The sequence below is a fragment of the Centroberyx affinis genome, unplaced genomic scaffold (genome assembly GCF_046629955.1).
Source record: "Centroberyx affinis isolate AG114_WGS23_722 - 3 ecotype Tasmania unplaced genomic scaffold, CSIRO-AGI_Caff_v1 ptg004132l_1, whole genome shotgun sequence".
In the NCBI taxonomy this organism is placed as follows: Eukaryota; Metazoa; Chordata; class Actinopteri; order Beryciformes; family Berycidae; genus Centroberyx; species Centroberyx affinis.
In genome coordinates this window covers 177845-230686 of record NW_027281903.1, presented here as the reverse complement: position 1 = coordinate 230686, position 52842 = coordinate 177845, and the positions used below count along the sequence as shown (strand labels likewise).

The following is a 52842-nucleotide window of genomic DNA, read 5'->3' as shown; positions in this document are numbered from 1 at the left end:
ATTACTAACAAAATAGCTGAACCTGAGGGCAGCCTTAATTTCAGAAAAATGTTGATGTTTTTTGGTGAAAGAGGACAAAGGAATAACCAGTAGTAAAAGATGAAATATCACTGAAATAAGTGTTGCTTGGTGAATCATGGTGATGAATCTACAATCAAAACTTCTCTCCTGTACAAAAAGAGAACAACGAATATTAGGGCTAGTCATAACCTGTTAATTGGTTCCCCCCTGTGAAACACACGTTATACGTTAACATTTAGTCTCAGGTACACTTACAGGGATGGACACTTTGGCTGTTTAGGGGATCACACCTGTTGCCTTCTGCTTACAAGACGGTCTCTCTAACTATAAAGCCACACTAGCACCTCAACTTCAACCTGAACGAATCAGCCAAAGAGTGTGCGTGTGTGTGTGTGTGTATGCATATGAGTGCATGGTGAAAGCTCTTTGACCTAACCTATACCCCCCCCTACCCCCCCAACCCCAGGCCTGTCTCAGTTCCACCAGGACCCGGCACCCCAAGTAGTGCCTGTTGGGGGTGCAGCCCGCTTTGAGTGCCAGGTTGAAGGAGTGCCCACACCCGTTATCACCTGGGAAAAGGACCATGTGGCTGTCCCAGAGGAGACAAGGTGAGCTGGCTTTGTGTTGTTGTTGTTGTTGTTGTTGTTGTTGTAGTTTATTTTTTTCAAGATTTTAGTGATTTTGACTCAGAGAATCCATTCATTTCTAATGCAGCTTCTTTTATTTCCTGCTTTTTTTCACCTGTGTTGTCCTAGTCATATCCCTGGCAAAGTGTCCATTATGTCATGCCACAAGACTTGTGCAGCAAAAGAGCAAAGTCGTATAAACAGAGGACACAATAACCTTAAGTCATCTGGAGAAAGTGGTAAAATGTAAGGCGCTCTTAATATGTGTGCACGTGAACATTATCACATACGTTTGTGAGTGTGTGTATAGGCTGATGTTAGTAAATATAATGTGAAGCGCTACAAAACAGGCAAGCCATTGGAGAAATCTGCTGAATCAGGTGGGCTGTGACCCTCCAGCTGCACGTAGCATACATGTGGGTTTACCATCTGGAGTACAGTTCAGAGATAAGGACAGGTTTCCAGTGTGTGTGTGTGTGTGTGTGTGTGTGTGTGTGTGTCTGTGCACATACTGTATGTGTGTGTGAGTGTGCACGTAATAGAGGCAGAAGGTCATGGCCGCCAAAGGCCACTCTACGTTTGCATTTGTTTGTTTTACACCCCCAGCACCCAACCCGCCCCACTCCACCCCACTCTACCAAAACCCCCCCATGGCCATCAAGCAGCTGCATTCTCCTGTGCACAATCCACAGGACGTGACTAACCCACACCACACAACCCCATTGCCACTCCATCTTTCCCTCTATCAGCCCCTTCACTCTTCTCGCTCCTTTCATCCTGCTTTTTATCTTTTCTTTTTTTAAGGCTTTGGTGCTTTTGAAATGTAATTACACACATATCCCTTTTGTCCATCTGCCTACTCATTCTTCCTATTACCTGGTTTTGTAGAAAAACTTCACAGCTCAATCATGAGTTCAGCAGAGTCCATAGGCTGCCTTGTGTATGCATGCATGCTGCTTCAAATCGCACACACACACAGACACACGCACGCACACACACACACACCAGAGTTTCCGTTATATACATTTTGCAGCGGCGGCCCGCCACTGCAAAATTATTGCCGCCGCTGCTTCAGAATTCAGAATCAGTGAATCATAATACCGGTAACGTTACTTCAATAAACGTTGGTAAAATAAGTGCCAACGATGTTTATATAATCTATGTATTAAAATATTCCTGATTGCATTTTCAGATGAGTTTGTTAAAATATTTCTCCAAGAAGACAAAGATGCCTGATGTTGATGAGGAAGATAGTCAGGTAACGTTACTTTAGCTAGGGAGGGGCTCAAGGTTCTTAGCTATGCCCCGAAGTTTTGAAGGAAAGAAATGCCCTCTGGTTCTAAAATATGTAACGTTAGTGGTGGCTACTACAATATTTTAATGTTCTTACTGGTTGCGTGATCAAATGTTTGTGATGTGAGAGAATTATCTAACGTTACTCAAATGTAACCTTATTAGACAAGTAGACAGGCAGGAGTAGTGGAGGCGAGTGGAACAGGAGAGCAGAGTGAAGCAGGAGAGCAGAGTGAAGCAGGAGAGCAGAGTGGAGCAGGAGAGCAGAGTGAAGCAGGAGAGCAGAGTGAAGCAGGAGAGCAGAAGAGCAGAGTGAAGCAGGAGAGCAGAGTGAAGCAGGAGAGCAGAGTGAAGCAGGAGAGCAGAGTGGAGCAGGAGAGCAGAAGAGCAGAGTGAAGCAGGAGAGCAGAGTAAAGCAGGAGAGCAGAGTGAAGCAGGAGAGCAGAGTGAAGCAGGAGAGCAGAAGAGCAGAGTGAAGCAGGAGAGCAGAGTGAAGCAGGAGAGCAGAGTGAAGCAGGAGAGCAGAGTGAAGCAGGAGAGCAGAGTGGAGCAGGAGAGCAGAGTGAAGCAGGAGAGCAGAGTGAAGCAGGAGAGCAGAAGAGCAGAGTGAAGCAGGAGAGCAGAGTGAAGCAGGAGAGCAGGGTGGAGCAGGAGAGCAGAGTGGAGCAGGAGAGCAGAGTGAAGCAGGAGAGCAGAGTGAAGCAGGAGAGCAGAGTGGAGCAGGAGAGCAGAGTGAAGCAGGAGAGCAGAGTGAAGCAGGAGAGCAGAGTGGAGCAGGAGAGCAGAGTAAAGCAGGAGAGCAGAGTGGAGCAGGAGAGCAGAGTGAAGCAGGAGAGCAGAAGAGCAGAGTGAAGCAGGAGAGCAGAGTGAAGCAGGAGAGCAGAAGAGCAGAGTGAAGCAGGAGAGCAGAGTGAAGTAGGAGAGCAGAGTGGAGCAGGAGAGCAGAGTGGAGCAGGAGAGCAGAAGAGCAGAGTGGAGCAGGAGAGCAGAGTGGAGCAGGAGAGCAGAAGAGCAGAGTGGAGCAGGAGAGCAGAGTGGAGCAGGAGAGCAGAAGAGCAGAGTGGAGCAGGAGAGCAGAGTGGAGCAGGAGAGCAGAAGAGCAGAGTGGAGCAGGAGAGCAGAGTGAAGCAGGAGAGCAGAAGAGCAGAGTGAAGCAGGAGAGCAGAGTGAAGCAGGAGAGCAGAAGAGCAGAGTGAAGCAGGAGAGCAGAGTGAAGTAGGAGAGCAGGGTGGAGCAGGAGAGCAGAGTGGAGCAGGAGAGCAGAGTGGAGCAGGAGAGCAGAGTGAAGCAGGAGAGCAGGGTGGAGCAGGAGAGCAGAGTGGAGCAGGAGAGCAGAGTGAAGCAGGAGAGCAGGAGAGCAGGGTGGAGCAGGAGAGCAGAGTGAAGCAGGAGAGCAGAGTGGAGCAGGAGAGCAGAGTGGAGCAGGAGAGCAGAGTGGAGCAGGAGAGCAGAGTGAAGCAGGGTGGAGCAGGAGAGCAGGAGAGCAGGGTGGAGCAGGAGAGCAGGGTGGAGCAGGAGAGCAGAGTGAAGCAGGAGAGGGCAGAAAGAGAGGAGAGTGGAGGAGGACAGGTGAGAGGAGAGAAAACCAAGACTAAGCATTGACATATTTACATTGTAAATATATAACATATATATCAAACATATTTACATTGTAAATATGTCAATACATATGTTCTAAAGTCAAGTGTCACTTTATTTCATATTTTTTTATTACCTATTGATATTCACTCTGACTGCCGGCGTACTACGCGCGCGCACCACCCAGGTACAACAAAACCCTTTCCCCCCGCTGCTAAAAAAATCCTAGAGGAAACACTGCACACACACACGCAAACAGACAGATGGAGTGAAAGACTTGTTTGTGATAATCATGTGTTCTGTTTCAGTAATTGCACAGAGGCCAAGGGTTTTCACATGACGCCTATTCCTTCTAGCTTTGCTGGGTTTTATCTGTATCTAATTGTGAGTGGAGTGCAACAACACAGTGGTTATTACCCGCTCTTCTGAATTCTGTGGTTGAATTACTAGAGGATCCAAACACCCACCCCTCTCTCTCTGTGCAAGGTTTTGTCATTTCAATCACTCCTGGTATTTAGCACAAATAAACTGTATCAGAAGTGTATCAAGATTGCTAAAATTGAACCCGACTGTAGCTCATTTAAGGGGGAGACAATGAGATTTAATCTAGATATTCTTCTATGAATAAATACCAAGAGGCCATTATTTTAGCACTTTAAGCATGAACCTGGGAACCTTCGGGCTACTATTTTCCACATTTTAGAATAATAGTAAAGACATCAAAACTATGAAATAACACAAATGGAATTATGCAGTGACCAAAAAAGTGTTAAACAAATCCAAACTATCTTACATTTCAGATTCTTTAAAGCAGCCAGTCTTTGCCTTGATGGAAAGGCAAAGGCTTTGAAAAGAAATTCATACATAGGCATCAACTTCACTATTTATATTTGTCTAAAAAACAAATTCCAAGCATTTAAACATAAGGCTTTAAGATAATGAAAAACAGTACATTCAATCAGGTCAGGTGTGTCTAAACTTTTTACTGGTAGTGTATATCATATATTGTGTGTATATATATATATATATATGTATATATATATACACTATCGAATCTCAAATAGATAATATCATATAATAGAATCAAATATTCTACCGAGATTCTGATATTCTGAATTTGAAATTGAAACATTCCACCAATGCTTATTCAAAATATGAAACATACATTCACATGCACATACATGCACATGCACATGCACTTGCACATGCATGTATTTAGGTATGTAACAACGCAATAGGTAATAACACCGCATTATGTAATAACTCGACAAAATGTAATAAATTTTCACTTCATTATGTAATAACACCCGCATGTTGTAATAATCTGCTGCATTTTGTAATACACAGCCTGAACGCAATATGTAATAAATTTCCCCGTATTTTGTAATAAATTATTACATATTGCGGTGGTTATTACAAAATACGGGAGTTGCACTTTTTTTTCGATGAAAATGTAATAATATGGTGCATTATGTAATAACCAACCAAAATGGATGTCTTCATTCATAAAAATCGTTATAACATTATAACAACAATGTTTATTTTATCACTGTATTCCTTAGCTTAATAGAAACTGTACTTGAGGGTTCATAGTATTTAAGTAATTAAGTGAAAAATAACCACAGCATATAGCCTTTCAAAAACTACTTATCAAGTAGCCACGATAGAAAGAACCATAGATGGTTATTACATAATGCACTGTATTATTATATTTTCATCATAAAAAAAGTGCAACTCCCGGATAATAATAATATGTAATAATTCATTACAAAATGCAGGGAAATTTATTACATATTGTGTTCAGGCTGTGTATTACAAAATGCGGCAGATTATTACAAAATGCGGGTGTTATTACATAATGAAGTGAAAATTTATTACATTTTGTCGAGTTATTACATAATGCACATACATAATGCTGCTCTGAATCTTTCATTACACATTCACAAAACTATATCTGTTTGCTCTGATTTTTTTTTGCAACCTCACATTTGAAATCATTTGTCCACAAATGTTATTTACACATTCACAAAATATTGTTTCCAACTACAGATCTTTTCTACACATTTACACATTATTTGTGTTTGCTTAAATCTTTTTTACATTCACACATTCAAATACATTCATGCAAAATGTTTTCACATGTTCACAAATGGTGATATACAACTGCAAGTCTCAAATTATTTGCAAAAATCATTTCACAAGCTCGGAATCTTTTTTACAAGCTCAAAATCTTTTTGACTCTTTACTGAGCCCATATAGAGTCAGTTAAACAGTGCCTTGAGTTTTAAAAGAACTCCTCAATATGAAGCTTGTATGGTACTACACCTAGAGGAAAAAAAAAGAGTATGCACACAGCCACAGCCATCCAAAATGGCAGTGCTCTCTCTGGCACACAAAATACTCTATATATTCTCATTTATTGGGCCACTTAAAGGTACTGACATTTTACTGTGACTCTACTAACCCTGGCGCCTTGGAATTTGTCTGCAGCCTTATTGCACAGGACTGAGTGCTAATGGCTGCCATAGCCCTGTATGACCCTCAAACAGCTCACTGCTTATAAGGTCTTATTGGTGGGATGTGGCTCTCCCACCCCAGCCGCTGTTAATGGCCTCTCACAAAGATGAGCAAAAGGATGGGTGGTACATCACTGGCTTTTTTCTCACTCTGTTCTCTCTCTCTCTGTTCGCTCTCCCGCTCGCTGTCTCACTTCCTTTCCTCGCTATTACCCCTCTCTCCTTCTGTCTCTTTCTCTTCTCTGTTCCCCCTTCTCCATCTCTGTTTCTCTAGCTCATCTATCCCCTCCCTCCCAATCTTCCTTTCAATCTATTCCTTTCCCTATCCTCCTTTGTTTTCTCTCTTCTCTGCCCCCCTTTACTCTCTCTCTCTCTCTGGCTCCTGCTTCCTCTCCTCCATTGCCCTTTCTTTTTCCCCTCCCTCTCACTCCCTTCCTCCCTCTGGGCTATCACTGATCATATTTTGGTGGGATTAATAGGCTATGATAGAGGCTGTAAGAGGTTGTGGGATGGCAGTTGAATGCCAGGCCCTGGGGGGAGAAGCCTCCAGACTGTGAGTGATAGAGTGTCCGGAACATGACCTCCAGAGGAGAGGGAAGAAACTGAGGGATGTGGGTGAAAGGCAGAGCACCCGCGAGATAAAATGCATACATTGCAACCATTGTTTTTGAAATACTGTTTTTTTGGGGGGGATACTGTGATGCACAAGTCCCTCTCTCTCTCTCTCTCTCTCTCTCTCTCTCTCTCTCTCTCTCTCTCTCTCTCTCTCTCTCTCTCTCTCTCTCTCCCTCTCTCTCTCTGTGACCCAGATTGAGAGCTAATTTTTGTCCAGTAAACAACCTTCTCCTTTCTTTTCCTGCCTTTTCATTTTCAGTCCATTTTTTGAGTTGAGTATTGGTTGTACTCAATGGTCTCCCCCCTGAATGAATGAGGAAGGAGGTCTGTGAGGACACGGGACGTCTCATACAGAGCTGATCAGCGAGATATTTGATGCCGCACAGCACTAAGCCCTTTATCCATATTTTTTCTATGTCTCATTCTCCTCCTTTCCTTGTCTTCTCCTTCAGTCACCTTTTTTTTTCCTGTGTGCGACAGGTTCATTTCCCTCCCTAATGGGGTGCTCCAGATTCTGGGGGTTACCAAGGAGGATGAGGGCGCCTACCGCTGTGTCGCGTCCAACTCCGCCAGGAAGCACTTCAGCCGCGAAGCCAGCCTCACCGTCGCAACAGGTGGGGTCCGCTGCAGTGTTTACAGTGTTTGGATAGGCAGAGAAAGTCTTGCTGGTACTGGTTGGGATGTGTGATAGATGACTGCTCCAGTGGGACGTGGTGGGGCTCTGCTTAAAGCAAATACAATTTGCGATTTATTTGTGCTCGATTTGTGTTTGAAATATCTTCCAAACAGCTTCTTAAATTAGGAGTGTTTTCTGCCATGATGCCGCTAGTAGAAGTATTCTAGTGCTGCTAGTAGAAGTATTGCAAGAGCAACAGAGAATGAGAGTCTGTGGAGCCAAGGTGGAGTGAGGAGTCACGTTCAGTTCATTTGACTGATGGAAAAACTGATGTTTTTTGATGCATTCAGTGGGCAGGTAGGGACTCTAAATATTTGACAATCGACTGAAATTTGAATCTTGAAATTCGTTCTGACAGCCTTAGCACTGACCTTCTTAATGGTTTCTGGGTGAAAATCCACTGGTGAATATGAACACTCAGTTTGCAGAAGTAGAGGGGGCCACATCAATCACTTGAGCCCCTCAGTCATCGCTCTCAGTGTGTATTATAATGTGGCTTTGGGATCCCACCTGGTCTGCTGAGAGTAATTCTCAGTGTCAAGAGAGTCCCACTGTACTCCCTTTTCACACTAGAGGGAGGGTGATCCAAGTGACCTAAATAGCTATCAAGCTATTTCGAGGCCATCCTGTTCTTCAATTTTTGAATAGTTAATTATTTCCATTTTTTTTTTTTTAAATCTAATTTAGGTGTGTACCAGTCTAGCCTTAGGCCTGGCCATAACACCATCTCGGCTGTGTCATTAGTAGTACATTATAGTGTGAATTTTGTTGACAACTATCACCTTTATGCTGCCTTATCTGTCGAAAGTACTTCATACTGATAACCATGCTCTTTTGTTACAGTTATTGTCTGATATTGATTTTGAATATCTATACTCTTAGTTGCCTAAAAACATTCTTCCAGCCTTGACACAATCCCTATGGGGGTTTCAGTGGATTGTTTTTTCAGCATCATGTCTGCCAGAATTCACGTCTATGTGCTGCACTATTTTTCATAGATATTGGGTTGCTAATGAACAATTACAAATTACGTCTATGCAGATGACACCATCATGTAGCCTAAGAATTGTTTCTACTCAAAAAATATTAGTTTATCCAAATGTAGCATTTCATGTTTTTCTGTAGATAGTATGAAACTAGAGTAATTACAGCATATCTTTTAGAATTCTGATTGAAGAAATAGAAAATAAAATGCAGGTGAGAATAGAGGACAAAATAATTTAGACAGCTGTTGGAAAGAGATTAGTGCCAGCAGAGATAGTATTTGAATTGCATACAGTTGTATTTGCCATGCTCAGATTGAACATATTTGTTGAATAAATTAATTAAAAATGTAATTTGTAAGACACAATTTGAAATTTAATGCAATGGCTTGAAATTGAATATGATTTTAATTTAATTTAACTTTTAGGTATAACTTCAAATTTGGTTTTCCCAATTGACATTCAGTTTTCCTATTTCCAATTTCCTATATTTCTAATTATTTTTAATCTCTGAGTGTTGACATTAAGGCAGTCACCTCCTCCAAGCCTGCCAACAGTGAGCCAACAGTCTGTGCTTAACCAACCACAAGCCATGTGGCCCTGTGCCTTGTTCCTCTCCTCAGCGAATGATACAGTCTTATTCTTCCCACTTGGTGAAAGAGTGGCAAATTGTTCAGCGGTTCAATTCAGTGGTTCAGTATGGGCCTAATAATTTAAAATGTATGTAATTCAAATACAATCTCTGCTGGCACTAATCTCTTTCTATGCTGTTAGGTAAGTGCTGGTCGGTGGGGAAAACATTTACATGTTTGCAGGATTGTCTGTTGTAACACCTCTCGACAAAGTTTATCATAGTGCCTTAAACTGCACCGCTGCAAATGTTGCACACATCACAGTGAGTTATATCAGAGGAATGTCTCTTCCTACAAGGTGAGCGCAACATAGCCTTTGTTTTTCTGTCATTTTCCTGGCATTACTACAAGGATTACTGCACACCCTGACGGCACAGAACAACAAAATACCAAACAAGAGTGCTTCAAAATGTCATGTATCAACACAGATCAGCATGACAGGAAAGCAGGGAAAGTGCTACAGGAAAGGTGATGTCTATTATGCACCTTTCAAATGAAATTCTCTCTGACAAATAAAATAAATAAATCATACTATTTTCACAATACAAAATAGCGATAACTGAAAAAAGTCCGAAATTTGCTTTTTTTTCTCTAATTAAGTGCAATGATTTTATTCCCTTTTTGTTGAAATATAATTTGGCATTGTGTAGTATGTTTTTAATGTTATGTGCAAAGTGCACAAAGCATTGTTCTCAATGGGGTCAAATCAAATCAAATACTGTGCATAAATGCACTCTTGTCCCTCTTGTGCATAAAATATTCACAAAATGTCTTTGAACATGTGCATGTGAATATGTGGATGGCAGCATACGCCCCTTCTCCCTTTGGTCAAAATTGCATAAAAAGTGTTACTGCGAACTACAAGGTGTTACATGAGTGAATTACACTGTACAGTCAATTAGTCAACAACAATGTGAGGTGTTCATCATTAGGGAGCCCACATTAAAGCCATGCCACATTATCAAGCTCTCTCACTAGCTACTGGAGAGATCAGTCAATTTTAATTGGCCGCTGTGTGGAAACCATTGTGTCTTTTTTGTGAGGCACAGCTTTCGTGTCTTTTGAGAGAGAGAATCAGAGAGAGAAAGAGAGAGAGAGAGAAATAAAAAAAGAAAGGGTAACAGAGAGGGAGAGAGAAACAGACAAATTGAGTGAAAGCAGAAGGGAGACAGAGACTGACTTTTGACATTCTTTAATTAAACATCATCAATCCACAGAGCAAATGAGACATCCCCAATTCACAATAAATAAATAATGAAAAACACCCATTCACATCCATATCCCAAGGCACACACCTCACACACCCACTTCACCATGCGCACACACACACCCGCACACATGCACACACATAAAAAATAGCTAAATCTATCATTACTAAATTATTAAACTGGCAGTAAATACAGAAAAAAAAAAAATTTGTAGTTATGAATTTAAAATCAACCATAAACAAACTAAAGCAGGTATGCTTTTTGTAAATATGATTGATTGTATTAGTGTGAATATAGTAATATTATAATAAAGTGTTTGCTGCCAGGACCCATGTAGAATCCTCCAATGCAGATCACCTGATCTCTAGACAAAGGAGGCTCCTAAAGCACTGTCCATCTAAACCTTATGCTCCCTAGAAACTTCTGCCACTGATGTTACTTAACACAGTGGAGAGCCTTAACGTTTCTGGTCTTAAAACTTGCAGCATAGAAGCCCTTCCCCCTTCCCCCCTAACTCCTCAAAGCTCCCCAGGCTCAGTGTCAAAGGTCAGCAGCCACTCACTCTCCTCTCGCCAGTCCCTTGTCCTGCCTGACACAGTCACAGAGGGAAACTGGGGAGGTTCCTCCCCCCATGGCTGATCGAAAGACTCCAGCACTGGGCCAGGCAGTGAGTCGAGCACCTCTCCTTTCAGCCTCTCCAGCAGTCTCAGTGATGCTATACCAGTCTGCTGTGCTAGCTCCTTAAGGGTCTTCCACCTCTCTGTCTCCAGCTGCCTCATGGGGCCAAGTGTGGTAACATCACTCCTCATGATGTGTAGCCTCACAGCACACACTGGAATGAGTGGGATGTGAAAGATTGTCTCTTCCCACAGTCCAGGCTCTATGCACTCCACTCATGTAGACTCAAACAAATACCAGTCTGTCCAGTCTCATCAGAAAGAACTGGCAGTCCAACCCTGATCCACCAACCCTCAGATCCCCCCCAGCAGATGTCTTGGCAGTCCAGATGTTTCTGAGCTGCCTGGAGTCTAAAAGCCACTGTCCTACTCTCCAGTTTCATCAGCCCTTGCCTTGCCTCATGCACTGGCAGGACTGCAGCTTTAAGGCAGTGGTGTCCAGACCAAAAAAAGTCCACCAATTTTCTCTGTAAACTTTGTTGGAGGCCTCCAGGAGGGCCCAGAACAGCCTGTCAGAATGGCTCACAGTCACTTTAGAGTCCAATGACTGCGGAAATCCCTCCTCTTTGACCCAACCCTCCTGACACCCAAGATCTTCAGCCTTACTACCTTTGGATGAAGTCTCCACTTCCCATATTGGGGATTGAGACCCAGATTACTGCTGGCTTTCATTCTAGCCATCTAATATGGACTGATTTAGACTTGGGACACCACTGCCGTAGCCCATGGTAGAGCGGCACCACCTCCATTGCCCCCAACTGAGAGGTCATGTTGGCCTGACAACTCCAAACAAACCCCCTCTTGACACTCCAAACCTAAACTAAACCACTGTGTTTCAATAATACCCCCCAGGTTGTGTGGAGCGCACTGGACACACAACCAGACCAAATCAACATAAGTTTACCCTGTGGACAAGGCAAGGAAGTAGAGATGAAGATTTATCTGTGTATCTACTGGCAGCCTGCACAAATACACATTCCATACACAGAACTTGCATGTACACACACACACTCTCTCTCTCACACACACACACACACACACATACAACAGTTAATACATTACCATTTGGACACACATTTGGCACATACAGAACATACTTGGAAATTAAGTGGAGGAAGTGCAGTTTTTTTATTTTCACACCTCCAATTATAAGGGAGGCTGATGCACCAAGCCTATTTTCCCTCGGTGGTCTTGCTGCTGCCGCGGAACCCTGGGAGGAAGCCACTCAAGGCTCTTTTATGAGCCCTTACATGAAACAGATGTCAGATCCAATGCCATCACTTTACTCGCCTCCACTTCAGAGCTCTATGAATAGAATACCTCAACATCCATGGCTACACTTTGACCGATTGATGCTGAGTGCATCAAGTTCACTTCTTTGGCTTGAGAACCTGGAGAAAATATGAAACATTCAGTTGCCCTCCCCTCTCTTTTGATGTGCCTTACACACCACCCACACCCTTCATACCCGCAGAAGACCCCTATGAAGGCGCACCCTGCAGTGCAGTCCTTGCAAAGGCAGACTGACCCACTTAAAGCCTCATGCATAACCAAGCAGTGCCGTATGTAATCTCAATGATTAATTTATAACGTGTTTACAGAATCCCGGGCCGCATTCTGGGGATCATTAGCATTATGCGCTGCTGAGACAGCCTTGGCTGAGCCGGGCTGCAGTGGCGCAAGGCCCTCTGACACCATTGGTACTTTGGGAACTCACGCACAGTGTCTCCAAGAAAAATGAATTATATCCTTATCTAGAGGAGACGTGCCTCAGCTCTAAAAGTAAGCCTTTGCCTTTTCTCTCACAGAGGCATTCTTTATTTCCCATCCTCTTTCTTTCCCTCTCCTTTCTTCGGGAAACACCACCTCCTCCCTCTGTCTCTTCCTTTTCCTCACTTTTCTTCTCTCCCCTCAGTGAGTCCTTCTCCACAGTCAGTGGTTCCTAAGTGGTTTGGTGTATCTGCTCTCCGTTAGTGAAGGGCATTGTGGGATGTGTCTAGCATCCTGCCGCTGCCTGTCTTGCAGCCTTTGTCTCTGCCAGTCTTCTCTTTGGTGCTGCAAAGGCTGCCACAAATACTAGGCAGCATTTTGACCAAATGCAAAGGAGTAATTTGCTTAAAAAGTCAGAAATTGAGCATCAAAGCTTTCAAATACCCTAGGGAAAGACAATTTACCCTTTTTATTTTATTTTATTTATAAACATTATAAAAATCATTTCAGCCATATGTTAAGATATGTTTTCACAGTTAACATGAATAAAACATTTTATTGACCAAAATTTCACATGGGACCTTATTATATGTATACTATACTATACTATACTATACTATACTATACTATACTATACTATATACTCTCTCTTTCTCTGTCCCTCTTTCTTTCTCTGATTTTCATATATCTCGTACTATATGTTCACTTGTTCACAGTCTGTAATATTACATCAACAACATGCATTTTGTCTCATTTGATGAGCTTCATCCTTGCTGTAGGCAATAGCAGTATTGACCATCTCCATTGCCACAAACATGTTTACATCATGGCCTGTGTCCAGGGCAAAGGATACTGTTGTGTCAGTGTCAGCTGATCTGTCTGGCCTGAGGTCAGTGCTCCTGCTAAGAGATGAGATGATGATGATGAGATGAGATGTTGTCCATAGAGGATAGGATGGGGTTTACCCCTGTCTGGATGTCATTTGTATAGGTCAAGGCTAGTCAGTGTTTATATTTATATACACTTAATCTATGTCACAGTAGGCAGTGGACACTCACTTAAAGATGGTAAAAGAAAATTTTGGGGGAAAAAAATACTGGACACCACACATCCAAAGGACACTTAACTATATATATTATTGCAGTATACATGGTGGCACTCCATTGAGGAAAGCAAGCATCATTAGTGTCATCAGAAATCGTGATGAGCCTTGATCAGAAACCTCAGAAAGCTTGTCTATTCAAGTTATCCATCTCCGTCTTTGTACTGTAATTGACAGATGGCAGTCATGAGTCATGGACCCAGGGAACAAGTTAAACCATTGTATTGTAATAAAATATGGACATCAATGATAATACCATCCAAATTTGTTAAATTCCTGAAAATGTACTTGTGTAAGGTTTGTAAGGTAAGGTTTTTGACTGATAAAATGCGCAAAATAATTATTTTATTCTGGGTAGTGCAAGTTAATTGTATACTGAGTAACCAGAGAAAAAATGTAGAGGCAGTTGTTGATATTACATATTCGTCACGTTATGTTGTGTCATGCTGTGCTGAATTGTGGTGTCTACAGTGGGCAGCTTGTTCAAATTTAAAAAAGAGATGGTGAATAAATAAATGACTTTCTTCCCATAGAGTTTTCCTGAAATATGTAATAAATAAAGGTGATGCTTCTAACAATTTGTGCAACGAGGGCTGCCATTCTCTATTTTCCCCTCATCTTATTAACCTTAATTTATTCAATGAAAAGTTTTGCTGAGCATGCATGCTCTTTTTCCAGATACACCCTGCCTCGCATTCATACAGTTACACCCATGGGAGCCTGGAAGCTACCCAGTACACCCACAATCAGCGACTGTTGGCCATGTTGGACCGCCACTGGAGCAAGTGGGGGTTAAATGAGGAAATGTTGATCACACATCAACAGTAGTTGATGAGGGAGGGGATAGCGTTACTCATCCCTCGGGCTGGGGATTCAAATTGGCAATTTTCCAGTTACAAGCACACATCTCTAACATTTAGGCAACCACAAACCCAAATTACAAATTTGTTTTTCTGTTTATAGGCTCTACACAAGCCCTGAACAAAGTAGTGATTGTGGCACCACCTCAGAATGCCTCGGTGGTGCTGGGCCGTCCTGCTGTGATGGAGTGTATGGCACAAGGCCAGCCGAAACCTCTGGTATCCTGGAGCAGGCAAGGTAAAGCTACCAAACACACTTTATTTTCCCTCTCTAGTTCTCACCCTGTCTATCTCACTCACTGTTTCTATCTGTCGCTCTCTTTCAATATCTCTGTCTCTCACCCACAAAGACAGACCATCAACACTGCAATATCAGATTTGCATACTTGGGAGCATTAATATGGCCTTTCTCTCACTGACCTTGGAGATAATAGCTGTCTCTTCTCGGCTCTTCCTCCATTATTCTTTAGTGTTGTGAGCCATGCTTTACATGAGATAAGCTTTGATTGCTGGAACATTGAGTGGTTCTGTGATATTTGTCAATTTGATTCTTTCGCACCTCCGATGCTTTGACACACACACTTGTAAACAACGCGGCCCTAGTGAGAATGAAGGCATGTGAAACTGTCGGAATTCCCTTCTCCTGCTGTCAGATTTGGCAATGTCTCCTCAGTTGTCTTGGAGAGTCGAGGAGCAACGTGCCAATATAGAAACATCCTTGAACCCAGACTGGAATGTCACAGAGCCACCTGCTGGTCAGACTGTGGGATCACTCAGGCCGAATCACCTGCCGCTGACACACTGCTGCCTCTGTCCTTTGTGCTGTTTCTCAGGCAACTGAAAGCCTGGGAAATGATCTCCAATTTTCTTAAGGCCAATCTCACTTTCATCACTATCATACCTGATCTCTGAGACAGTCCTTTGTTCCTTTCCACTCTGATCAGATGGAAAGCCCATTTCCACTGATGTGGTCGTCCTGGAAACGAATCTGGTGATCCGGGACACTAGGCGTCACCATGCCGGCGTCTATGTCTGCCGGGCCAACAAACCCAAGACCAGAGAGTTTGTCATTGCTGCTGCTGAGCTGCATGTGCCTGGTAAGACTCATATTGATGAGGCATCTCTGAGACTAGTTTGCTCATAAGTCACAGAGCAAGTTTATCTTGAAGTTCCCATGGTAATGGAAAACCTGTAAAACTCAAAGAGTTTTAAAATTTTGTCTTAGAGGACTGAGAAAGTTATGGAAAATCATACATATGCAAAAAGCTTTGGAAATGTCATAGACATTCATTCATAATCTGCTTTTTAACTACCAGGTAAAGAGGGTTGTTTAGTCATGTTTCCTCTAGAACAAACTCAAAACAACATCTGTTAAATCAGATCGTGCCTCTCCTCTGCTGATCTGAAAAAATAGATACTTAATAGTTTTCAAGCCAAAATACTCATTCTTTTTATTTTGTAGTGTAGGTATAATCAGTGTCCCTTATAAGTCAGAGCTTTCTTCTCCCTCCTTCCATCAGCCCCTCCGGTGATTCTCCAGCCCCCAGAGACGGTGTCCCTCTCCCGGGGAAACACGGCCAGGTTTGTGTGCAACAGCTCTGGGGAACCTCCCCCGGTGCTGCACTGGCTGAAGAACGGCCAGCCCATCAAGTCTTACAGGCGGGTGAAGACCCAGAGCCCCGGGGTCCTGCTCATCAACCAACTGGCACTGGAGGACGCGGGCTACTACCAGTGCATCGCGGACAACAGCCTGGGCACGGCCTGCGCCACCGCCAAGCTGACAGTGATCGTGAGGGAGGGTCTGCCCAGCCCTCCTCGCCACCTGTCCGCCGCGCCTTACTCCAGCACCACCGCCCTGCTCACCTGGGACAAACCCGAGCACAACGCCGACCAGATCATCGGCTACTCCGTGCACTGCCAACGCGCCGCAGGTGCGTCTGTGTGCGAGTGTGTGCCTTTATGCCCGCATGCATATCGTCGCTGTCGGGAGAAAACCTTGTAACTCTGATTACTTGATTTTCATTTTTTAACTTTAATTAAAGGGTCACATGCTCCTCTATAGGTTGAGATAATTCTACAACCCTTGGGGTCATGGAACACTTTAAAAAGCAATTGGATAAATTAAAAAATGAAAGGTCAACAAGCTAAAACCAAGGCTGTTTTCTTTTAAACATTTTGGAGATACAAGGTTTTCATCCAGCAACGGTGATAATGATAGCCAATATGTGGCTGTCATTGGTATCCTGTGGTGGTGCTCCACTGCATGTAAGCAGACAGTAAGTGTGTACACACTGTCATATTAAACCATGTAAGATGCGATTGTGTATTCTCATCCGTCCCAGGCTCAGATAATGTGGAGTACCAGTTTGCGATGAACAACGACACCACAGAGTATCACGTGAAAGAGCTCCTCCCCCATACAGCCTACACCTTCTTTGTGGTGGCCTACTCTCCCATGGGCGCCAGTCGCCCGTCCCTGCCTGTCACCGTGGAGATGCTGGAGGATGGTGAGTAATCAGACATTGTGCACAGAGGCAAAATAAGGTCAACCTCCAATGTTTCACTGAGTCACAGTGTAAACCTTATTAGCCTGCCAACTTTGTAACTCTTAAGGCTTTTGAAGAGTTCATGAATCACCAGTAGTTTATGCAGCCATTTAAAATGCAGTAAAGATACAACACAGCTTCAGTGCACAGTGAATAAAAAAAAATCTTCTCTCTCTCTTTCACTCTTCTTTAATATTCAGTTTTATTATTTATTTTTATGGTACCCTCAGTGATTATATAGTGTATCGTTGTTGCCTATCTATCAAACGTGGTTACCACTGATATCAACCTATCTATGTAGTAGAGTCACCACATCTGTGCAACAGGTCACCGCTGAAAGCCTCTTTGTCTCCTTCCGTAGTTTGGGTTGGTACACACCTCCATGGCTTTTAAAGGTTTAATAACTATAGTTTTGTAATACGTAGAGTGGTTTTTACAAGTTTCCAGGGACTGTACACAACAATAAGACGTGAAAACCAAAGATTGTGTATGATCAGGCTGTTCATAATGTCCTCCTCTTCCCTCCTCCAGTGCCCAGTGCGCCTCCTCAGCTGTCTATAGCCAGCACCTCCCCCACAGACATCAGGCTGATGTGGCACCCACTGTCCTCCCAGCACAGCCGAGGAGCCGTTACCCGCTACCGCATCGAGTACACCACTCTGGATCAGGGTGAGCAACCTAACTCTGACCCCAAAACTGACAAAAAAAAGCTTGGCTTATACTGGTAGAAGGTACCTGCTAGGCGGTAAAAGCACACTTTCATATAATATTGCTACAAACAAGAATATAATTCAGGAGCCTTACTGCAAAATGCTAGAATTTCTGCAAGCCAGATTTGCTGCCAGATGTTGGAATCTCTTTCAGTTTCAGTTATTCATCAGAAGAGAAGAATTGATAGTCTACTTCATTTGATTTTATTTCATTATTTATTATTCCTCATTATTTTATTATTTTTTCTGAAAACAGCTTGTAATGGCTAAAGAGTGTTATAGGAAATTTGTAGAAATGTGTTTGATAGGGCTATGCACACATGAACTCAAGATATAAAATGTTATAAAGACGATGTCAAAGTAAACTGCAGAGCAGAATAACCTAATATAACTAAAATATATCTAATATAATATATGACTCTCTGTAATATATGGGGTGATCAAGTTAATTTGGAATGGAGCTCTTTTCATAACAAGCTGTCCTTGAGAGGGCAGTGTAGTTGCAGTATTATATAAAGTAGTGCCTGTTTTTCTGGGATTAAATGCAATGTTCGCAAAGTAGATATAAGAACATGTATTTTTTCTTGTATGACACAGACTGTCTAATGAATCATCAAGCTGCATATGAAAGAATATAATGGTGCATATTCGCTAAAAAGGACCTTTTGTGCATCAGATACACAAGATTAGTAGTACACACCATTAGTAGTATATCTGTGTACGACGTGTGTGTGTGTGTGTGTATCTGGGTGTGTGTGTTCCAACAGCGGACAATGTGTTCTCAGTGGAGGTGGGGGGTAATGAGACCCAGTTCACCCTGAGAGAGCTGCAGCCCAACCAGGCCTACCGGCTGAGGATGGCAGCTGGCACAGGAGCCGGCTTTGGGGTTCCATCAGAGTGGGCACAGCACCACACACTAGCCCACTACAACCACAGCAACCACAGCATGGGTAAGAAACCACAACCAGACCTGGGTCACATTGCACTTTCTTCATGTGATTTGTTTCATCCAAGGTTCCCATAGAATTTCTGTAATATTATGGAATTTTGAGAGCTGTTTTCCAGACAGGGAAAGTCTGATGATTTGATAAATTCTCTGGGAAAGTGGGGGAATATCAGGGAAAACGGTTCACTCCACAGGAATATATAGTACCAGAATGTATTTTCCAACTTGTTTCACACATTTGTTGCATTAAATGGTAGCTTTCAGGTGTTTTTCTCCACAGTAAACCCAACTATAGTGGTAAGTATAGTTGTCCAATACTGACTGTTCACCACGAAAAACAACATTAACAAACCAGGAAGAAATGACATTTCTAGGTCAAAGTAGTGTTCTGACTTAGTTATGGAAAGTCTTGGAAAAGTCATGGAATTTTTCATCAGGGCCACAGTGGGAAACTGTTTTATTCTATTAACAGTAGGTGCCAGATGAGTGGCATTTTCCTCATATGATAATGCAATGGATGCCAGAAAGGCTTGGCAATCATAGGAAAGTATTGTAAAATTAAAATATTGTAAAATTAACTAAAAAACTGTGATTGACAACTAATCTGACACTTTCAAATTGTCCTGATACTGTAAGCCCCACCCTGGTACTTCAAGAACATTAAAACAAACTCTTAGACTTAATTGTAAATACTATTTGACCCAGGACTTGTAATACCACTTTCACACACAAACAACCCTGGAATATTACAGAGGAATTTCCTATGGTCTGTCACCTTGCATAAAAATCAGATGTGTTTACATTCTGTGTTCAATATGGTGAACACAATGAGGCTTCAGACACAAAGCCATGCAGCTTAAGCACTGAACTTTCACACCAAGTGGGGCAGAGTTTGATCTGGCTCTCCTGATCTTGATCGGGGTTGACCCTTTCAGACTGACAATTATCCAACATATTCCCCGGTTTCCCAGGTATTCCCACGTCACTAGTGAAAGGGGTGTAAGACACAACACAGCATCATATACAGCAGTGAACAGCATTAAGTTAACATTCTGGATTCGTCATTCCATTCAAGTTAGTGATCCAGTTGGAAGGGCCAGCACAGAAGATGAAGTGCAGAACGTACTCGGCAGTGGGCAGAACACATACACATACCAACTGAAGACTATTATATTTTAGTTTGAAAGCAGCAGGACAATGCGCCCGTCTGCTGCGGTGGTGTTTGTGTCTGTTGTTTGGCGCCTGAGTACTCACATATTCAGACCAACAAAAGAATGTCAGTGACCGAGCACTCATGCACACGTACCAACAAAAGAACATGGCATTTCAGGAAAAGCCATCCTGCCACTGTGTCAGTGGGGGTGTGTATTTACACGCACATTCATATTATGTTTTATTTTGTTTTGTTTTGTTTTGTTTTTTACGATACTCACATATTCTGTGTAAATAGGTGGCAGGCTGGCCCATAATGGTAAGGTCACATGTTCAATCCCTGCAACAGCCACACATTCTGTCAAAATGTCCTTGAGCCAAGCCACTGAACCCTTTCCTACTCAATTTGGACACGTGTCAGCTGAAAGCCTAATTTGTGTATTGTGCTTACAATAGATGGGCTAATCTCATATCTCAGTTTTGAGAAACTCCACTATGATAGCTGATAGTAACTGGGATATTGAGGCATGTGAACACCTTCCAATTTACTGTTGTTTTCGTTGTTTGTGAGCTCTGATTCACAGATAATATTCTGAATATTCTGCTAATTTATGTATAGAGAGATATAGGACGATGGATAGGAAGAGCATGAATAGCTTATCCCAAATATGGGATATGACATGTGACCTATTAGCAATTTTGCATGTATCTAAACACTATCAGTGATCTATTCCAGAAACAAGTGGTCAACATATAGCCAGAGTGAGAGTCTCTCATGTGTTTAGCTGTAATGTCATCTCATGTGGGCTTGATGTTTTCATTTTGCTTTCCCTCTTCCAATCTCTCTCAGTGATCTTCGCCCCCACTGAGCTGAAAGTCAGAGCCAGAGTGAACACCCTCAACGTGACGTGGCAGCCCTCGCCCAATCACACGCAGATCTCTGGTTATAAGCTCTCCTGCAGAGAGGTGGAGGCTGAGGAGCCAGCCAATGGGGAAAGGACGACACAGACCCACACCATCAGGCTCCGTAAGAAGGCCAGGCATCATCTCCTCACTGGGCTGGGTACGTTGTAGCTAATCTCACAAGTCAGATTTTAATATTACCATATTAAAATATATATAAATCCTACATAATATAAAATTCTGATTCGACTCTGGGTTACCAAGAATGAGTTGTAGGCAGAAACCTCCAAATGTAACTTGCTTTCAATTATATTTTTCTTTCATTTTCTACCTTTTACTAGTCCAATTTTAGTACAATGTGCACACCTGAATGGCCTGAATGGTTAAACTCTGCTGGGACTGGAAATTAATGAACTCTTGCAACTCAAGCTACAAAGCAGGCCATGGCCTAGTGACATTGTGTTTTAGATCTGTATTTAGATGTAGTGATTATAGACAGTGTTCCGGAGCTCGGGTGAGCTTGGAGCTCACACATTTCTTTTTTTTTTTCATTCCTTAAGACCCTCACCTCTGTACACACATGTACCTCATCTTGAATCCTGCCACAGCCTTCACTCCTTACTCTTTCTCCCTGCCAACTGTCTCAATAAAGACAAAATACTAAAGGAAGTGGTGACTGGTTTAAAAAAAAGTGTGAGGTGTGAGATTATCATGAGCAATGTAATTTTTTAAAGATTTGGATGACTTGGCTTCCGTTCATCTGTTCACCGGTGGCCTTGGCAGACAGAGCTACTGTATGTGCTTCATTCAAAACCTGCTTTCACACATTCTCACCTTTGACAGACCCCTCTCATTTAATAGATGGCTGGTATGTTGACAAAATTAATAAGTCATTGTCTCATTGAAAGACAAGCTGGCTCTTAATTGAAAGCATTTGAATGTAGGCCGTAGCACTTTGAGAGTGGCCATTTGTGGTTTTCAGGATGTGTGTAGAGAGAGCAGACATGAATTGGCTGCATTTAGATTAAAAGTAGAGCCTAATGTCAGTACTTAAAAGACTGATCTCTGAAAGAGGGTGCATTTGGTGAGAGCCAATGCTGCTCACATGGTGTAATAGTGGTCAAGAGGTGATTCAGCTTGTTCAGGGGGCTGGAAAATCCATTAATCATGATCAGGTTTGCTTGGTACAGTATGTCTACTGTATGTATGGCTGCCAAGATCACTATTTTATTCACCCATCCCGTTTATCTATAAATTATTTTTCTCTCTCTATCTTTCTCCCGCTCTCCCTGTGTGCGTGTGCCAGTGCCCGACCGGCAGTATGAGGTGAGAGTCTGGGCTTTCAACAAGCAAGCAGACGGAGCAGCTGCTGTCTGGAAGGGAAGGACAGAAAAGGGCCATGATAGACGTAAGATTTGTTTTACCATGTGTGTATGTGCCCATACCTATGCCTGGTGTGTGTGTGTGTGTGTGTGTGTGTGTGTGTATGTGCACATTGGAGCATTTGAGAACATAAGAGCATGTGTTGGTGATCAGGTTTTTTTGTATCCTTGAGCGGCCCTTAAACCCCATATTGAACGTGTAATATATGAACCTTACCTCAGTTACAATTGAATTTTCCTGGAATCAAAACAAAAGTGAATCAATTCATGTGCACATATGTGTTAAAGCATCACTGCCGCCCATGGGGAGCCCCCCTCCGCTGCCCCCCAGCATCGTCCAAGCCACGGCCAACAGCTCCACTTCCATCTGGCTGCGCTGGGAGAAGCCGCGGTTCAGCAACGTACGCATCATCAACTACACAGTGCGCTGCAGCCCGGCGGGCATCACCAACGCCTCACTGGTCTCCTACCACACCAGGTCAGAACTCAGGCCCAACAACTGAAACTTAATCATACGTATAATGTTATAAATGGCACTGCCCCTGGACTTCTTTCAGAATTTACTTCACTTCAGACATAGAGTGTCGTACTTATTTGACTGTTTGGCAGTTAGTACCAGCTCTCACATTCGAGATTCAAATGAAAAAAATATACATTTCAAGTGCACCTCTTGTTATTTGAAGACCAGTGTGTGTTTAAATCACCACGTCTTCTCCACTGCGGCAAATCCAAAACTGTGTGATATAAAACATAGGTCACAGTTCTGGGACACAAAAAACAATTACTGTTCTGGAGGCATTCTGGAGGTATTGTTGTTTTCGTGCTCTCGGGTGTCGCCTCCACAGTTCGTACTTATTTTACTGTCTCTCTTTTTTCCAGTGTTTTTATCATTTGCACAAATAAACTAAACTAAATCATAATAATTTTATTTGCCCAGTACAATAAATTTGTCTTGGTGATGTTTTTTTAGGGATATACTGTAAAAACAACTAACATCGTACACAGTACAGACCTCCAACTCCAAGACCTCACATTTAGAAAACAATGCAGGACAAGCAATAGACAGTGGACAGTGGTGGAAGAAGTACTGAGATCTTTTACTTAAGGAAAAGTAGCAATACAACAATGTAAAGATACTCCATTACAAGTAAAAGTCCTGCATTCATTTAGAGAGAAATTATTGGAATATTAATACTGATTTATTGACATACATGTGCATGTAAGCAGCATTTTAAAGTTGTCAACGTGAAGCTAATCTTGACAATTTAGCTATACTTTTGGGTAGTCTAATCTATAACAATGCTATTTTATAGTTGTTTTATAAAGATGATCAAATGTTTTAAATATAAAATATTGATCTGAAAAGTAACTAGTAACTATAGCTGTGAAATAAATGTAATGGAGTAAAAAGTATAATATTTCCCTCTAAAATGTAGTGGAGTAGAAGTACAAAGTAGTATAAAATGGAAATACTCAAGTGAAGTACCTCAAAATTGTACTTAAGTACAGTACTTGAGTAAATGTACTTAGTTACTTTCCACCACTAACAGTGGACTTTATGTTACTTTACATAAATACAAAAAAGTCACCACACCAATGTCCAAGGTAAGCAAGATTCTTATGTAGCATGGACATGGGTAAAATGGCATACTGCAGGTATTACAAATAGTACCGTATTGGTAATAATTGAAAATAATAAAAAGGTCATAAAAAATATTGTAGTCTACACAGTGACAGTAGTGGGGTCACACTCAGTTCCACTGATTTACTAAAGTAAAAGTAAATTATTCCTTCTATCAATGCATAATATAAAACATACACTGCATACTCACAGGTCTTTCGATCGTTCCCTCTCCCTGTGTGTGTTGCAGCTCTGCTCAGGAGATCCTGCTCGGGGCGCTGAAGCCCTTCACCCGCTACGAGCTGGCAGTGCAGTCCAACGGAGTGGACGTGGTCGGACCCTTCAGCGGCACCGTGGAGGAGTCCACTCTGTCTGACCGTGAGTCTGTAGAGTGCTCCTATCTCTTTTGTCAGATAAGGTTGTTTTCATTTTCACATTTTAAAGACAGAATTCTGTATAGAGTCTACATTTACATGTTACATTGACATTAAATTGCTAGGAAAGACATACAAAGAAATAAAGCATAACAAAGGAAAAACTGAAAACAAATGCAAACAGAAAAGACTTCCAATTAGGACGCCATTCGATAATCATAGAAAACAAAGTTTCCTCCAGGTTTTTATGGCCTTTAAAAGCCTTTTGTTTGGTAATCAGCAGCATAGGTTTTGTATAGAGAAGGGGTAGAGGGTAGAGGGTATTGGAACTCATGTAGAACTATGATATAAGGAAAAAACACATTTTATGGTATTTAATTGGTCAGGAAATACATTTGAGTGGGCCATCCAAGTCTGTCTCACGCACTTGTTATTTATGAATGAAAACCACATCCCCTCCCTCAGTAACTACCACTGTGGTGCCCTTGAGCAAGGCACTTAACCCCCTTCTGCTCAAGGGGAGCTACTCTGTGGCAAACAGCAGAAAAACTGTGGCTGTACTGGGCAGCTCCCAAGGGTGGATGTGATATGTAGCTGTGTGGGGATGATGCAGGGCTTTGCTGGAAAAGAGGAAGCATGGTCAGTAAACCTCAAGAGCTGCTTCATTTTAGTCATGTGGCATTGGCCAGAATTTTAGTGGTGGTTTTTATTTGGTACAGCTAGAGGTGCGTGTCTAAAAAATAAATTACCTAAATTTAAGACCTCATAAAGTATTAATAATAAGTTTTCATATAGATATTGGGCCTTACTTTTTTTTTACCATGCAGTGACAGGTGCACTCTTATATTAATACAGTTGTACAATGTATGTTTTTGTCTTATTTATGTTTTGCTTATTTATTTTAGTTTATAAATTGGTCTTAAATTCAGTTCCAGGTAGCATTAAAAAGGTTTCAAAAAGTCTAAATTTCTCAAGCCTGCAGAAAACCCTAAACCCAAACCCAAACCCTAATGCATGTGTGTGTGCATGTGTGTGTGCGAGTGTATGCCTGTGTATGCATGCGTGTTTGTGTATGTATGTGTGTATGTGTGTGTGTGTGTGTGTGTGTGTGTGTGTGTGTGTGTGTGTGTGTGTGTATGTGTGCTCACTGACACGTGCAGATCAGCCTATTCAGCGAGTGTGATCGCGGCTGGCCAGCGGACAGGGGGATTAATAGTTGGCATCAGCGGCTGATAATTGGCTGTAATAAAACACCCAGATGGAGAGGTGGCCCTCATGTCGGCCAGCAGCTCTCTCCTTCCGTCAGCCAAGCGGTGGCAAGGACGGGCGAGTCAGGAGAGCGCCGCTTTTAATGGCGTTATTACCACCAGTCACCCCGTCACTCTCTCCACTACCATGCATCATCACCTGAGCCCCAGCCCATTCCCCCTTGCCCCCCCTCCACCTCTCCTGTACCCAGGTGGCAGGGACATGAGGCCCCAGATGGCTGGCACATGACATGTCAAATCCCCCACCAAGACAATATACGTTCCCCAGCTGCGGTGCCTCATTTCTGGGCTCTAATTACTGACCCCCTCCCTTGTCCTCCAGGGCCCTCCACACCTCCGGAGGAGCTGCAGCTGAGCGCTCTGGACTCCTCCTCTGTGCTGGTGAGCTGGCGCCCTCCGCTGGAGTCCAACGGTATCATCATCAGCTACATGATCCTGTACAGCGGCAACCTCAGCCAGCCTGAACACTTGTGGAAGAACCTCTCTCAGGATGGTGGGTGCTGCCTGGCATGACACATGGCACTGGCTCTGCATAGCATGAAAACACATTCATCTTAAACTCCTATTCTCGAATCAGGCCTGCCATTGTGGTGACATCATTTCACTTAGTTTCAGTGCAACTCATCTTTTCAGGATTTTTTCTTGAATAAAGATCTTTCCTTGATCTTGAAACAAGTGGAATGATTTCCCTTTGTTTTTCTGAAATGTTCAAGAAAATGTGAACCGTGTGAAGGACCATGGATCTGGTTAAAATCTCTCTCTCTCCCCCTCTCTCTCTCTCTCTCTCTCCCTCCCTCCCTCTCTCTCTCTCTCTCTCTCTCTCTCTCTCTCTCTCTCTCTCTCTCTCTCTCAGGTACCATTACCAGTGTGGAGGTCCAGGGCTTGTCCAGCGGAACTCGCTACTTCTTCAAGATGGGAGCGTGTACTGAGGTGGGGCAGGGGCCTTACTCACCTGTTAAGGACGTACACACTCCCCCTCAAAAATACGGTAAGCATCAAATGACACATCTGGAGGCGGTCGTGATAATAGTAGCAGCAGTAACAGTAGTAATAATGCCAGTAATAGTCTTAGTAGCAGTAATTGTGGTATTGGTGGTAGTAGTAGCAGTAGATGTAGTAATACGTTATTGATCCTACAACGGGATATTCTGTTATCATTTCAACACCATAAGTGCCACATTACACAGGACAATCCATAATCATGACACTGTCCACATAGACAGAACACAAACAGTCATCTATAGCAGTGGTTCTCAAAGTGGGGTCCGGGGACCCCCAGGGGTCCGTGGCACTCTGCCAGGGGGTCCATGAAAAGAAGTGTACAGAAGAGGACATGTCTTCTGATATCAAGTCACAACTCCTGGAAAGATTGAGAGTGTCTAAATTTGCGGTTAATTGGATGAGTCCAATTGCAATGCAGGCATGTGTTCAGTTTGTTAGGGTTAGGGTTAGGGTTGTTATGATTAGACTTTTATCAATCATTACGTATGAACTAAGAGTGAAACACTTTATCTTGATATGTATGTGTGTGTGTGTGTGTGTGTGTATGTTCTGAAATGCACAAATTAGCACTTTTCTCTTGATTTCCCTTTGATATTTTGTTTAGGTACAGTGTTACTTGCAGCTAATTGATTGATTGTTTTATGGGTATTCTGTGTTGAGATGGTGCAAATATTTTTAATACATATCTAATATCTTTCTAATACATTTCTCTTGTGTTGTTCTTTCACATAACTAAGACTATAGAAGTGTAAAAAATAGGCTACGTCAGATTATTCCAAGTCAATTTTTATTTATATAGCCCAAAATCACAAATCAGAATGTGGGGGTCCCCGGTATATTCTTTATCTTGTAAGGGGTCCTTGGCTGAAAAACAATTGAGAACCTCTGACCTATAGCATTTACAGTAAGATGACAGTAAATCTTGTATTTTTTTTCTGGCCTTCTGTCTCCACGTTTCTGTCACTCCACACACAGCTGCACACACACACATACACACACACCTTTGCATTAAAGTGGGTAATTTGCCCTGCCAGTAAAGACAGCTAGCGCTGCAGGAGACTGTTATTTCCCTCCTCTTATTCTGGGTTCTTTTGAGGAGATAATTGAGTGTGGATATCAAAGGGACGGTCTCATCAGCGACCCCCTGGGAGATCTTTGAATTAGTGCTCTCTCTACGTTGCAGAATTGCTGTGAAAAGCACTTTCTCAACTCTCATATCACTCTCTATCTGAGGTTGAGCTTGCTATCTCATTATGCACTTTGTAATTCCATCAATCAACTTTAAGCATCACCTTCAATAATTATATGCCCCTCTGTCTTTATACAGAGTCATATATCCAGAATCCTAAACTCATTCTTGAACTATTAGTCAACATGAACCCCTCAGACTCAGTCAGGGACACTGTTGATGTTGAGGTCTAACAGCACTTGCAAACAGTCCACTCAGCATTGAAACTAATGGGTGTGAAGTCTTTCAGTGTGCAGTATAATTACTTAATGCATTTAAACGCGCTCAGATGGGCACCTGAGAGGAGTGCTGCTGTGCACACAACATAAACCACAACCTGTACTACTTATAAATACTTTTTAGCTGTGACCAGCAGCTAGTATAAGCGGCTTTGGTCGCTTGGTAGTGTTGGTAGAGTCGGCCTATCAGTCCCAGAAATTTCACCAAACCCCACTGCGCATATAGAGCTGCAGGATACAGAGATACAATACCTGTAAATTTCTCAGACTGGCTACTTCAGCTGTTTTCTAATCCCGGTGTTGGAAATATGGAATAATTCAAACAGAGTTTCACTCTTGAACCCAATGTTTACATTGTGCTATTTGACATGGTCCACTTAAAATATAGCATTTTTCCACCAAGACACTGAGAAAACAGTTACACTCCACACCATAAATTAATCTTTTAGTTTAATTATACTGATTGATGTTGCACACAGTCAAGAATAGGTCTAAATGAGAGATCATTGATTAGGCCTATTCATGAACATCCTTATTAGTGACTGCATAATCATACAAGTATAGGTCTACTTGAGGCTACCACTTGTCACAGCAGCCCCAATAAGGTAACCTGCACCAATCTGGTTGCAAATTGTCACAAATTACGGGTTTGTTTTGTTTTATCTATTTAAGAGCCAAATGGGTGGGGTTTGATTGCCAAAAGGTTTATATAACCACAGGAAAGCATCCAAAAGTCTGTCGAGTATACTCTTTTGTTACTGAGCAATTACCTGATATTGTTTACATTTTCCTGATGTGATAAAACAAACAATGAGAATGATTTGTCACTAATATTTGACCCAAGTGTGAGGGTAGAATAACGAAATAAGCTTGCATCTCACCCTGCCTGTGAAGGTGTCTCTCCCACCCTCACATCGCTGGCTCTAATCCCTGTGCCTTGAAAAAGACAGAGTAACAGGTTTATTTTGGTCACATGGGCTGTGATAGTGTTGCCAGTATGCAGTGTGAATGAGACTAAGGTGGCTGGTGGGCGGGTGAGAGCTCTCGCCATCTGTTTCCTCTCCTGTCCGTGGCCAGACTGCCAAAGATACCCTCATAACTGAATATCAATGAAGCTCTGCTCTCCCCAATGTTTCCTCGTACCTCTTTGCTGCTTGAAGTTTCTTAAATTAAGAAATTAATACATGCTAGGACAGTCTCTTTACATCAGACCTGGGCCAAATAGTATATGCAAAGAATTCATAGTGTTTTTTTAACCTCATCAGAGCACTAAATGGGTTCCACATAGGGAAATACAGTTTGCAGCCATTGAGGAAAATGTTTGAAAGTCTATATGGTTTACATGTCTGGGATTGACCACATACAGTATCTGATACTATCTGAATTATTGTGATGTGGTAAACTGCATCAAGCTGGTGCTCCAAAAAGGTTAAAACAAATACTGTGAATTATTTGCAAATACTATTTAACTTTGTCTTACATGCACACAGCCCCCAAGTATCCAAGTACACCCTGCTCTGTGCTGTCCAGATAGTTATTTATCTTGATTCGTACCTTTTCTCCTCCTCATCCATGTTGTCTGATGTTTGTACAGAGCTGGACATCCATGCAGTGACCGGCATCATAGTTGGCGTGTGTCTGGGGCTGTTATGCATCCTGCTCTGCATGTGTTTCAGCTTCCGCAACGGCAAGGCCAGGTATGGTAACAACAGTGCTTGTTTATCAGTCACAATACCCATTTCCCTAGTATATACCCATCTACAGTATCTATTGACCTACTTACCTACATATCACAACCCGAGCAACTGTACGGTTTGTCTCACATTCAGTTTCCTATAGTCCCTAACTCCTATACTATCGTTCCTCCTATCTCTCCTCCAAACAGGGAGGTATCTGGGGGGCTGGACTCCGCAGCTGTGACCCCCCAGTACAGGAGAGGGGGCTGGCCCGTGCCCTCCACTGTGCCGGAGTGCAGCGACTGCCACGAACTGGAGACGCTGATGCCCCCGGGCAGCCAGGAGCCCGGCCAGTCGCTAGCAGAGCCCTCCGAGGAGCAAAGCTTGATGGCTAGCGCTGGCCCGGGGGCAGGGGAGGACGGCCCCGCAGCTGAGCCCAAGGTCAAAACCTGCAGGAGGAGGAGGAGGAGGAGGAGGGGGAGGATTCCATTATTTTTTCACATTTGTTGATAGAGGAATAACATTTGTGTTGTTGTTTTTGCAGGCCGCTTGGAACGGCTCTGTGAGTCGTAACTGGGCCAACAGAATCACCAGATACAGAGACACCATAACAGAAGAATCTCCTACGCTCATCAATGGAACTCTCAACATACTAACTAATGATAATAGCAAGGTAAATTAACTTAACAAAATACAGTTATCTATCAACAAGCAGGTTGATTTGGTAACAGTGATCCACATTGCAAAAGTGCTCCTGAGCAAAGGCAGCCCAATATGTGTGTGAAATGTAACCCAACCTGCTCTAAGGATGGGTATTGAAAACAAGCTAGTGTATACATATACATATACATATATAGAAGGTAGGGATGGGGCCATATGTTGAAATTCAATATATTACAATACAAAAATGTAACAAGATTTGTAGCTCAGAAATAAACATAATTCTGCACAGTCAGACTTTATTGTGATTGAACTTTTATTTATTACAATGTATCGTGGTTGTATTGAATCGTGAAACTCGTATTGTGTATTGAATCATATTGTGAGATAAGCATATCGTCCCATCCCTAATAGAAGGTTATGGGCATGTTTGTTACCCAGGAATATCAACTATACACAGAACGGCCAGATGTGACATTGATATTGTTTTGTTGCAGGACTTGGAGGATCGTCTGTGTACATCCCTGTGCAGTAACCAGGTGGAGGCAGAGGTCATCGTTCACTCGGAGCTGTCGGATCCGGGGAGGGAGAAGGAGAAGGAGGAGGCGGGCAGCGATGGGGAGGAGGACTCCGACGACACCAGGGGACCCTCATTGTCCGACGGCAGATACTCGCCCATTGGCCAGCCGGGCCAGCCGGGAAAAGAGGAGCCTCTAGAAAAACTCTTGCTGGCCCAAAGCCCTTTGGGTCCTTCCCCGGTGAAGTCGGTGGCTAATCACAACGGGGAGCTCGAAGGCACGGGGTCCCAGCTGACCGCGGGCGTAGAGCTGCACCAGGACGTGGGGTTGACCAATGGCTTCCACTCCCCCAAGACCCTGCGGGTGGAGCTGAGGCCGGAGCCCCTGGAGAATGGGGACTCCAGACACTGCCCTTCAGCTCCGGGGAAGGCCATCTCCTCTGGGCTGCCTCTCTCCCCTGCCCCCTTTGTCAGCTCCGGCCTTGTCCACTCTACCTCAACAGCACACAGTTACCTGTGCCCATAGCCTCTGCAGGGAGGGCACCAACCCCTGCACACACACACACACACACACATACACACACACACACACACACAAACACCAGACTGATTTCCCTTCTTTTATTTACCCAGGAAGAACCCCGAAGGATTATTTTTATGCACCTCATTATTGGATTTCTTTTCTCTTCCTCGCTAAGTTTTTATAGGTACTTTGAATCCATTGTTTCATATGTGTGTATATACAGTATATATATTTTTTAGAGCTAGAGTATATGGGTATGCATTCTCTTGCATTGCAACCATGCTTTCCTCTGGGTTTGTTTCCTGCCCACAGGAAAAGAAAAAAAGAAAAAGATTTGACTTAACCAACCAGATGGAAGCAGATTGAAGGAGGCTATTCCCACTGTGTCGCACATGGCTCTGTTCCACTCAAGAGTGAGAAAGCCTGGAACGTTCCTTGAGTGAGCGAGCACTTGGGCAGGCTATCATCGTGGATGGGAGGAGTGGAACCACGGGCTCAATCGGTCTCCCTGGGCTTCGTTGTATGGATGCTACTCTACTGTGGCACTGAGGAATAAGCCTTAAAGAGTATCTACACACTCTGAGAGTGCAGAACACCTGTGTCTCTCTCCAGCGTCCTGCTGTCTCAGGGTCCACACACACACACGCACACACGCACACACACACACACACACACATACACACACACACACAGAAAGCTAATGCACTTGCATAAATGTCTTTATTCCATCATATCTCTCAAAAAACACACACACACACACACGCATGCATGCGCACACACACAAATCCACACACAGATTAACATTTCCTGACTGGAGCGTGGGGGTCTCAGGTGCCTAATTATTCTAGGCGCATTTATAACCTCTGTATATTTATATAGATGATTATATTCAATACAAGTAGGAAACACATGTCAACATGAAGGAAAATGGGAAAAAAATACATTCAAAGTGTAAAAAGATATGGAGGAGACAGATACGGTACAATACATGAAGCATTCTATTCCAAAATGCCATATAGCAGTTTTGCTGTTTTTCAAATGGTGGGTATCTCATTTTGGAATGAAACTCTTCACATGTACATGTTGGTATTGGTTTAATTATGTTGGTGGGAGAAATAGAGGAGATGTTATAACAACCCATCTGTAGAACACTCTCCTGATTTGGCTCCCAATTAGGGATGCACCGATGTCCACACTGTTGTCAAGATACTGGGCCGTTAGCAGGGTTGGAGTCAATTTGCTTCCAGTTCGCTAAATGTAAAAAAAAAATAAAAATAAAAAAAAAAAATTTGAAACTGCAATTCACATAATAACAATGGAGCCTTCATTCTGAATGTCAAGTGGTTAGAATAACCGTTTTATATGAAATGCTTGCAATTCCTGGATTCTTTTAAGTGAAGGGTCACAATCCTGTCCGATTCCACACTGAAATGCAGTAAAAAAAAAATGCTACAATCTGCTACCAGGAGCCTTGTATTCCAAGTTAGAAATCAAAGTAATCAAAGTAGAGTTTGATCTCTTTAGAGAAAAATGTGTTATATCACAATTTGTGCACCGACCCCAAACTAATGGCCTAAATCTGTACTCTTCAAGTAATGGAGCAGATTGCTACTCATTATCAGCCAATACTTGAAGCTCGGTACTAAGAATTTGTCTCTGGCAGTGTAAAAGTGGAATCGGTGCATCCCTACTCCTGATCAACAGCACTACCTCATTTCTTTACAGGACGGTTTCCAGTGTGGTTTTATTAGTGTTGTGTAACTAGCACCTTTTTAAGATCTTTTTCTTAACTCGTCTGATTTCACAGCCTTTTGGTATTTGCAGAAATAATCGTCCCACACTGACTGTATGTTCTCGTGTTATGTCAAACGGGAAGTGACATCGCTCCGGTGCGTTGCAACTTCTTCTCAGATTTCTGCTCATACTGCGTCATCCGATTGACTGCGTCACTCGATCTTGTGTTCCTGTTCGAGCCCCCTGACAAAACAGACTCCTTTGAGGACGCAAACTAGGGGAGGCAACAAAGATGGTTGACTCATCCAATACCTCAGCTCATCTCTAACCTGCGGTAGACTGGGCAAGGGTTACTCTGATACTCTGAACCTTTGGACAAGTGGTGATATCAACTGTAGATTAGCTATGTCCTCCATTGTTTGTGTATCTGTGTGATTCTGATGGCAGCCCTGCCCTCACTGTATGCCAAGGTTGGGATCAATTCACTTTCAATTCACTAAAATCAAAATCACATCAATTTGCGCAACACTAATAACAATAATAATAATGACAATAATAATAATAATAATAGAACATTCTCAATAGGAACCTTTCAACGGCAAAATATTTTTAATTTTGAAGAATATCGGCTTCCTACATTGACTGAATTGAAAGTGCATTGAGTCCGGCCCAGTTGTATATGATGTCTCATCCTCTCTCAGGTGGCTCTCTTCTCATCCAGGGGATGGAAATACCTTGGAGACCACTTCCATACTAGCCATGTTTCCATCCCTGTCCATGCAAGTGTCGAACTCTCACCAGCTACATCTCAGTCACATCAGAAATAGAAATGTAAATAGTTCTTCCTTACATATATAAAACACCCTCAACATTTTTCTTACCAACATAATTGCTTCTGCTCTAAAAACCATTTTTGTTCTTGATTTTCTGAACAAAGTGCATGGTTGTAACCTCACAGAGACTTATTTTTATAGTCTTGTCATATATGTAGTTAGCATTGCAACACAAGATAAACACATTGCGTACTGCAGTAGCAGTCGTCATGTAGGGACAGAAGTGAATGTGTTCTTAACAGACCTGGGTCAAATAATAGTTGGAAGAAGTTTGCTGTACCAGATGGGCGAAGTTTACCACATCAGGAGAATTCAGATAGTTGTAAATCACAGAAAAGTATACTAGATACTTTACTGTTTAAACTTATACACTTTATGACACTCACTGTATTGTGCTATTTGGCAAACTGTATACATCTGGTACTTAACCTTTTGTGGTTTGCTAAAGCAAACCACAAAAGGTATTTGCATATATTTGACCCAGGTTCTCAAGTTACTGATACTGTTCTATATTGATACTGTTTCTCATCATCCTCGAAAGCCTGTTTGTCCTGAGGATGGCTCGTATGCGGCTACTTTCACCAAAGGGCTCAAAGTGTTTTTTGTTTTTTTTTATTTGCTCAAACAATTGGAGAGTCCAAAAAGAAGCATATTCTCAAAAGCATTCCAGTTTGATACTTTAAACATACCTCACTCAGTCCGGGTCAGCCATGATTAACTTTCAGCAAATATATAGCAAACTGATGTGAAGGCTGTCGTGCCCTTAGCCAGGCCACTGTAGGAAGAAGAGTACTAAAAGCCCAGGCTGTGTTCCTGCTGCTCTGACAGGCTTCATCCAGGCCTGGGTTACATTTAGAAATTCATAACAGTATTTGCAGTTGGTAATGTTTGTAAAACTGCTTGGACTGCCAGATGGGTGGGTTTACTGCATATTCAGATAGCATTAAATAAGTTGTCAGTCACAGAAACGTAAAGTAACTTTAAGATATTTTCCTGTGGTTGTCTAAACTTTTTGGCACTCATCATATTGTCATATCAGGCAATCCTGAGCCATTTGGCACCCAAGCAAAAAAAAGCAAAAAGCAAACTATAACAATTATTTGCAAATGCTCTTCTGTCCAGGTCTGGCCTCATTTATTGTTCTTTTCTCAACCGGAAAGGATTGATTAACACTTTTCATAAGTAAAAAAAAAATGCTCTACACCACTACACTAATTCGTCTTGGACACATAAAGCATTTGGAAATGGGTTGTTTTGCATCACTGGGTCTTAATTTTAAAGCTGAAGTGAAGTCCATCACATCTGTGATGCTGGAGTTAGACTGTGTGATACTGTAGCTACCAAAATCGAAATTAGTCTGAGCTGAGCTATGAAATGGTGCTTGTTAATAGGTACAGTGTAGATAGTAGCGTATGTTTTCAATAACATACTCTATTTAAGCTTAGGGGCTTCATGTTCTCTTTTATGTTACCACAGAGGTGTCTGTTAAATCACATGTCCATTTTTGGCTGTGTTTCAAGTCTTGATGCAGTAGTGGATTTACGTGGTGCGAGGAACCGACGTCGAGGATCTAAAACTAGGATTAGCATAAAACCTGCCTCCAGCATAAGGGATGTACACTCTCCGTATAGGAGCTCTATTGATTCTTTTAACCACTATATCTTTGAATATCGTTTTTTCCTATTTTTGGCTTGAGCAATCAGACATTTCTCAGAGGGAAATTTGTCACTGCTCTCATTTCGTAGAGATGTTCATTACTTTCATAACTGCATTTATAGCATCCTCCTTTTGTAATGGTTTTATTAAATAGTATACCTCATGTTGGTAACTTGTTGATTTGATTCAGATCAGTTTCTTGATACTGCACATTTGGTTAGGACATATTAGCATCCTGTTGTTTTTGTGAGCCAAGTTTGTAGAGGAGGACAGGATGGACTGATTGTTTAGTTTTACCTCAGCGTGAATTATCGCTCATTACAGTGAGTTTTCCATAGCCTGGGTGCATGTACTTTAGTGGTGAAGGGGTGAGCAGACGAGGGGAGGAAGGGGTCTGTGGAATTCCATCAAAATTCAATTTTAGGTTGTCATTCGGCAATAGTATACTTTTCCCAAGCTTTTTCACTGTTTTAGTATTGACAGAGTTTACAGCATGGGTTCTCAAAATCAGTGAAAAGATAATCCTATGATGTCATTAAATTCAATTGCCTTAGATGACTGGAAGAATGTATGTTAAATATCCAGAATAATGAAAAAGAAAATGTAAATGTCGATCCTGTTAGAACAACAATTTGAAGAGGTAACCACCCTTTTCACCAAAGCATCTTCCGTTCAAATTATTTATTGGACATTGTTGCCAGGTACAATTCCTTACATACTGTAACTCAGCTCTTATACAAGGGTATCTTTCTTTCTTTCTATCTTTCTATCTTTCTATCTTTCTATCTTTCTTTCTTTCTTACTTTCTTTCTTTCTTTCTTTCTTTCTCAGAACGTAATGCTGTTTTGATTATCCCAGCTGCTTTCCAAATGCTTTTGACTCGCATTTCTACAGCAAATGTAGTTTTGATTTTGAGAACTCATGATTCAAGCTCATAAAAGACTGGGGGAAGAGACAGGAAAACGTCTGCTTCTGCTTGATAACAGCCTAAGAGTCAGTTTTTGGTGGAATGCCACTTTAATATAACCCAGGTGATAGAAGTGCCAAGCAAGGAGAAGGGGCTAAAGGGACGTCCTCCCCAGGCAGGTCATACCTCTCAGTGCAGGCAGCCATGTAAAAATAATTGTCTCTTCTCTACTCAGGTGCCCCATCTTTGCATAAAATTGTAGAGGATCATGCCAGCATATCCGACTCAGATACGTGTCATTTGTTGTCAAACGAAACCTCATGTTTGTCTTTCTGGAAAGAAAATCAACACTTATGGACAGATGATATTGCTTTTTAGTTTTGTACAAATCACTCAGTGTATTCTGTCTCTGGCTTTCTCTGTCCTTTGTGGTGAGCTGCCTTGTCCAGTGATGTCACATTGTTGTGCATTTTTGTACGTCTACTTCTATCTATTTTTTTTTTTTGTGCACCAGCTCAACTGTGCTTCTCAGAATGTGTAAGCACAGACTCTGTGGTCGTGTGCCACCAGCGAAGCTCTGCAGTTATTTTGACACCTTTGTAATCATTGTGTGCCGAACAAGACCTCATTCATGTCAAAGACGCAATATATATACATATATCAACACTGAGCCAATCGTAGGAGCACTTAATAGATTAGCACTTCTACTGGGGCCATGGGCAACTTTGGACTGTCAACTTTGGACTGTCAACTCTAGAAGTGCAATTTACTCAGTCTGTAAAACAACAGATGGATTTCTCAGTGTTAGCCATGGTGACCTCGGCCATGATGTGCGACAGAAACATTGCTTGTTCGGAGGGATCGGGCACAGGCTAGGTAGTGCTTGTGGTTTGTAGAAGTATTTCCACTGTGTTACCATATGTGAAAATGTCAAAACTCACAGCAACTCTCAAGATGTCTGTGGAAACTACTCTTGTGTAAATAAACATCAAAGAAAGATGAAAATGAGGATCAGTGGGGTTCTTTGTATCTCTACCAAACTGTGCGTTCCTCTGTGTACCTTTGATCTCACTTGGATTTCCTTTTTGTCTCCTTTACCACACAGATTTATCAGTCAATTAAATTCCCTGTATGAACTCTCTTCTTGGCATTTACCATCACAAAAAATGACATTTAAGACACCAGGGAGCTTGCCTACTTGGGTTATTTCTTGTCATATTCCCATCACTTTGACCTTTATGTTACATCTCAGTGTAGCCTACAGTATATTGTGCTGTGCTGGTTTGTATGGAAGCCCAGAGCGGCCGTGGTTGCTCATATTTTTTAACCCCATTGTAACCCTGTTATGTCGAGATCACGACTTAATTACCTTCTAACCTCAAGATATCAAACTTTGTTTTCTCATGATCAGGATTTAATTATAATAATTATCGTATATTAAAATTGATCTCAGCTCCTTAACTGTGAGAAGGGAGCGACAGAAAGAGACCTGCACCTGATTTGTTGGATGATGGTGCGAAACTAACAAAATTAACACAATTACCACAGTATATTTGCTTCATTAGTTTCCTCATAAAATTCCTATATATGTATATAAGATGGAAGCACTGGCTCAATTAAAGATCCATTCTGGTCTATTACCTCCAGTCAACCTAATTGTTCATAATGTCCTGGCAGACAATTTGTCAGATAACAGGCACCATATTCATGTTAGCCTTGTGTTATTGCCCCTCTTAATGTTTGATGAGAAAACTGTTTCCAGTGCATTAGAAAACAGCTAGAGTTAAATCTGTGCAATTCTTATTCAGTGCCACTTAAACAACTTGCAGAGTTAATTGGGTCAAGAAATCAATTGGAGCTCATTATGCCACATCTCGAAATCAGAATAACTTTTTTTTTAACAACGGAGATACTTGTTGAGGAGATAATTATTCCAACTCAGCCATTCCTGCTTGAATAATGTCATCTTTTACTTACAGCAATTTTCATTGCACACTGTATTAGACAAATTTGGGAGATGGTGGAACTGAATGGGGTTGCTTGCAAAATGTTTCTGCCCCAATTCCACAAAATGGCAATGTCTTATTCACAAAATCTGATGTCACTGTCTGCTAAGGCCTTGGGCACAGTTAAATAAATCCTGTGCATTATTGACTGGCCTCTCAGTTCCCCTCTTGGTACAGGCATCAGCCAGGTAACTGCCCATTCTCCCTTTGTGCCCTACCCTTTCCCTTCAAAATAGCTTCAGACTAATGATCTATTATACTTAAAGTAACTTGTTATTCTTGGATTAGCCACTGGGGGGCAGTGTGCTCCTTCCCAGTGATTCCTTAAATGATGAAATTGAGAGGTGTAGCAGCCTGGTGCCACTCCCATTAGCAGAGACAGAAATGTTGCACCTCATAGACTTCCCTGACCTCACAGAATGCTGTTGCTATAAATGTGAAGTGTGTAAATGTATTATGGGCCTGCAAGCTCTTTACCTCTCCACAGCTTTTCGTGCACAGGAGGTGAAAAATATTCCTTGATCACACGGATGCCGTCTCAGCAACCCTATCCTAGTGCCATCCAATACAGGATGTGTGAGAGGTGTGTGTGTGAGAGAGAGAGAGAGAGAGAGAGAGAGAGCGAGAGAGAGAGCAAGGTGAGAGAGAGATAGAGGGTGATATGAGGGTAGAGAGTTACGACAGGAGCACTGAGGGGACATCACATGGCAGTATCCCCTGAAGAGAGAGATAAAAGCTCTCACTGAGCCACAGAAGGGCCAGATTCACTATCTTCAACCGCTCATCACTGTTAATCAGAGCACTTCTGGGCAGATCTCTTGGGAACACACACACACACACACACACACACACACACACACACACACACACACACACGTGCATATGTCCAAATGCACAATAACGCAGACACACATGCACAGGCATACAAACAAACACGCACGCACATACCGCACCTCGTCTGTTTTTGTATGCATGTATCTGAGCATCAGTGATGCTCAGGCCGGTGGATGTGTATTATTAGTGTGTGTGTTGTGTTTCCCTCCTTCAGCAGCGGAGTGGTCTCTAGGCTAGTTCAGCACGCCTCATATTTCATGGGAGAGGCAGGCTAGTGGAACTCAGAGAGTAAGGTGAGGGGCTGTACTAATGAGGTAGAGCTCGCTGCCTGCGGGGAAATAACTGTGTGGAGCTCTTGAATCAGCCCATCCATTCTGCCTCCTCCTGCTGTGGCCTCCGCTACTACACTAATACAGTCTGCATGGGTCAGTGCGGTGCAGTGCCGCTCCTGAGGCCCGTATCAGCACATAGCTGCAAGTCTCCACTGTAAGCGCTCTCTGATCTAGTCCACAGTACCAAACCTGGGTCAAAAAGTATTTGCACATCGTTCTCAGTGCCCGCTTTAAACTGCTTGGGGTGCCAGGTGAGTGGGGCTTCTGGTATCGTAACAATTAGTTACACAGCAGAAAAGTCCGGCTCCAACAACAGGAGCGGGAGTGCAACCACAAAAATAGTCTTTAAGTACAAAATGGATGGGCACCGCACACTGTGCAGTAAGAGTAATGTTTATTTATCTAGAGAATATTTATGACATGATGTTTCAGCCAAGAAGACCTCCTTCATCAGACACTTGGCAGAAGCATGATTTTTTTAATATATTCTGGAAAAATAAGCCTAAATTTTAATGGAGAGAGAGATAGTGGCGCCCATCCAATTGGTACATCATAACAATTAGCATCAGATAAGTTGTCAATCATAGACACTAAATTGAATTTCAAATGCAACTGTATATACTTTCTGTTCTATGTGGTAAACCGTGTCCATCTTTTCCTCTAAGTAGGTTAAAACAAACATCAATACTATTTGAACCAGGAATGCCACAATTTATTTAGCTTTTCACATCGGCCCGCCCAACCTCCACCTGTTACACGAAAAGCCGCATTAACTGCATTCTCTTTCCTTTGTCTGTCCCAGCTTTATATTCCCATATAAAATATCCTGGTGTCTCAGTGGGCGACCATGTGCTGGTGACATCATGGGTACAAGCCTGGTGCACAACCTTCGCTGAATGTCATTCCCTCTCTCCTGTCTTCCTTGTCACTCACTTCGGTTTGCCAGTGAATAAAGAAGAAGAAATACCATCAAATAATCTTTGAAAATAAATACAAGTGTGTCCTTCGTAAAACTGCGCAGTCTTGCTTGGAGATCTATATTCTGTGATGGTGCTTGATATTTTAAGCTGTTCCTTTCTTCTCACAGGAGTGTTAAAGATGAAATGGTATTTTGATTGAAAGATTGCACACACATACACACACACCTGCAGCAGATCCTGTACTGATAAATTTGTCATGTGCCTGTGTGTGTGTGTGTGTGTGTGTGTGTGTGTGTGTGTGTGTGCGTGCGTGGGACTGTTTCTGTGTCTGTATCTACATGTGTGTCCATTCTCTTTGCCTGCATTCATTTAGCTATTCCCTGGAAATAGGAAATAACAGTACTTCCCGATAAGACATTCTCTCAATGTCAGCCCTACTGCGGTTTATAACCTGCCAATCAAATGCTTCCAAAACTAAACAGAGACAGCCTGAGGAGAAAGAGGAGGGAGGAGGGCGAGGAGGAAGATAAATGAAGGAAGGCAGGGAGAGAGGGATTTGAGAAGAGGATGAATGTGGAGAGAGTCATCTGCTTTATTTGGACTACATATCTCAGGAATTATACTAAATCCTGTGTGCTTTACAGTAAGCTCTAATATACCCTATAAAATAGCTGTAAAAGGTGGGTTCGCTGGGGCATGGCTGGCACGGAAACGAGGGAGGTGTCAGTAATGGCTGTGGGCTGTTTGCTCCAGCTCCTTCCATCCCCTGGGTCCTGTCTGCCTCTCTCCATTCACTGTTGACTGGCCACAATAGGACCCCAGAGGGGCAGCTGCTTTAAAACTCACTGTATACCAATTTCCTATGCTACAACCAGGGGCAAGGTGTGACACTGTCTGCTATTTGGTGACAGAGGATGGAAGAAATGGCGCATCGCTGACTCCCTCATCCGGAGAAGTGAGAGGCTTTGAAACCATACAGTGGAAAATGGATGCAGGAGGAGTTCTGTTTTGGTGTTTCAGTGGGTTTTATAGCTAATATGGGATGGTTATGATGAAGATGTTTTTCCTCCGGTTTTGTTTTTTGCTTTCTTTTGCTTCACTTTTACTGTTCTCCCTCTCTTCTCCTTCCTTCTCTTCTCTTCTCTTCTCTTCTCTTCATTACAGACATGCTTATAGGTTTATGGCTGATCACATGCCCATGTATGAGGAGTAATGCACAGGCAGCATGCTTGTGATGGCCTATTAATGTCTGGCCTTTTGCACATCGGCTTTACATTGGGCCAATAATGGGTCGATCCAGCTATAGGTGTGAGCCAGCCGTGGCAATGAAATCCCTCAGCCTTGGACAGTACTTGTGTGTTAGAGCCTGCATGTTGTCTGCCAATAAGGGCTTGCTCAGAGTAGAGTGCTGGCTCCTGGCCATCAGTCATCCTACAAGGGTTTTACTTGCCCTTACATTACATCCAACTCTGACCTGATGTCATAGCTGCGGGAGCTCAAATCTCTGCATACATTACGCCAAGGCTGGCAGAGTCACATACACACACAGGCCATCTAAACTCGTGGGATATGATGCTACCGGTGTTTCTTTATACCTATTAGCATTACAAAGTTCTGTCCATTTGACAGCCAAGTACCTAGCAGCATCCAAAAATATGTGGCTTGGATGAAAGTCTACAAGCTGGACACAAGTGCACCCTGCTAGCATGTTCTCCTTAATTGGTTTCTGCTTTGCCCCACCTGTCCATGTGTAGAGCCAAAGGAAATCTCATACACATGGATACAGGGGAAATACTCGGCCAATCCACACCTTTCAGGCAGTAATTCATGTTTTCCATTATAAAACAGAATTCGCATGATTTATTCCAATGCCAAAAGAGCCAAGACCCTTACACATCCTTTACAAACTACAATTTGTCCAAAATGCAGCTGCCAGAATCCTCACAAGGACCAAAAGGAGAGAATATCACTCCTGTTTCAGCTTCCCTCCATAGGCTGCCTGTTAGACTCCTATGTTAGACTGCTCTTCTTGGACTTTAGTTCCGCTTTTAACAAACAGGCCCCCAATCCATTAGACTTCACAACATCTCATCCTCCCCCATCATCCTCAGTACCGGTTCCCCCCAGGGATGCGTCCTGAGCCCCCTACTGTACACACTGCTGACCTATGACTGCTCAGCCAAGCATCTGAGCAATCATATTGTGAAGTTCGCAGACGACATGGCAGTGGTGGGACTCATCACTCACAGCGATGAGTCCGGGTACAGGCAGGAAGTGGGAAAACTGGAGGCCTGGTGCAAAGTAAACAACCTCTCCATCAATGCAAAGAAAACAAGGGAGATGACTGTGGACCTTAGGAAAACCGGCACCACTCCCCCTCCCCTCCACATTGGGTGTTTAGGTGGTCTCCTGCTTTAAATACCTGGGGGTGGACATCTCCGATAACCTCACCTGGAGCATCAACACAGCCAGCATAGTGAAGAAGGCCCACCAACGCCTCTCCTTCTTGAGGAGGTTGAAGCCCGCTGGCCTAGGCACCTCAGTCCTCATTTCCTTCTACAGGTATGTGGTGGAGAGCATCCTCACTTCCTGCATCACCGTGTGGTACGGCAACTGCTCTGCTGCTCTGCGGGTGGTTAAGACTGCACAGAGGATCATTGGCAGCAGCCTACCCACCACCAGTGATATTTACAACAGTAGGTGAAGGAAAAAGGCCTCCTGCTTCATGAGGGACACTGCCCACCCTGCTAATAGACTGTTTGCCCCCCTCCCTTCAGGCAGGAGGTTACGCAGCATCAAGGCCAGAACCACCAGGCTGAGGAACAGCTTCTTCCTGGATGCTGTGAGATTGATAAATTCTGCATCATACTGAATAATTGCTGCTATTATTACTATTTCTGCATCACACTGATCTGAATAATTGCTGCTATTATTACTGTTACTCCATATCAGGGCATTGATGCAATTTGAGACTGAGAAATTCTGCACTTTAAGACTGAAAATCCTGCAAATCACACTGAACAATTGGTGCTTCTCACTGAATAATTTGCTGCTATTATTACTATTGTTTCATATCAGGGCATATTGCAATTTGGGCCCACTTGGCACCTTGTTTATTTTTCAGATTTTTACAGTCTTATTCCTATCCTCACACTTTGTTCATTTTATATTATACTTATATTTATATATTTATTTACTTATTTTCATAATGGTGTTTTTATTATGTGCTTTCTTCTTGATTTTATTATTGCTATTACCTGAACCGGGACCTGAGTACCCCATTTCGTTCCCTTTCATGTACAATATGTTCTGGAATGACAATAAAACATCTTTATCCTTATCCTTATCCTTATCCTTAAATTTAGGACTGATTTTAAGATTTTATTGATCACTTTAAAAAAAAAAAAACTCAATTAGGAATCTTTTGGCTGTTCCACAGTCCAGGCAAAGGGCCAAGGGTGACAGGGCTTTTTCAGTCAAAGCCCCTAGACTGTGGGACGACCTGCCTGAGGAGATGAGGCTTTCAGCACTGTGTCCTCCTGTCTTAATTTTAAATACTCACTTCTACAAGGTTGCTTTTAATTGATTTGTTTTAATCTATTTATGATGACTTAGGCTTCTGTTGTGTTAAACTTTTTATTTTGTTTTATTGTTTGGTGTTTTTGTGGACATGTGGTACATTTTCTGATTGTAAAGTGAATGCAATACAATATAACGTTAAAGCAATATTCCACTTAGTTTTAACATGGGGGTTATTTGGCACTTGACCGGCATGAAAACCGGAATATAAAATACTCACCAAGATCTGATGCAGTTGGACGAGTTTGTAGCGTTTGTAGTGTTTGAATGAGGCCACATTTAACACGTTTGTGAACAGATTCAACAACATACCACTTTTAAGTCAATAAAGTAGATCCGGTCTCCCAAACAGGAACTATCTCTCCTAAATGGTATCTCTCCGCTATGTTCTCTTCTATCAATAAAAATGCTATTTGGCAAAATTATGTTCTAAAAACATTCGACCAACAGTCAGCTGAAAATCACAGCAGCAGGATCTGTTGTTGAATCTGTTCACCAACGTGTTAAATGTGAGTTTTCAGGCTATTTTCTAGGCCTCATTCAAATGAATGGGAAGTAAAAATTCCAACGCTACAAACTCGTCCAGCTGCATCCGATCTTGGTGAGTAGTTTATATTCTGGTTTTCATGGCGGCCAAGTGCCAAATAACCCTGTCACTAGATCTTTTTCTCTGGTTTCTACAGTAGCTATTTTGTTCTCTCTGAAGTGTTCTTCAAATATTGACCACATTGTGTCAGATCACAGGAATTGTGTTTTATGGTGGATTTTCTTTTATGGCCAGGATTAGTCATTTGTAACACATCTGTGTGTCTAGTTTGGGAAAACACACATTTTTGTCACTTCTCAACACAACATATGATGTTATTAGCATGTGTTGAAAATTGAAAAAAAATGACTTATGTCCTAAAGTAAAAATACAGATGTGGTGAAAATGACACATTCTTTTAAAGAGCACAGTGGGTGCTGACTGTGGCTGTGTTCGGTAGTGCAGCCTTGCTAGCTGGGCCTGATGCAGGAAGAGACTTATTTCCACATCAGTGAATGGTACAGGCTGAATCTCTGTAGGCTGACTGACCCACTTTCCAGCTCTCCAAGTCTGTGTGAGCGTTGTGCGCTGCACATCACACGGCACTCCGTTATCTGGACTCACTCACAAGTCACTGCCAGCCTCTGATGGCAAGAGGCGGGGACAACAGTGAGGCAAGGCAGCCACTGATGTAGCTTTACACATCCTGAAGAGCATCTAGAACTTCATTTAAAAATGATTTGTTGTACAGCTTAGGCTGTCACATAGGCTGTCACTTTTGTTTTTACCTTCATACCCTGGTGAAGAAGCTTTGGTAGTGTAGCTGGCCCTGGTAGTCCAGGACTAAATGACAACAAGTCTGTACTAAACACCAACTTTTTGGGAACTGACTGATTGGTCAACTTATATTTTATATGTTACAATAGAGTACTGCCAAAATCATCTTTTTTTGTATCTGGTAATTAGCATTGTCTAATTTGTGAAGATCGACCTTTTAGTAATCTAGAGTTGGAGTTTTGTTTTTTTCCTCCTGTCACATAAAAGGTAAATTGATTTAAGTGGGTATCCTTGAGGAATTTCAGTCTTGGGTGCACTCTTGAATGTAATTGTGAATCTACTTTTGTTCTAGTCATTATCCTAAAAATATTTGGGTACTTTTCTCTCAGACTGGGATTCCTTAACTGGATCATACTGTTCAAATTTGACACCAGTGCAGTTTATACCTGCAGTGTGTGTGTGCCCTATGGCCAGTATTGTCCATCTACAGGAGACAGCTGCATTTCCAGCTGTTGCCTAAGAGAACATTGCTAAAACAGGCACCGGCATTATGTGTGGGCCTCCATTCACAAACACACACACTGGCATGTATTCACACATGTGCATTCACAAATAAACACACTCACACACACCTGAGGTGGAAAGAGTAGTGAAATATTTTACACTGTTCAATTAAATTTTAATCAAGCGTAAGAGTAGGTGTAGTCTAGAAGATCACTCAAGTAAAAGTGAAATATCTCAATGAAAACAAGTGAAGTAGTTACTTTTGAACAAAAATCTTTGAGATTTTCTGTGTTCTCCAAAACCATTTTGCTGTGGTCCTTGCAAACAATTGGATAGGTCATTATGAGCCCAAGATTTAGGTAGTGTAGTTTAATCATATCAAAAAAGCTAGTATCAATTATATTTGGAAGAGTCAGAATGACTTTTTGGTAAATGATAGATCTGATTTCATTCCACCTCTGACACACACACACAAAATGTAGAGCCGATTTATACACTGAAAATTAACATTGGCCTTCTCAAGACACAGTGTAAATACAAAGTAACTGTGAAGTTTATATTTATGTCACTTCTTCTGGAGCTGCAGTGAACCGCCAATGACCCTAGGGTTTGAAACAAACCAGCCAAGGAAATTCTTCAAGGGCCGAACCATTTATGTATGGCCTGTTTATTGCTGCGCTTATTTAGACTAGATGCCCATGAAGTGCTTTCAGAGCCGTGTGCCTGTAAAATGTGTTATGGTATCACAGTGTTATCTGCCCTATTATTATTATTACCATATCATTCACACATGGGGCTATAGCATAGGGATGAGTGTTACTAGGCAACCTCTGTGTGTCATTGCATCAGTCATTACAGATAGTGGCAGACATGTCTGTTGTTACTGTAGCAACAAACACTGGGACAGGACAGGCTCGCCTGCCTTGATGCATGAGACGCAGAGTGCTGCTGTGAAAATGGCTCCTAGTTTGATCTACAGTGTCCATATCTAGTCTGGCTGACACGGCTAATGCAGAAGACTGTCAGGGTGGAGGATGATGTATTCTTGTGCAGGCTACAAAGACTTATCATCTTTGACACGGTCCATGCGTGGTCCTCGCCTCATAAAGTTTATTAGGCCAGTGGTTTTCAACCTGGGTCATGAGATGATTTTAGGGGATTGTCAGATTCTTTTTTAGTACATAGTATATATAGCACAAATATATGATTATGTAATCATATATGTAATTGCATATACTTCATATATAAGTAACAATAATTTGTAGCCCCTAGGTTTACTCCAATAATCATATAAATCAATCAATCATACTATTTTTCCTATAAAACTAGCTTACTGCTAGTTTCAAGCTCGCCATGTAACCATAACAGTAACATTAGTCAACATGCTGCATAAACAGTCGTGTCATTTTAACAATTAAAAACAAATGATTGAATGAATGAATGAATGAATGAACATTTGTAGCCCTCAAGTGAAATAGGGGCAGGGAGAAAGCAGGGATCATTTGGTGTCACAGTTGACCATTAACTGTGTGTGTGCCCATATGTTACATGCAAGGGGAAACAGCTTTGTTTGGAGGTTAGAGGTTAGAGCACCTTTCCTCCTAGGATGAGAAGCAATATTTCAAATTTCAAATTTTCAAATATTAATAATTCATAGATTATTACAGCCATGTAATCATTGGCTACTGTTAAGACCTACACATGTGGAATAATATTAAAATTGCTCCTGAGGTCACTATGATGAGGAATCCTCCTCTACGTAACTGTTCACCTAGTAGGGGTCCCTTCAGTTATCTGATTGATTATTCATACCCTCTGATAGTATGCAGGTCCAGTGACAGCTGGACAGTAGATGATGGAGGATTGTGATTAAGCGGGCTTTACAGTGGCCTTTGAATCCCCATGCCAATCCCATCTGGGCAAGCAAACTGTGTGTATGAGTGTGCATATGTAAATGTATCAATTTTTATACATGAATGTATGCATCAGTGCATGCATATGTAAATGTGTCTATTATTTGTGTGTGTGTAACTATCCAGAAATAAGCCAGGTGTGTACTGTTGGTCACTCCAATGGAGCAGTAGATCCTGAGGGAGGTGAAGTCGTTGCCCACAATTTCACTGGCAGTCAAGGGATTTGACTCAACACCCTTCCGGTCCCAAACCCACTTCTCTAAGCTGTAAGCTCCCGCTACTTCACCACTGAGCAGCCTCTTCAACAGTAGAGCTTGGCTCTGTTTCAGCATGGTTGATAGACAGCCAGAGAGACAAATGTGTACAATCTAGGGCACACAAGTATGTGTCAAAAACTATGCTGCATGCTGCTGCTAAATACGGCATTATAGTATATCATATCACTCATTCAAGTGGAGGCATGTGAAATTCAGGGCACAAAGAGTAATGAGAGGATTCCTTGTACCACTTCCCTTCCGCTTGCCTGTCTGGAACAGCTGGCTCTTTGAGAGAAAACAAGAGGCAGAGGTTAATTGCATATTTTGAAAATCTGTTTCCTGTTTCTCATCCCTCCGTGCCCCACAGAATACACCCGAGTAAATTCTCCCATATGGATTTAAGATTCAAGAGATCTGAGGCAACCTTTAGACGGGTGTGGATCTGAGAGTCTCCAGGATATTCATTTCACTACTCTTTTCATCTCTGACTCAGCAGGAGCTATAATGCTTACTTTGGGGATCTGGCTACAGAATCAAACTTGAGCCATCTGCAAACCAAAACAGCCAATACAAAAGAGAAAATAGAGGCTGCTTGCAGCTGATTTGAATGGTGTTTCTTGGCAGTGGTTTTCTATTCATCAGCTTTCATCTGCTAGCAATCCCACTGAGGCTTGCTGCAGGAAAGGCCTGGTCCTGCCCCTCATTTCTGTTTATATTGTGAAGGCAGGGTTGGGCTGCGACCCAGCTCCCTGGAGAAATACCCTATACCTGGTTATCAACAAATCTTCCTGGTAGGCAGTATCAGGCATCCCCTAGATGTCCAATACAGGTTACAATGTCCAGTGACAGACCAGCGCAATACCTTCTGCAAATAATTCTTCATGGGTGTCTTTTAACCTCCAGATATGTGGGATTCACCATCTCAGGAATATGTAGATCAGGTAAGTGTCAGGTAAGTTGTCACAATAGTTTACTAATTTGACTTTCATATACTTTCCTGTGATTGTTAAACCTCTCTGGCAGACAAGTATTTGCAAACACAATTTGACCCATGTCTACACATTAGGACACACTGACATATTGAAAGTTGCTAAGCAAATCCCGGGCCTCCCATCTGAGACAGATTTTAACAAAGCATCATTGTCCTAGAGGGAAGGCTCTGAGCCACTCCCAGTCAAACAGATGACTTGTGCCATGGGGCCACGAGGACACTAGCCCAGCCCCAGCATGCTCAGCTGATTTATGATTTCAGCGCTCTGCCCAGGCTGAGATGATTATGCAGGCAGCTCCCTGGGCCCCAAGCAGCACCATAAAGGTTATTAGAGGTGCTCCACCACTCCACATCCAGCCATATGGAGAGACCGAGGACAGATGAGTTTTTAACTGCTGCACGGGGGATCCAATCCCTCACAGGGGGCTAGGATCACTTCTACGCAGCCAGTCAGCAGAATCCAATACAAACACTTTCACTTGCTCTCATCTAAGTTTCTAATCTAAGGCTGAGTGTGGCTTTCACACAGCATAGCTGCTATCAGCCAAGCTATGCTGAGCCTACCAGGATCCTGGCTAGCAGAGGACTGTGTGCAGGAACTCTGGGGAGGGAGGGGAATCAATACGGGCTTGACGCTCAGCCCTTCGAACTGATCCTCTTGGGCCCCGTCATGTAAAGTCATTTTCTTTGCCATGTCTGTTTATTGGGTCTGCATGCTATTGCTTGTCAGGCTGTGCCAATATCCTGCGGCTCAGGAGAGATCACATAAGCTGTTCTCAATGGCTTCTTAAAGGAATCTTCATTTGGAAGACAAATGACCTGAATCTAAAAGGCAATGAATCTCTATCTGAACAACCCCAGCGCCCCGTCCTAATCCATTTGGTAAACCTAACATGCAATCACTTCATCTGTGCAAGGACTGCACTCAAATCAACACTCAAGGGAATCCATAGTACCAGAGAATCGGGCTGATGTTGCTTTTGTTTGGAGTGTTTATAATATTACAGCTACAATCACCACCGTTATTTTGTTTTTTAAATGTTGCATCAATAATCACTACTGTTATTTTGCATGCATCGCAGTCCATTTTGTTTGCATCCTTGGAGGGATCGATTTGGCCATAGAGCGACAAATTTGTGTAATTAAAATGATAGCTTACGCTATGGACATGTTCAATTTGGTTTAGTATACTTTGAATCATCCAATCAATTCATTGCCAATGACCATGGTAGAAAATCAATGGCTGGACAGGCAGTGAGATTTAGTTTGACAGTGGAGCCTTTTTGAAAACACAACGATAAAAGTATGAGATATTACGGCTGTCCTCCCTGAGGCTGACCTTTTACAACTCATCATGGCCTCATTCCAAAGCATTTCATTATAGCACAGCAACAGCAGCCTCGGCTGAATGCAACCAATATCTTTAACGACATTCTAATGTGCCATCACTTCACCAGCTGAAACAAACAAACCATTGGCAATGCCGTCATTAACAATTCACCATAACATTCCAACTGTCTGCTGCACTGCCTGGTGGGTAAGCTGCATGCGGCCCGTCTCTGTAATGAGCCCTGCTACACTGCCCCCGCCTTCATTTTCACTTTTAACCACTGAACGTTACCTTACATGACTCAAATAGAAAATTCTGAGGGATGCCAGAGCAGTCTCCGCTCTGATTTGTATCTCTGTTAAATTCCCCAACACTGGTGGTGGGACTGGGCTGCTCTCTTTATAGGTTCAGCTGTTTAGAAATTGACAGACTCAACAATTTTATTTACCACAGCATTCGCCTCAGGCTATGGATAACAAATGGGCGAGGACAGACTGTAGGCCTTGGGTAAAGCTCTCTGGGTGCCTCCTTTTACACAGTGTTTAACTGAGTCAGACGCAGTTCAGGTTATATTATCAACAAGGGCCTCAGTTAGTGGCACTAACAACAGGGTATATTAGAGGCCCTTTAGCAATGCTAAATTATATGAGTGGTAATTGTTGTAAGGGAGTATCAAGAGGCCACTTCCACCAATTTAGACAAAAAAAAGCTTGCAAAGCTCCGCTGTTGCATTCTACATCTGACTGCGTCATGTATTTGCTCTGGTATTACCTCATGTCTATTAGAGCCAACGCAGAGCCCAGTTTCATGTTTTATTCAAGACCGGTATTCGCAGATCAAACATAAACACACCCTGCTTTAGGCCGTATGGATGCAAAGCACAGCCTGTGTGCTCAAATCAAACGTATGCAAACCTGACCTTATTCTTTTTTGGCATCTGAACACAAAAAGCTGCACAGAATGGCATCTGTACAAATAATGATGACAAGTCAGAAACAGTGCGGGAACTAGAGGTATCATTGTACCACCAGGGAACAGAGGGAACTTTGGGACAGTCAGTCTTTGTCATGCTGCTAAAATATTCCTTTTATTAACCATAAACAGTTTTAAACATCCTGACAGCCTTTCCATCATCAGCAACGCAACATTAAGCCACAATAGCTGACTAGTTACAGCGAAAAATATTCAAATGTTCTTTGACTGTCCTTTGAAAAGAAGTGAATTGAGAAGTGAAAAAAGAGAAGAAAGTAAAAAAGGAATACCAAGGCACTTAAGGCACTTCTAGATAAAACAACCAATTATTTGCCTAGACGTTGCTGCCCACATGGGCCTTGATCGCTCTGCTTCAGTAAATTGCTGTTTTATCTGTAAGAGTCTACTGATATCCTTGGTTTGGAAATTCTTTTAGCAAGTTAGAGCTATATTGATGACAAGGTGGCCAAATGTTAGAGAGGCCATCCCATAACCTTCCCACTCCAGTCAGAACAGCTGAGTCACACCCCATCTACCATCCATCTTCCATTGTAGACTGAAAACTCATCTCTCCAAGAAGTACCCTCTCCCCACTGAGTGTTATCCCCTCTCTGCTCACTCTCTAGTTGTTCACAAAAAAATCCCTTCTATCTCTCTCCTTTTAAGACCCTTACCTTTGCACTGCTGGTTTTCATTGAATTGAAGCTTTTCTAGTCTTGCACTCACAGTCGCTTTTGATAACACCGTCAACTTAGTGCCTAAAATGTGAAACGTAAATGACTGGAGGATGACATGACCTGCATCAGCCAAAGTGTTTATTTTTTACACTGAACCCCTCCCTGCTCATGTATTGCAAGTCTCTCTGGATATGATAAGAAACTAAATTCCTAAAGATTTAGTTGTAAAATTTGTGTACTAAACTTCCAAGGTGATAGAATTGATGAATGAGAGATTAATGAAAGGTCCATTTTAAATGTGGCCATGCTGACACAGCTGCACCCAATAATACACCATTAGAGAAAAACAATACCTACACCTGTATTGCAGACATTGCAGAGGAACAAACTTGTGACTTTCTAGTTACAGGATGGTCTTTCTGACAGCTACCTCTCTGCTTACAGTATCTGCTATAGGGAACACACTGGCTTTTTGCTGGGATCGAACCTAGGCCTTCCAGTTGAAGGACAGCTCTAACAATTAGGCCACTTTAAAGAGAGGGTGTGTTAGTGTCCTTCTTTTGCAGTTCCATAATACAAGCACTTTCAGTGAGTAAAAACTGCATTGTGTATGCCTCACACTGGATTGGTTAATTAAGGGATTAATGGGAGATCCATCTCAAACATGGCCGTGATGACACTGCACCTAATAAATTACTGCCACAGAAAATCAATGCATATGCCTGCATTGGATACAGTGCAGGCATTTTGCTGAGCTTTTAAAATGTATTGTTTTGTGATCCTGCTATATAACAGCACTGCTCTGTTGTCTACGTCTCTCTTGATCCTTGATCGGCCTATCCAATTCTAT

At 42.4% G+C, this 52842-nt stretch overlaps 1 protein-coding gene across 1 annotated transcript; it reads left to right on the top strand.

Annotated features, from left to right (window-relative positions):
* Window positions 1–487: 487 nt before the first annotated feature.
* On the top strand, window positions 488–31247 carry igdcc4 (immunoglobulin superfamily, DCC subclass, member 4; the record flags this gene model as incomplete). The annotated part of the gene is made up of 18 exons (XM_071542600.1): window positions 488–629; window positions 7130–7263; window positions 14601–14735; window positions 15442–15594; window positions 16018–16428; window positions 16840–17004; window positions 17575–17712; window positions 18521–18703; window positions 20702–20914; window positions 22061–22162; window positions 22425–22614; window positions 24008–24135; window positions 25722–25892; window positions 26253–26387; window positions 29463–29565; window positions 29754–29985; window positions 30089–30217; window positions 30702–31247. Coding segments are annotated over 18 exons (3410 nt in total), but the record flags the coding sequence as incomplete, so codon positions are not given.
* Between the last annotated feature and the right edge of the window lie 21595 nt (window positions 31248–52842).